Consider the following 72,089-nt stretch of genomic DNA (forward strand, 5'->3'; position numbering starts at 1 on the left):
AACCCCAGTACTGGGATCTGAAAAGATAAAGGATGTCCGTGCTGGAACCAAACAGATTTCACTTACCACTGTATCTTACTCATGTGGGGTCTTACCAGGGGTTTCATGAGAATCATAGATGACACGACGCCCAAAGTTCTGAGGTATTCCCGTGCAGTGACAGAAGTCTGAGTTGAAAACCTTAAAAACAGATCTAGATAAAGATCTATTTTTTAATTGTGGGACAAAAGCTCTTTGAACTGAGGTGGCTAGTTGACATTCCAGGAACACAATTGTGTGTGAAGGAGTCAGGAAAGACTTTTGAATGTTTCTTTGGAAACCCAGCTTATGTAATAGATCTCTTACACAAGAGACAAACTCTCGACACTTTGAAAAAGACTCTGTAAAGATAATCAAGTTGTCTAAACATGGAAAAATGTGAATACCTTGTAGCCTGCAATGAGCTAGACACTTTGTGAACACTTTTGACGCAGTGGATAGTCCAAAAAGTGTGGCAGAGAACTGATAATGTGATCCAGACACACAAAGCCTTCAGAAATGCCTGAAGTCTAGATAAATAGGGATGTGATGAATATGCATCCTTTAAATCTAGTGTTACCTGGAAACTTGAAAGATGAAGAAGAGGTAACAGGTTGTGAAAGGGCATCATTTTGAATATGGCACTATCACAAACAGCTTTAGGAAAGAAAGATCCAGAACTGACCTCCAAGCATTTTCTTTCTTTCACTGACAGTAGGAATATCCTTGAATAAAACCCCTTTCCTACTTGGGAAGGAGGAATTGGTTCTATCACTTCTTGGGACAGCAAGTGATGAAGAACTGGTGGAAACAAGAGAGTCTGATCTGCAGGATGAGAAATGACCTTCCCCATGGAAAGGAGAATTTTTTTCCCACTACCATATGTAACCCTCAAAAAGGAAACACTTCCCAAAACCAGGGCAATTAAGTAAATTAAAATAACAGGAACACGATCACTGCCTCAAAACACCAGCAACCAAACCAAGCCTTGGAAGAAATTCCTTTATTTCACCGACTAAGCGCTTTCACCAAACAATTGGCTTCATCAGAGTCAGTGTGTTACAAAAAGCTTACACATTTTATACTTTTCAATCATGATGACATCACCTCATAATTCAATAAACTGTTCCAATTAATTAATTACTACCCACAACGGTTTCTAAAACAGTTTCTAAAACAATTTCTGAAAAGTTCAAAACATTCATTGTCACTCCTTAAACAATTTTACACATCTTTAAAATATAATATAATAAAAATACTTCAATACATATAATAAACAATTTGACTAAACCATTTAACTAAAAAACTTTTTTATACAAATATATTTAAAATTGAACCTTAATGTTAGTGTAACTAAACACTATTAAAATGTTTTATATTATAATTTGTTTATATAATTTGTTTATATAATACTAGCCTTGAATTTCAAAACTGGTTTTAGAGAAATATAATCGTTAATACCAGGGTATCTAGTGGCATTAAGCCTCAACTGCCACATAGTTTCTAATAACGCTACCCTGTTGCCAATATCACCTCCCTGTTCTAGCAATACTCTATCTATAATAAAGAATAAAAACTTCTTAAATTCCTTACAATTTGTGCTGTGAGTATAAAGTGCATTGTGCGAATCCTTATTCTTGATTGCTCTTACGTGCTCCACAATCCTATCACGTAATTTTCGAGTGGTCATACCTATGTAAAATGCTTCACAGGATACACATAGGGCCACGTACACAAGATTCTTGGTGTTACAATTGCATTTTCCAGGGCAAGGTAAAGAATACCCCCACCCTTTCACACAAACGTAAGACCCTTCTGCTATGTACCTGCAGCATCTACAATTACCACATTTGGACATCCTGGATGCTCTATTCCTAACCTCACATTCCAAAATACTTTTCAAATTATTACCTTTACTATAAACAATTCTTGGATGAACCCCCAAAATCTCCTTCGTAGCATCACTTAAACAGTACTCCCACATCCCTTGTAATGCTTTGACTATATCCTCACTTCTCTCATTGAATTTCAACACAAAACATGCTCCACATGGATTTGTTCTATTCGACCCACCATGATTCTTCTCTGACACATTTACCCCACATAAAATGGGTGAATACAGTGAACATCTCTGTTTATATACTTCCCTTTTTAATTTTAATAACAATTTGAGCGGGTACCCCCTGTCCATCAACATACCTATCAACTTGAACATTTCCTGCTTAAATAGACTTTCCTCACTCACCAGTCTGGATAATCGCACCATCTGCCCTTTAGCCACCCCCTTCCTCTGATGGAATGGGTGGCAACTTTTAAAGTGCAATAATGAGTTGGAATAACTATCCTTTCTATATATAGAACTGAATAGACCTACGTCACTCTTAACAAGTGCTATGTCTAAATAGTTGATACTATCCTTTTTCCATTGAAAAGTAAATTTCAAAAAACTAGTGGTATTGTTTAAATACTCAATGAACTCCATTGCTTGAAGTTCATCGCCCTTCCATAAAATAAGCAGATCGTCCAAGAATCTATTGTACAAAATAATGTTCTCCATAAATCTCGTTGGGAGAACAAAAGTTCTTTCCCAAGTTAAAAGAACCATATTCGCAAAGACAGGGGCGCACCTAGCGCCCATAGCCACACCCGAACATTGTTGAAATGTCTCTCCTTCGAATTTAATAAAATTGTTCAAAAGAACCATCTCCATTAACTCACAAATTAAGTTAATCCTACTCTTGTCTACATTATTACTCATCACCAAACTCTCACGAAACGCACAATGCACTTTATACTCACAGCACAAATTGTAAGGAATTTAAGAAGTTTTTATTCTTTATTATAGACAGAGTATTGCTAGAACAGGGAGGTGATATTGGCAACAGGGTAGCGTTATTAGAAACTATGTGGCAGTTGAGGCTTAATGCCACTAGATACCCTGGTATTAACGATTATATTTCTCTAAAACCAGTTTTGAAATTCAAGGCTAGTATTATATAAACAAATTATATAAACAAATTATAATATAAAACATTTTAATAGTGTTTAGTTACACTAACATTAAGGTTCAATTTTAAATATATTTGTATAAAAAAGTTTTTTAGTTAAATGGTTTAGTCAAATTGTTTATTATATGTATTGAAGTATTTTTTATTATATTATATTTTAAAGATGTGTAAAATTGTTTAAGGAGTGACAATGAATGTTTTGAACTTTTCAGAAATTGTTTTAGAAACTGTTTTAGAAACCGTTGTGGGTAGTAATTAATTAATTGGAACAGTTTATTGAATTATGAGGTGATGTCATCATGATTGAAAAGTATAAAATGTGTAAGCTTTTTGTAACACACTGACTCTGATGAAGCCAATTGTTTGGTGAAAGCGCTTAGTCGGTGAAATAAAGGAATTTCTTCCAAGGCTTGGTTTGGTTGCTGGTGTTTTGAGGCAGTGATCTTGTTCCTGTTATTTTAAATTACCATATGTAACCCTGTTGAATGATTTTTGAAACCCATTCTGGAAGAGAAGAGGGGCCAGGATGGGAGGGGTTCACAAGGTCTCTTGAAAAGCCATTCAGACTTGCTGTAATGTCATTGGTTTTGAGGGGTTTGAGACATCTTTTTGGAACCCCCTTGCCACTTCTTAAAATTCTGTTTACTTGTATTCTGGTGAGACTGTTTATTCTTTTTTTTTTTTTTTGCTAAAATTGGACGAGAAGAAAGAAAATCCCTTGGACAATTTGGAAGGCTGACCAAACACTAAATCTCTATGTAAAGGAGAATTTAAAATATAATTTTAAATTATCTGGGAAGTTCTTAGAATGCAGCCAAATAAACCTCCTTAAAACAGTACCAGTGGCCATAGCCCTGGAAAAGTGTCAACAGGGTCATACACACACTGTAAACAATGAGTAGTGGCCTGTGCAACAGAAGAAACTATGTTATTTAAAGCAGATTTTTTCACAAGAAGAAACTGTAGATTAAACATTCCTCATACTTTCTCAATAAGTCAGAACAAACTTTAACATATGAGCCTGATAATTTAAAATTCTAAAAATCAAAGTTGCAGAAATATACTAGAAATATATAAATAAATATAATAGACTAGGATTGGAATGAAATAAGTGCTTAGCAGCAGTAGAGTTCACTAAGGCTATAGTTGCTGGGTCAGGTTTGGGAATAATGTATAAACACTTAAAAGACTGAGAACGTTAATCATCCTATCTGTCATTTTAGGGACAGCTGGCTGACTATCAGGAAAATTGCAGACAGTGAGACACACATCCTCTAAAGCAGACAGGATGGGGGGAATGGGTGTAGATTTTGGAAAATCCTTCTGCAACTACTGTATTTTCTGAGGGACTGTGAAACATAAAAACACTGGGACATTCGTTAGAAAAATATGTATTAATATGTGTATGCTTAATGACAAATTAATAATCAAGTGTTTTTAATATGCTTTTCATTCTATTTCTAATGCACTGTGATTTATATAAATTGAGTTTCATATGAGACCAAAAATATGCCATATTGAAACTGCAGCATGCTTACTGAAACTTGTAAGTTGCCCTCTGACCTAGTAACTGCTAGCATAGCAATATTCTTGTTTATGCCTTGTGGAAATGTACTTGAGAAGCAGGTGTTAATCTGCTAGGTCAAAAGCATATAAATAGACAATATACCATTGAATAAATGTAATGATTCCAGACAGACAGCCTTGTTCAGAGAATGGGAACCTCTGCAGCTGCAGTAGTTTAGAGATAAGTTAGACAAAGGCTTATTAGAGAAATGAACTGCTAGCATTGTGTTCGATTTAGCTATAGTATCTTGAATGTAACATAACAAGTATCTAACTGAAAGTAACCAAGGCCATGTTGTTTTCCTCAGGATGTTTCACATAAAAATTGTTTAAATCAGCAGAAAATCATGGGAAAGATGGTCAGCAGATGATGACCAAAAGGTGGTAATTTGTTACGTCAGCATGGTAGGACAGGATTAATTTGATAACCTATAAAAATGAATGCATTTCCTGTTTCTGGTTAGACAAACTATTAGCACGTTTTTGTCTCCTTGCTGCAAGATTAAAGTGCCTTAACCTGAACCTACCGTGTTTTGATCATTTTTAAAGTATATTTTTCCTTTGACAGATTGGTCCTTCGGACCAGAATACGTATCTCTCGCTCTGGACCTAGGTCAGAATTGGGCCCGGTGGCATGCATCCGTACGGAGAAGAGACCAAATCGGCTCTTCTGCTTTGAAAGACCTCCGACTGAATTGTCGTTCGAAAGAGGCCAGCCACTGTTTCTGATCTGGGATTGGAGGACGAGTCAACGATCCGGTGGATCAACTCACGGAGGGTCAGGTAAGGAGGAATTACCTTATTTTTGTTTCAAGATCAGGGACTAGTTACAGAATTATTCTATTTTTGTCAGGTAAATTGCTTATGCAAATTAGAGACAGAAGAAGGTGTTACTGTTTTTTGTCATAGATCAGGGAAACAGAATAGGTAGACAATTATTCTAGATAAACTGTGAAAAAGGTGTAAATTTGTGGTACCACGTGATAGAAAGGGTTACGTAACAATTTACAGCTTAGTTAAGACACCAATGGGAAATCAGTGCACAAAAAGTTCCCGGGACACACCCCTAACTGAAGACGCGAAGTATATGCAATTACAGCATTCCGATAATGTTAAATATTATACCAAATGGGTCGATAAGTACAAATTCGAGGGTAATTTAGATAAACTCGCATTTATGAAACTTGTAAAACAGTTAAAAATAGACGTGAAAGGCAAATTAAAAAAGCAGAGACAATTAGGAGTTCCTCAGGCGCACAGGTGGCTTGAGGAAGCAAATCATAGGGAGCAAAGAATTAAAAATTCAAAAATGATGTTTTTAGACAAAGAAGATAATAATTTAGTAATAGCGACAACCCCTCCTTTGCCCCCTCCACTTCCGTTACCAGAATATGAAGCGAGTGGACGAACTGATCCACCTCCACTATACCTAGCTGTCCCTGCAAAAGTACAACCGTTTGTCAGGGATCCCATCGAGACCAGGTCTTGAACACGCGACTTGAGGAGGGAAATTGAATTAAATGAGTTAAATAGAGCATCACAAGCTATGAGTGAAGAAGAGATATGTCCGCTCATAGAAGTACCGAATCCTCAGGCAGGACAGGCAGGACAGGATCCGACGCTTTTAGTTTATAGACCGTGGACACCGGAAGATATCCGGAAAGCCACAGAAGGTATTCCCCACCCAAAAGGGAATTTTAAGAAGTTTTTAGAAGATTTACAAAGTATGAGATTAAGTTACCATTTAAATGGAGAAGAAGTAGAAAAAGTAGTTAGACAAATTGTAGGTCCAAATTGGCACATGATTTGTGGCAGCTGGAATCCTCATGACGCACAACTTAGACCACTCCCACATACTGATGCAGAACTGGATGGCAGAGTGAAAGGTCTGACAGACCGAATCTCTGAAAAGTAGAAGCCTAGGGCTGATTGGACTTGTATTAATCAATGCATACAGCAGGAAAAAGAAACAGTAGATGGGTACTATGCCAGATTATTAGAATGCTTTAACAATCATAGTGGCATGACAGTTCCTGAAAATCAAGCGAATGATTCCCGTATGAACAACAATTGAAAAACACATTTTTGAAAGGGTGCATTGCACCTATTAATAGCTTTATTACGAAGCATATGATAGATCATCGAACAAGTAGATTACAAGCCTTACTTGAATATGCTAGACATGCAGAAAGACATTTTAATAGTAAAAAGAAAAAGAAAACCCAAGTATTTTCAGCAGAAGATGGGTCAGAAGTATTTGTAGTACAAACTGGGAAAAAAAGTAAGAAAAATACCCAGGGAAATTAACAATCTGACAAACGATCAGAAGATTTCGAAGAAAGAAAGAAAAAGGGTGAGTGTTTTAAGTGCGGGAAAAAAGGACATTTAGCAAGGGATTGCAGGCTAAATAAGAAGGCGACTACAGAAAATAAGGAAGATGAGGAATGACTATATGATAGTCAGGAATCATTGAGTGAAAGTGAGCAGATAAAGGTAAATGTAAATGTGATAGCAGGAGAAGAGGATGCGACACAAGGGGTAGAGGATGTATATGAATACACAGACGTAGAAGAAAATGAAATTTTGGACCTAGCTCTTTTGAGCGTAGACCTTTACTTAGCAGACACAAAACCGAAAGTGACGCTTCTGGTGGAGGGGAGGGAAGTTAAATTTTTGTGTGACTCAGGGGCTTCACGGACCCTGATACACCCTTCCAAACTACCGGAAGATACAGAATCACCAGATTATATACTAGTGAAAGCAGCTAATGGACAACTATATCGGGAGCCACTCTCCCGTGACATTACAATAATAGACCCTGTTTCAGGGATGACTCAGAAAAGTAAAATTGTAGTTTCTGCAAAATGCCCAGTGAATCTTTTGGGTAGAGATTTAATGCAGATATTTGGCATAGCAGTAGTTCCAACCATGCAGGGTATGGAAGCACAGCGACAAATGGACACTTTTGTAGTGCGACTGGAGGGTAAAATGCATTATTGGTACAGCCAGGACTTGGTTACAACTGGTCCAGGGGCAGTAACTGAAGAACTAATGAATGTAGCTATCAGCAAGTTCCCCTCCCTCGACATTGACAAACAGCATTTGTTGCATTGTACTCTATATTACTGTAATAAACCAGGTCCTGATAAAGATTATAAACAAAAATTGTTTCAGAACCATGCAAACAGGCTGGTATTGTGAAATTTGTACTGGGATGCAGAAGGGAACAGTGTAGCAAGCTGTTCATTGCCCCAGGAATTTTTAACACTCTACAAATCTAATCGACCGCTCCATGTTAGTTTGACTAAGAACAAAACTTTAAAATGGGCAGACTTAGGTGAAAAAGTCACGAGGTGGGAAAAACAGACAGAACTAGAACTCTCAGAACAAGGAGTACAGAAACAGAAATTGAATTGGATCACACAGACACACCCAGCTGTACACTCACAGGCTAGTGAGGATAGTTGAGTATTACTATTGTTAGAAGAAGAGGAAAAAGCCTTGCGAGACATACCAGACATTCTCTGGTCAGCAGGGAAATCAGATGTAGGACTAATACGAACAGCAAGACCAGTTACCATAACGCCAAAGTCAGCTTTTAGACCCCAGAAAAGACAGTATCCCTTGAGAAAGGATGCAAAGATAGGAATCAAACCTATCATAGCAGCCTTACTCAAGGAAGGAGTCTTAATAGAATCCCCTGAGTCACCATGTAACACACCCTTATTTCCTGTCAAAAAAGCAAATGGGGAATGGCGTATGGTCCAAGACTTACAAGCAGTGAACAATGCAGTTATACCCAGAGCACCAACGGTGCCAGATCCACATACCTTACTGAATGATTTAAAGCCAAAACAGAAATATTTTTCAGTGGTAGACATAAGTAATGCATTTTTCTCGATACCAATACACCCTGACAGCCAATATTGGTTTGAATTTACATTTCAGGGAAAGTGGTATACATATACCAGATTACCACAGGGGTATTGTGAAAGTCCAACGATATTTGCACAAGAAATGGCAAGCAACCTGGCGAGATTTATCCCACTGAAAGGTAGTCAGATTCTACTTTATGTAGACGACATTCTGCTGGCAGCCCCCACCCAGCAAGAATGCAAAGAAAACACGATAGCTTTGTTACAATTCTTTGCTACTCAAGGTCACAAAGTAAACAAAGACAAGTTACAGCTTTGGAGAAAACAAGTTAAATACTTAGGATATGTAATATCCAAAGAAGGTAAAATATTAGATGAAGACAGAAAAACAGTGATTTTACAAGCACCTAGACCAACTACCAAGAAGGAAATTATGTCCTTCCTGGGAACTACTAATTTTTGTCGGAGTTGGATACCAAACTATGCTTTGGAATCTGCTCCACTGGCTGATTTAATATTTAAAAAGCCGATAGCTGCACAGGATTTATTACAATAGACACCTAAAGCAGAAGCAGCTTTCTGTAAGCTGAAACAATTGATAGCATCATCCTTAGTTTTAGGATTACCAAACTATAACAAGCAGTTTATTCAAACTGTAGATTGCAAGCAAGGTTATAAGACATCAGTGTTGACACAGCAACATGGGGACAAACAACACACCATAGTTTATTATTCATCACAGTTAGATCCAGTGGCGCGGTCTTTGCCCCACTGTGTACAAGCAGTAGTTGCAGCTGCAATGGCAGTGCAGGCTTCAGCCTCAGTAGTATTATTCCACCCTCTCACATTGAGAGTGCCTCATGCAGTCGGAATTATTTTACTGCAAGAAAAAGTAGCATAGCTTTATCCAGCTAGGCATCTTTCCTGTATGACCATTCTGTTGAGCCAACCTCATATGACAATTGAATGATGCACAACTTTGAATCCATCAACTTTGCTTCCAACCCCTGCAGATGGCAAACCGCACTGCTGCCTGCAGGAGATTGAGCAAAAGACATTACCTAGACAAGACCTTACGGATGTTCCCTTGGATGATGCCGAGGTGAGATGCTATGTGGATGGCTCATGCAGGAGGGGTCCTACAGGACAGAACCTAGTGGGGTATGCAGTCGTTTCTGATACTGAAACTTTAAAAGCAAAATCTTTGCCACATAACTTCTCTGCACAAGCAGCAGAATTAATTGCCTTAACGAGGGCATGTACCTTAGCAAAAGGTAAGAAAGTGAACATTTATATTGACAGCCAGTATGCTTTTTCTACTGTACATGTTTTTGCACAACAGTGGAAAAATAGAGAAATGATAACATCTACTGATAAACTGATTAATCATGCGCAACTTATTTTAGACTTGTTAGATTCAATTCAGTTACCTAAGAAAGTAGCTATTTGCAAATGCGTAGTTCATACAAAACAACAGGATAGAATTTCAAAAGGTAATGCATGGGCTGATACAGCTGCAAAGCAGGCAGCTTCAGCCACAGAAACTTTTGTTTTGAGCGAGGAATTACAACCCTCAGAGACTTTAGATTTAAAAATGATAAAAACAATGCAGACACTTACTACAAATCTTGAAAAACAAAAGTGGATAAAACGAGGAGCAATCCTCGAAAAGGGACTGTACATCTTCAAGGAAAAGAAACCGATTTTGCCATCTAATTTATTTAGATATGCAGCGTTGTTGAGCCATGGGCAGAGCCATGTCTCAACTGGGGGGATGGTACAGTTAGTGAATCGAGTGTTTACAACCTATGGGTTTACAAACTATACAAAATAATGTTGTGCAGTATGCCATGTTTGTAACAAGCATCATGCACGAGGGGCATTGAAGCCTAAGCGAGGGAATTTTCCAACACCACCATATCCGTTCCATACTATTTGTATGGACTTCATAGAATTGAATAAATGTGAGAATAAGAAATTCTGCCTAGTTATTATAGACATGTTTTCCAAATGGGTAGAAGCGTTTCCAACTAAAAACCCAGATGCAGCTACGGTTGCAAAGGTCCTTGTTAAAGAAATTATACCCAGATTTGGGATACCGAAAAAGATTTATAGTGATAACGGGACACATTTCGTAAACCAAACAATCCAGCAACTTAGTCATTACTTCGGAATATCGTTAAAAAAATCACTGTGCGTATCACCCCCAATCTGCAGGGCTAGTAGAGCGACATAATGGGGTACTGAAGAATAGACTTAGGAAATTGATAAAAGAAACACAGAAAAATTGGGTGCACTGTTTGCCTTTAGCACTGTTGAGTATGAGAACTGTTCCAAATGTAGAGGGATTAACTCCTTTTGAAACTTTGTTTGAGAGGGCATATTATACACCTCAGTGGAAACCTCTCATGTCTACAGAGCAGGAGGCTGACAGTTCACTTGCAGGATATATGAGGAGATTTTTGAATAACAAACTTTTGCAGTTAAATTCTGTTCAGATAAAGAGCAACCGAAATCGGAAGCACCAGTAGCCCCAGGCACTTGGGTCTGGGTGAAGATTACGAAACGGAAGAATTGGAGCTCTCCGAAGTGGGAAGGTCCGTACCAGGTACTGCTGTCAACACCCACTGCAGTCAAAATCACAGAACGAGCTTATTGGATCCATTTGACACACTGTAAACTGGTTAAAAACTTTGAACTGGACAAAAACTTTGTTACTGTTACACAACAAGAACAAAATGGCCAGATACAGAGTGAGTAGAGACACTGAACAATTTCAAAAAACTTGTATGATTGTTTTTGTTGCAATATTGATCACACTGTTCTTTTTGCTGTGGCCATACTTTTGCCTGCCACAAAGGTTGAACTGATTAGACGTAATGAACCAAACATAGACTGGCATCCGAACTTTAACACTTATCAGGCAATTACATGTGTATACACAGACACTTTCAATGTTTCGAACTGCTGGGTCTGTACGGCCATACCAACAGCATACGGGGGTTTGTTAATGACTGATATCCCCCTAGGGGTCAATGAGACCTGGAAAAATCTGGTTATTGACACAGTTTCTATTAAAGCACAAGATAAGGTAGCACTGTATTTGCCTGTGACACAAAAAGGAATTGTATGTTTTTATAAAAATGACTCCATCCAAGTTGGGTGGAGTAAATGTAATGTTACTGTACAGTACAAATGTTATAGAAAACCAAATGATTTGAGTGAATCTTGTAGTACAGATTATGACTCATTTTTAAAATCTATGCATAAAACTCTTGATCAGGTACAGCACAATCCTGTACTTTTCAAACAGTTATCAGTGATAGATAAGAAAATGTTTTATGCAGGGCAGTCATTTCGTAACAAAGTAATGACAAAAGTAGAGGACTGTTATTTTGTATGTGGGAAAAAGGCATATAAATGGTTACTTGAGAATTGGTCTGGCAGTTATTTTTTGGGATACCTGGTTCTGGCCATCCGACACACTGCAGCCTTGCCTCAAGGGAGTATTCGAAATACTCGAGACATAACCAAAAAGACTGTTAAGAAACCGGAGAATCCAGTGGGACAAATCGAAGCAGGGTGGAAAGACCATCGTAATGTGGGAACCAAACTTGTGCACATGGACTTGAGCGATGCTGTTATACCCTGGGCAGGTATATCACCCATGTATGACGGAGTCAAATCAATATGGGAACTGCAAAAACTGTCTAAACTTCTCGAAATACTGAGTAATGCAACTTTTTCTGCCCTTGAACTAATAACTGATGAACTGAATGCCATAAAAACTGTAGTGCTTCAAAACCAAATGGCTCTTGACTTCACCCTAGCGGCGAGAGGTGGAACTTGCGCTTTGATCAAAGAAGAATGCTGTGCGTTCATTCCTGATCACCAGCATGAGATAAACGATCATCTCAAGGTGATTCAGCAAGTGTCGGCCATGACCAAACCAGGCCCAAACCCTCTGACAGAGTTTTTTCAGAATGCCTTTGGGGGGATGGGTTCCAACTTTATAAACATACTGATTGCTATTAGGGTAGGTTTACTCCTAATAGGAGCTTGTATTTGTTGCGGAATCCCCTGCATGAAAAAAATTAATTAAGGAATTCATAGATATATCTGTATCTGAAACTATGTATCAAAGTACTGAATTTGAAGAGCTGCTAGAATGTGAGACGCTTTCATAAAAGTTTAAACTAAATGACTTTCTTAACTGCAAACCCTAAATGGAAGAGGTTAGAAAAAGAAGCAAACTGTTTATTCTTTTTTTTTGAAAATAGAATAAAAAGTATTAACAGGAGGGAGATGTTAGAAAAATATGTATTAATATGTGTATGCTTAATGACAAATTAATAATCAAGTGTTTTTAATATTTCTTATGCACTGTGATTTATATAAATTGAGTTTCATATGAGACCAAAAATATGCCATATTGAAACTGCAGCATGCTTACTGAAACTTGCAAGTTGCCCTCTGACCTAGTAACTGCTAGCATAGCAATATTCTTGTTTATGCCTTGTGGAAATGTACTTGAGAAGCAGGTGTTAATCTGCTAGGTCAAAAGCATATAAATAGACAATATACCATTGAATAAATGTAATGATTCCAGACAGACAGCCTTGTTCAGAGGATGGGAACCTCTGCAGCTGCAGTAGTTTAGAGGTAAGTTAGACAAAGGCTTATTAGAGAAATGAACTGCTAGCATTGTGTTCGATTTAGCTATAGTATCTTGAATGTAACATAACAAGTATCTAACTGAAAGTAACCAAGGCCATGTTGTTTTCCTCAGGATGTTTCACATAAAAATTGTTTAAATCAGCAGAAAATCATGGAAAAGATGGTCAGCAGATGATGACCAAAAGGTGGTAATTCGTTACGTCAGCATGGTAGGACAGGATTAATTTGATAACTTATAAAAATGAATGCATTTCCTGTTTCTGGTTAGACAAACTCTGTATTAGCATGTTTTTGTCTCCTTGCTGCAAGATTAAAGTGCCTTAACCTGAACCTACCGTGTTTTGATCATTTTTAAAGTATATTTTTCCTTTGACAATAAATATAATAGACTAGGATTGGAATGAAATAAGTGCTTAGCAGCAGTGGAGTTCACTAAGGCTATAGTTGCTGGGTCAGGTTTGGGAATAATGTATAAACACTTAAAAGACTGAGAACGTTAATCATCCTATCTGTCATTTTAGGGACAGCTGGCTGACTATCAGGAAAATTGCAGCCAGTGAGACACACATCCTCTAAAGCAGACAGGATGGGGGGAATGGGTGTAGATTTTGGAAAATCCTTCTGCAACAACTGTATTTTCTGAGGGACTGTGAAACATAAAAACACTGGGACATTCTAGTAATAGTCTCAGAAAAAGAGAAAACTTCTGAGTCTTAATCAGAAATCTGAGGCCAAACCCCTGAATCTGTCTCTGCATCTTCCTGTTCAGATTCAAAATCTTGAATCTCTTCAGCATTAGAGGCATCCCCCTTTTTTACAAGAAGCTACTCTACAAGAAGGATCAATAGCCTGAATTAAACTCTTAACCAGTCCCAGTAAACTACTCCAGTACAAAGAAACTTGAGGAGTAGATACGTTTGGTTTTCTGTTTCTTTTTAACAGGAAAAATGAGGCCAACTGTGTTACTAAAGGCAGCCGCTGCTTCCTCAGGGATGGGCACAGCATTCTGACATAACAGTGTAACTTTCCCTGTTCCCTCTAACAGTGCCAACAAGAGTGGATCCTCCTTGCTCACTGAGGGGACTCCAACAGCCACAGAAGACATAGCTAACCCCCGGCCCATAGTTGCTGCAGGTGCTGCACCAGAAGGATTCAGGGTAAAAGATGAGTAGTCTGAGGTACAACAATTGGCCACAGCAGTCACCCACCTGTGGTAAAGGCAAATTGCTAGCCTGCTGTGGTGGCAAAGGCTGTTTGCGCAACTTTTTCTTTTTGTGGCTGTAAGAAACACTGACTGTGAGACCAACAATGTGTTCCATGGTCAAGCCAAAAATGGTGTCTCTTTCCCATGGAAGACAAGTAGCAAATGTCAGTAAATCTACCAGTCCACAGAAGTTACTTTTTGACAGAAAAAATACAGTAAGACCACTTTCAAACTCTATGGCAGCCCTCAAAACAAAAAATTAAACACAATTTCTCCACAGAAAATATGTTATCAGTTAGTTTACATTAAAACTAACAGAAAAAAAGAGTTCTCAGTTTAAAAATGCATTACAGTCTTGAGACAGTCTATTAAAACACTAGCTTTAAAATAACTTTCCTGAAGAGGGAAAGTAATAAAACATCAGTAAATATAAGAAAATATAATTATTTTCCCAAAGGAAATGTATCTGTCTGGTAAAGGAAAGCACAAGCCACCTGTCGAGCCTTGAAAGCCTAAGAGGATCGTAATGTTCTGTGTCAGGAAAGCTCTGAAAGGCTTTGTGTCCAAACTTGTCTTTCACTGAGCTGCTAGACAGTTGGAGCACATGGAAGGTGCCCTGAAAATTTGGAAGGTGGCCAGCTGTTATATCCTTGACAAGATATAACCCATATAGCTAAGACTATTGCAGCAGTGGTCAGTATGAATAACATCACCTTTATCTCACAGCCTTTATTATTTACTATATTATATATACTGTGTTTGTAATGGGCCAGATTCCATAACAGTGGTATAGTGAAAGCAAACAGGGGACAGGATGAATTTTGCAGTCCTACTCTCACTACATAGAACTACAAAATCCAACCTGCCCCTGGAATGACATAATCCTGAGAAGGCAGGATTTGGGGGACCTGATAGGCTCATAAAAGATAATGAGATTCACTAATATTATATGTTAATTAACCTTATTATCTATTCTGAGCATAGTGCTGAAACTACTTGAGGACTTGGCAAGGGCTGCCAATTTCAACTTAAGACCTGGACTCAGTAGCTACACCTTTCTGTCGGACCTGATACTGCAGACATGGAGCCTGTCTGCAACATCAACTCCAACATACAGGTGGAGCCGCATGACCATGAGACCATTCCAAGCAACAGCTCCAACCTATAGGGCAGACAGCCAAATTCAGGCATGATGGCCAGCAAAGCTATTGTGCCTGCATTCACCCCCATCTGGGAAGAGGGATGCACAGCCACTAGACACCAGGTACCTCAATCTATTTTTAACAAAGCTACAGTGAGTAATCCTCTGATGAGTTTGGAGGATAGATTGTATTAAACAAAACCATACTGATTCAACAAAACAGATGCAAATTACTGCCATTATATTAATATAGCATATTTGTTTGGTTTTATAGATGATAAGTTTTATCTTCTACAGCTCATGCTCAGTCTGTGGTATTATGTTTCTACGTACTCTTTCAGGGTTTGAAGTATGCCTTTCCATTTTAGGTATGGTGATTATTTTCTAGTCACAAAATGTTCCTTATGTTGCATTTCTGGACTGATGTATAGTTTGATTCTTTAACTAGGACATAGCTGAAACATCATAGTCTAGTATGCACACCTGCTGAAAATAAATAAATAAAACTCCATTGCCCGTACGCAGACAGGCAGATACCATCCACCTAGACTCCCCACTTGACTGAGCTATGGGCTTCAAAGGCATCATTTAAAGCAGTGCATGTAACATGGTAACTGAAGTTGCTGACTCACAGGCATGGCTAAGTCTAAAAACTTGAGGCACCTAGCAATGTCAGAGATGTTGTTAGAAGCACATATAACTAGATCAGAAAACAACCAAATAAGAGATGTTTCCTGGAATGAAAGGAGCTGAATAATATGTTGGACCATGATGGGTTCAGCTTTCTGGTGAAGAACAATACAAGAAAGGATAGACTTCTGGATGTGGTTCTAACCAATGCAGCGGGTATCATGGATGTCCAGGTTAAGGCACTGGCAGCCAAAACTGATTCTGTCACTTGTATGGTTTGGAGTAAGGGAAAAGGTAAGACAATGTGTGGGATTTTAGAAGAACTTAAAAGAATCCTTTTTTTTATTCTGTCTTGGACTCCTCCAGACCACTTTAATAGAAAAGTAACCCTAAAGCAAATAGAAAAAATACACAGTTTGTCAATGCCAGGGAATGGAGAGTTGTGTATCACATTATTCAAGAAACACAAAGAGCTATTTCTGTGAACCAGATCAGTTCATGATCATATTCATGCTGACTAAATGCTGTTGAATGAATTCAACATTGCTTAGAAGTAACTCAGCCCTAAAGGCTTCTTACAACCTTATTAGATAATCTCATTTCCCAAAAGGACTAATGAAAAGCCGGGAAGAAGCAGTGTGATGGGCTCTGATTAGCCATCATCATCAGCATACATTAAAAGCTAGTATTATGATGCATGTGCTAAATACCTAGACCCCCATTGGTTATCCGGGAGTGCCACCCATGTGCTTTCCCAATTAGGGCTTTCTAAACCTGGAACTTTTCAAACTTTGGGAAGCATTGTTCTGTGCAGATATTATATATGACCACTGACATAGACCTTAATTTGTTCCACCCAATAATGGACACAAGTGTATTTGATTATATGAAATGCCTGTGAGTATTCAACAGGAATGCCATTAACTTGCAAAGAAAGGTCAAGGGTAGCATATTGCAAATGATTTTTTTTTTAGTTTGGGCCTTGTGCATATCTTAAAGATGCCTTTAATAATGAATGTCAGAAATGCTTGTACTTTCTTTGAAAATGGAAGGCTATACTGCCTTCTAACAAATAAAGTCTCACATATAAACTAATCACAGAACTTTCCTTGAAAATGCCAGTATCTTCAGGGTGAGATAAAACCAACAAAAAAACTTATGCATATGGGTTTGACAGCAAGACTGCTACAGCAACATTTAAGGAATTTGAGGGCTTGAGCAGAACTAGTGCAAATAAGGATGGCATGGATTGTGGCAGAGTAGTCTTAATCTGAACTGTGAGGAGTCCAAGTAGGAAGATGGAAAAGCTACAAGCAGTGAAACAGGAGAGAAGGGTGTACAGAAACATGGTCCAATGGCAAAAAGTGGTGAAACATGGAGGTAGCTGGTAATAACTTATTCTGGAATGCCAGAAACAAGACAGGGGGTGCAGTAGCAAGCTACATAAAACAGAGTATCAAAAATGAAGTTAGACAGGAGAAATACCACCAAACCAGAAATGTAGCAGGTGTATAACCAGGGTTAGAAGCTAGTAGTGTGTCCTGTTAGTCAAGGTAAAGACAGTGAAGAGTTCAGAAATTGACACATCATCTGCTCCCAAAAAGAGAGGAAAATGAGACACTGCTGCTGGAGAGAATAAAGGCCTGGAGTAGAAGGAATAGCATAATACATGAATCTGCTAGGACTGGATTGGGAAATTCTGAGTTCCAGGATAGATAAAGAGCGGATGCTGAATGAGGCATTCGACAATGAGGGGTTCAACCAAGTGGTGCAGGACAGTACCAGAAAGGAGCAAATTCTGGATGCGGTCCTAAACAAGGCAGTGGATATCATAGATGCCCAAGTTAAGGCAATGGTAGCCAGCAGCGATCATGTGACTGTGTGGTTTAGAGTAGGAAAAGGGTCAAAATAAAGAAAGAATGGGAAAATGCAAAAATGAAAAGGACAAAAACAATGGTGTGGGATTTTAGAAGAATGAGTTATGCTGTGCTGAGGAAGTGGTTAAGGTTGAGTAAGTATGCTATGACAATTGGTCATGAATAGTTTACACAGGGCTATGGACAAAGGTGTGAGGAAGAAGAAAAACAGTAAAAAAGAGACGGGTAAGGTGGCTACATTGGAATCTGAGGCTAGCAACTGGTACAAAAACTAAAGACCTACAAGAGATGAAAATGAGGGGGCTGAGAATGTGGAAGGGGCACATTTCAAGGAGAACAGAATATAGCAATAAAGATGGTAAGGACAGCAAAGGCTATGTTTGAACGGGTGTTAGAATAAGAGACCAAGAAGGGAAAAAAAGCTTCTTAGGTACATGGCAGAACAAAGGTACATGGCAGAAAAGAAGGAAAGAAAGAAAGAAAGAAAGAAGGGAAGTACAGGCTGAGAAATTATGGGAGGGAGAGCACAGCATACTGCAAAAATGCAAAGATATTGAATGAGTATTTTGTTTCAGTCAGAGATGTAACTAAGACAGGATGAAGTGGGTGGCTAAGCTGGGTACTAGCTATTAGGAAGTATGCTCAGCAGGTGCAGATCAAGCGCACGTGCGTGATGCAGTACCAGGGTTTATTTAAGAAGTCACAGGTGATACTGTAGCTCCTTAAATGAGTGCATTTAGTAGCTTAGTGTGATATTTTCTGTGGTGAGAAGCTTACATTAACTCTTTCCTACAGTCCTCTGTCTGTTTGTTTGGGGAGTCATTGTTTTATTGTTTTATGGTCCTCAACTTTAGATTGGGGTGTGCCAAACTGTTGCCTGCGCAGAGCACCAGATGACCAAGCTATGGTTCTAGATTCAGTCTTCATACTGAAAAGCAAAGGGACAGTGCCAGGCTGGGAGACAAGCAGTTCTGAATGGGAAGAATAGTGGAAAAAAAAACATTAGAAAAGATGAGCTAGGTTCAGAGGAATTGGTTGCCCTTTATGTGGATAAAGCACAAGGACCAGATGGGCTGCCTTGTAGAGTCCTGACATTTGGCTAGTGTGTTGACAGACTCCCTGACTAAGATATTTAACACAGCATTGTCTAGTGCAGAAATACTGAAGGACTGGAGAACAGCAGTTGCTTTTCTGTTCTACAAGGAAGAAAGGAGCAACAAAAACTCTGGGGACTACAGGCTGTTACATCAAAAGCAAAGGCAGGGAAAATCATGGAGAAAATCCTGAGGGAACAGCTGGTAGCATTTCAGGAGAACAACAGTCTCAAAGATGACAATCAACATGGGTTTACAGCCACTGTTTATCAACCCTGAGCCAGTTTTACTTAACAGGGGTATATTATAATGATATTAATTCATATTTTGCTGTATAACATAACCAACTGTAAAGCAAATGGAAAACTGTTACTGTCAACTGAAACTCCTATATGAATTAGGAATTATAAAACTGTTACTAACAATGAACATTTCTGTATTGTTGCCCTTAAGGGCCCAGGTCAGGACTGAAAAGGGTCTTTGGACCAGATCACTTACCCAGTTACCAAACAGCAAAATCCATGAATAAATACCTGTAGCTGTAGTCAACCTGGACTTTCAGCAATGCCTTGGACTTGATCTCATAAAGGAAGCTAATAGCAAAACCACAGGAGTTGGAGGCAATACCAAGGCTGGGGAGCTGGACAATTGCATGGCTAAATGGTAGGACAGAGGGTGGTGATGAGAGGGACAAAGTCAGGAATTAGGAAGGTATCTAAGGCACTACCATGGGGGGGTCTATCTTGGGATTAGTACTCATTAGTATGATGTTATCAGACATATCTGTTGGAGAAAAGAACAGGATCTACCTCTTTGCTGATGACACAAAGGTGGGTGCAGCAGTGGAGGATAGGAATTGGGGTCTAGAAAAAGGTTTAAAAAATATGAACAAGGAGAAAGAATGGTTGCAGTTAAGGTTCAGTGCAAACAAATGGAAAGTACTGCACTTGGGTCTCAACACCCCTAGTGTGAAGTATCATCTGAGAGGAGATGATACTAGTCTAGTGTTATTAATGGATGCACATGCGCTTACACACACACACACACACACACACACACACACACACACACACACACACACACACACACACACACACACACACACGTAATATAAACACCACCACACCACCTAAAGTGTGTTGTCTTTGAGATATGACATGAAATGGAAAAGCCCAGTGACTATACATTGGATAATGGCAAGATAGTTAAAAATATAACTAGTGCATTACAGCTAGATATTGTCACACCTGAGGTCAGGAAGAGATTGACCAAAGGAACAATCCTGCAATTACTGCATTTTGAAGACAGAGATGGGGACAGCATTTCCTTCTTTAAAGATGCAAACTTCAGAAAAAAATGGAATTTAGAGCAATGCATCGAAAGCGTATTTTCTGCACAAAAAACTCTTAAACGGTAGTGCTGATCATACCTGAAATTGACTGTTGGAAGAAGAAACAAAGGACAGGGGCAGCAGCAAGCAGAATGTCGGGGTGTATTGTCAGGTGACAGATTCCAGTAGCAAAAAGGTAATGCTTTTACCCTACAGGGCCTTGGTCTGATCATACCTTGAGTACTACGCAGTTCTGGAGGGTATTTAAGAAAAAAAGGACATCAGGCTGCTCAAAGGAAATCAGAGGAATGTTACCAGAAAGATCCAAGGGATTGAGCAAAAGGAATATGCCCAGAGGATAGAGGAGCTCTTCTTATCCTAAACCAGAACAAATGAAGGCATGATATTGGTGCACATGATCATGTCATGGAGATGTGGAAGAAAGTCATTCTGAGCAGGAGTGGCAGAGGTGAAAGCAAGGGGTACTGATAGCATATTGTACAGTTTAACTACTCTCTGCATCTCTGGGAGTATTTTTTCACAGAGAGTTTTGAAGACTCATATGACTAGTAAACAGATGGGGTGGTGGAGAAGGACTCCACACAGACAATAAAGAAGACATAAGACAGGTGGAGAAGGAGAAATGGTGAAGGTAAGGAAAGAGGAGAGAATAGGAGAGGAGAAGATAGGTATACTGTTAAAATATTGATCCAGTTAAAAGGCAGATTGGACATGCATATTGTCTCCTTCTGCCATCAAGCTAATGTAATGCAATTTGTGGCAGTGAAACCCACTGTCCAAATCTCATAGAGAGTCCTTAGCATGAACTAACAGCTTTCTCCCTTTTCAAATATAAAAATATTGCTCAAATGTAGTGTTTATAGAATTTTCATTTGATAATCAGACATATAGATCTAAAAAAGGGCGGAGGGATAGCCATTCTATATCCCTTTACCTTCAACATCAAACAGAGAGCACACCCTATCACTCAATACCCCTCCATCACAAATAGCTGAAAACTTTAACAAGCACTTCATAAACTCAATATCAGACCTACTAGCTAGCACTCCTAATGCTGGATCCTCCTACCCTTCAACCTATTGAGACACCAACCTGAGCATCAACTACCTCTACCCTATCATTACTAACCCCTACTCAACAAAATGTCATACAAACCCCATTCACATTTCAGCCCATACCTATTGACACCATTAAGAAACTGCTTCAAAAACTAAAACCCTGGTCTACTTCAGCTGACAATCTTCCCCCATACTACCTCAAAGTGGCTGTTAATTAAGTCACCTATCCAGTCAGTATCCTTATAAGCAGGTCTTTATCTGATTCAAAAGTACCTATCATATGGAAACAATCAAACATCACCCCCATACATAAAGGATGCAATTATTTTGAACCATCCAGTTTCACTCCTATATCCATCTAGTCACCCATACCCAAAATTTTCAAGAGAAATATCCATCAGCAGGTAATGCAATACCTATTGCAAAATAATCTTTAACCAAAACCCAACATGACTTCTGACCCAGCCAAAGCACAGCTACAGCTCTATTATCCTTTACAGACAGCGTGAGCAAGGCCAGAAATGCAGGATGCTATACAGCCTCAGTATTCCTTGATCTCTCCAAGGCCTTTGGCACAGTGTCTCTCACCTTACTATTAAACACCCTGTCTAATGTAGGCTTCTCAGATAACACAGTAAAATGGTTTCAGAGCTACCTCAGGGATCGTAAACAAGCAGTGAAATGGTCCAATGAACTCTTGCCCTTTCTGCATTACCCTGATGGAGTCCCCCAAGGCTCCATCCTAGGACCCCTACTCTCTAACATTTTCACAATCAATCTTCACACTGCCTCTCTCCCTGGAACCCTCATTCAGTACACTGATGATTCCACCATAATCTGTACTGCTCAATCACTAGCAGAACTACTTTCAAAAACTCAACAGTCCTTTACTGCAGTTGAATCCTGGCTAAGAAATTCCCAACTCTTCCTAATTCCAAAGAAGACTAAACTAGTACTCTTTCACCCCAAAAAACACCTCCCCTGTCACTGATCATTTCAACATCCTTGTATCTGACAGCACTGTCATAGAAATAGTGCAGGAACCCAAACATCTAAGAGTTATCATTAACAATAAATTTTCATTCAACCTTCATATACAGCAAAATGTAAAGAGAACTTATCAAAAACCGGGACTGTTGTATAGAAACAGACATTTCTTTACTGCAGCAACCAAAACTACCCTTGCAAAAACATTTTACTTCCCTCCCTTCTTTATGGTGCTGCTGTCCTAGTTAACTTACAAACTTCTACCCTAAGCAAGGTGGAACAGTGTTACAACAAAGTTGCAATGTTTGCCACAAACTCTAAATATGACACACATCACTGTAACCCACTACTAGAACTAAGCTGGCTTGAACTCCCCAACCAACTTGCCTTTATTCAGCTATCCACCTTGCACAACCTTATTTTCAAGCCTACTGCCTGCCCTGCACTAGCCAGTCTAGTCACACCTTACACACCAAATCAATCCCTCTGATCAAAAGACAAAAATCTCTTAGCTATCTCAAAGCCTACAAGAAAACCAGGTCATTCTCTGTATTCATACTCTTCCCCCGGATTTACGATTCTTTCATGCAGGACTAGCGTAGTCCTGCATGGAGGCAGACGTTTAGGAGCAGGACAGCAGTGTGTCACGCATAGTAATGAGGTGCGCTGTCTAAGCTCTTAATCTTACATGGAGCGTGTAAGAGTGCAGGGGGCATGTCTGAGAGCAAAGCACTCAGAATATACATGCCTCCACAATGAAAAAACAGCAGAAAGGGGTACAAAATGAGCAAGACCACTCATAGGTGTCCGCATATCCCCATCAACAGTCCCCCTCATGTACAACAGTAAAAGTATACAGAAATAAAATGAACAAACATTTTTTTTTTTTTAAATCCGATTAAAGCTAACTGTAGGTGCACGAGTGTACCCATCGCTTAGCTATGGTTAATGCAGCTTAAATGGCTGAAGAGGATAACAAGGAAGATATATACAAATTAAGCAGCATAGCAATAGTGTAGTGGGCAGAGCATTCGCCTTACGAGAAGGCATTCCCGGTTTGAGTCCCACTCCAGTACATTCCATTTTCCATGGCAAAGCACGTTATGATCAATATTTATGTTGCAAAACCCACTAAATAACATATATTTATGAACTGGAGTACTGCAGTAAATGCGCATGTGAGGTGTCAGTGTCATAATGAATAAAGCACTAGTAAGCAGGTTTAAGCACCAATAAGCAGTAGTAAGCATATTTAAGCACTAGTAAGTGAGTTTAACCCAGTTTGCACGGCGGTAAGCAATGTCTACACTCGTTAAGCAATCCTGAAGCTAACTCTCTGTAAGCAGATGTAACAGCAGGTTAGCAGTGCTTACCGTCACACAAACCCACGCAAACACGCTTACAAATGCTCAAAAGTGCCTTAAACGCTCTGTATCCAATGGCCCTTGTTCTGGCCATCAACAAAATAAACAGCCATGCAGGTCATAAACCCAGGACCCTATACACCATAGTCACAGTAGTTAACCACCAAGCCATCACAGAAGTACAGAAGAATGAGCTATCGGCAAGCAAGTAGTCACCATAGTAAAACCAAACTGAACCTGTGAAAGGAATCAGTATACAGACATGTGCGCCTTAACCCACTACATAACATAAATATGTGAACCGGAGTACAGCAGTAAGGCCAGAATTTAGGTGTAATTGTAATAGAGTGTTGAAGTCCCAAATAAAACACACGGACCCCATACAGTGTACATACATATGAATCATGGATACCAGGCATACATATAAGGTGCAATGAATAATAACTCAACGCCAAAAAGGAATTATAATGCAAAGTCTAATGTAAGCAATGCTAAGCACTGCACAGGCCAGCTTAACAGGTGTAAGCAATGTGTAGACCAGCTAACTAAATGTGCCCAGTGTTATACCCCTTTAAACACTGCCAACCCTAGGTAAGCAGGTTTGCCCATGGCCTAGCCTTTTCAAAACTGGTCAATCATGGAAAAGTGCGGGAAATCATCCCTACTTAAACCCAAGAGGCAGGAATATATCTCATAACTGGTTATAGCTTCCCCTTGCAGGCACAATGGCAGTAAGGGAAGAAGCTATGCGCTTTCAGGCACAGCACTGGTGGATCCAGGAGTCCAGAGTCATGGCAGGACTCCTTGTCAAAGACCATGATCAGAGACTGGTGCAGAGCCAGTACCAGGGCTCCCAATATAAGGCAGAGGCCTGGGACCATCTCACCCATGACCTCACCAGTGCCACTGGGATACCCCAAACTGGTGAGCAGGTCAGGCATCACTATGCCAACCTGAAGCAGCGTAAGGGGGACCACTTGGACCAGTGGATCCAAGAGGCTAGAGCAGCAGGGGATGTTCCAGTTGTAAGTATCACCCCACTACGTGTGTAATAATTGCCAGCTCATGGATAGGTATGGCTAAATATTCCTCTTATGTCCCCCACAGCTGCAATGGAGCGGGCCGTGAACCATGAGGCCCACGTCAGTCACCTGGCAAGGTTGCGATGCTAGCCAGGTCAGTTATACTCATGCATTTACTCTGATAGGAAATAAAACTAAAATTAATAGTAAATCAATTGCCTGTATAAAACCTGTATTATTCAAGGCAAGTACTGCATACACTGGAGAATATGGCAGGAAGAGTCTCATATAGTATGTATATAAATAAAAGCGTAACAGCCTGACAATAAAGGTCTAACTGCTGGACTGCATGTGTACACTCTGGTATCATATGGTAATGTAGATTTGCAATCATGTAATAGTACTGTTGTATTAAGCACTGTTACCTACACCATGCACCATAAATTGAATGTGTAGGAATGCCTGTATATGGCTGGTGTAATCCCCAGAGGCTATTTAGCACAACTGAGAGACACATAGATAGAAAACAGGGAAAATGCAGACAAGAAAACCCAAATAGCACATGCAACTCAGATGTGAACAGTTGTTTTGTTTAGTACACACAGCCATGGTTCGAATCCTGCCAGTGGTAGTAGTCAGTCTGCATACAGAATCATACCCCACGACTGTACAGATATGTCCAGAATGTCCAGTAAATTGGCCCATATCTCTTGACTATCAACCTGTCCCCCTGGGAAATAAGTGAGATGACCCCAGACGTATAGGCAGCAAACAGGAAATACATCTGATTGACACACATCTATGAGAACAAAGCTGGCACACTAGCAACTCTCCAAAACCTTATGAGACGTGTCCCATATGTCCCATTTACACCCCAACATGTCAAGCTGTGGCCAGAGTGTGTACAGTAACAGAGTGAGATGTATGTGCATAATAGTAATGTGGAATCTGGTACTGTGTGTGGGAGCATTCAGGTAGTGCTAACAAACATTTCTGCCACAGGTCTGCCAGATACCAACACTGTGCTCAGAAATACAAGAATTACACCCTCTACTGGTACTGTTTACATAGGTATTGTATGGCATTGCGGCTGATGCAGTTGCTCTGAATAATGAGGTATCACACATCACTGTCGCCCACACTGTCCTACAAAATATTACTGTCTAGGAGATCTGTATGAGTGTTGTAATACAAGGTCAGAATGAAAAAGCACAGGGGGTTAATAAGACAGAAAGCAGATAGGAGATACACAGCAATATCTATATAGCAGACACAACTGTGATAGACTGTATTTACGTTGCAGCAGACACAGCCATGGTCTGAATCCTGGGAGTGGATGTAGGCTGCATACAGAATCATACCCCACAACTGTACAGATGAGGCCAGAATGTCCAGTATATGGGCCCATATCTGCTGCCTGTCCCCCTGGTAAGTCTGTGGGAAGATCCCAGATGTTTAGCCATCAAACAGGGAACACAAGTGATTGTCAAACATCTATAAGAACAAACCTGTCACTGTAGCAACCCCCGAAACTGTTAGGAGAGTAATATTTGAAGTATATCCTATCTACACTCCCATGTTGTCAAGCTGTGACCAGAGTGCGTACAGTAACAGATTGAGATGTATGTGCATAATACTAACGTGCAATCTGGAAGTTTGTGTGGCAACAGTCAGGTAGTGCTAACAAATATTGCCCCCACACGTACGTCGGATACGAACACTGTGCTGAGAAATAAAGACCATTATAACCTGTACTAGTACTGTTCACTCTGGTATTGTAGGGAATTGTGAGTGTTGCAGTTTTTCTGAATAATAAAGTATCACTGATCACTGTCACCCACACTGCGCTACATAATGTAACTGTGTAGGAAAGCATGTATAAGTGTGTGTCAGGTCACTAAAGGTAAAAGAGGGCAATCTTCTAGATATATCCTGGCACACCAGCATGTGGTCAACATATGGCCAGAGTCTGTGCAGAAAGAGTTGGCTAGCTATGTGCACAACATCAACATCAATCATCTGGGAGTAGGTGTAGAAACAGTTAGTTAGTGTTAACAAACATTCCCTCCACAGGTATACCAGGTAAGAGGTATATACTGCAGGTAAAACCAGTTCATGTATAACAATGATGACAGCCATATCACTGTCCAAACTAAGGCTATAGGTTAGTGTAGTAATACATGTAAGGTATAGATAATAGCACTGACTAGGAAAGTAATGTGGACTACAGGAATATACTAGTTGTTAATTGACATATTTCTCTCCCCCCACCATATCTCCAGCAATAATCAACATACCCACCCCAACTGGTATGTAATGACACCTATGTTCTGATAATGTCCAATTGTTTGATAAATATTTTAATTGTTCCCATGCATGTGCTATATTGAATTATTCCAACATTGGTGGCATGGTGTCATCAATGTACTTGTATGCTGTTCTTATTACCACTATGGTCCCATATATGCATATGTTCTGTTTGTTATGCAACTGTTCCATATTGGGTGTCTGGGTTAATGGTAATATATATGCATGCTGTTATACCTAATACTGGAATGTGTTGACTATTACTAACCCACACATGATGATGAACTCTAAACACTATAGCACGCTTGGGAAGGCCGGTCCCAGCGGACCCATCTGTCCCACCTCAGCTGGCCGTGGCACCGGGCACCAGCATGTCTGGGGCCCATCTTGGGACCTCCCTGTCCATTGGTCCTGCACAACCTTCAGGTGGAACCACCTCAGAGGATAGGGCTTACCACCCCCTGGGAGCGGGTGCGGACAGGCACCTGTCACCCATCGCCAGGTTGGGGTCATGCTACATAGAGAGATCAACCAGCAGCTTGGTGATTTCTACGCCAGCTCGAGGGCCGCATGTCACAACTAGAGCGTCAGTCTGGCTCTGTGACCCAGCCCCCAGCACAGCCACCATCGGGGCTGTGTAGGTGCAGTAGTGACTGCCCATGGGTGGGGACCTCAGCCCCACTGTTTCCACTAGGGGGCTCATGGGCTTCCGGTTTCCCAACAACCCTCCTCATCAAGGTGTTCACCCCCCCACATGTATCATATACCGCCCCTGTATGCGTCTTGTTTGTCTTGTCTGTTAACCTACCCAACCTACCTCCCCAAATATACCTACTACCCCTCCCCAACATCCCACTCTCACCTGAAAAAAAAAGGGCAATCTGTTCCCACCCCCCCCCCATACATAGCTGTCCATTTCACACACATGTCCACTGGACACGTAATCTGGTCTAATTGGCATCATAACTTATTATTGTTGTCCTCACCCCCTCCCAGGGGTTTGAGTGTCCAAATCTACCTCCAAATTCAGTGTATATGCACAGCTGTTGCTGTAGAAGAAATGGACCTTCCCTACACCCTTCCTGTACATCCCTGGCTAGTTTCCCTACTGTCTTTCCCTCTTTGTGCCCCTTTTTTCATCACTTTCCTATCAACCCCTTTTTCTTGTATTTTAAAGAAATTAGCGCAGGGGTAAGTGGGAGTAAGCACTTGTAAACAGCAGTAAGCGGGTTTAAGCCTGTTTGCGTGGAGGTAAGCAATGCCTACACTAGTTAAGCAATTTAGAAGCTAACTGAGTATAAGAAACTGTAACCAGAAGTTAGCAGTGTTTACCTTTGCTCAAACCCATGCAAACCTGCTTACAACTGCTCAAAAGTGCCTTAATCACTCTGTATCCAACGGCCCTTGTTCTGCCCAGCAACAAAATAAACAGCCTCTGCAAGGCTCAAACACAGGACCCTGCACACCATAGACAAACTGATTTACCACTAAGCCCTGTCAGATATACATAACCCTAATGTATTTACAAACATATCATCCAGCCCAGTCATTCAACAGTACAGAGAATGTAGTCCAACATGTAGATGTATGTGTGTGTAAATATATCAATATCTAAACAGATACAACATATCTATATATGTAGATATTTATATTTATATATATATATATATATATATATATATATATATATATATATAAACATATATACATGCAAATCTCTACATCTATAGATATATATGTCTACATCTATATGTCTAAATATATACAGCAAGTTATATATATGTAAGCAGATATATATATCTATGTAGGTATATATAGACATAGTTATATTTATCTAAGCAGATATATATATCTATATAGGTATATACGGACATACATCTGCAGATAACAATGGGAAAATAACTAAAACATATATGTCCACATGCACCGTTAATGGGGTTGAGAGGCCCCAAACAATATATGTCTTGTACGAGTAGGTATACCCCCCACAGCCAAACACATCCACCCTGCAATACACTACCAAGTGTTACAGATACCATAACCAGGACCTGACATAACATGGGCACAAGATGTTAACAGTACTACATCCCACCTGTATGATGTCAGGCTGGTATCAGTAACATATCATGCAGTACAGTCTGGCTTCCATAGGAAATGTACAATGTGGAAGCTATCAACATCCCTAGGATACATATACACAGACACATATATGCAGATACAGATGTACATAGATATATATATATATATACATATATATAGATATATATGTGACTACATATACACACGCAGAGATATGTACAGTAAGATACATATGTAGAAGGTGCACACCTATGAACCTATGAACAATATGGAACAGCCACTATGCCTACAATTAACACCTTAACAACTGTACACTGTATGAGCCACCCATACAAATCACAATCATTGCCTGTAACGTATACCCACAGAGAGGTCATAAGATATAACACCACACACAGGTTTGCATAAATGGAAAACCTTTTATTGTGTACTATTACAGTTGTATATGCCATGTCATATAGCTGTTCAGACACTGACATCCATATAAACAGAGTAATGCAACTGTGAAACAGTTATACTAATAATAGTCTAGAAAGGTTTACAAATGTTGCTGTCCAGGCCGAGCCCTTCAAATAGTACAATAGTAAAGACAGACTGGGACACAGGATACCAAACAATCAACAGTAAGTAATGCAGGTGTATAGTTCAGCAGCCTCTAGCTACACTCTGTACACAATCACTAGGTGGTAAAGACCTCCGCTGACACAATGGGATGTAACTGTCACATAACAAGGCATAACTGATACCATCACAAGCACACTGACAAACAGAACAGTCTGTATGGCAGGAGGCAGTAGGCCTGCATTAACCCAATTTATGTAATTAAATTAAATATAGGTGAATTGTATGGTAATGTACATACAGGTATCTTAAGCCAGCTCACCCCGATACCCACACATGTTGTAACAGCCTAGGATATTTATGGTGTACCCTCCCCCCAGGCTCAATAATACAGGGCCATATAACACTGTTACATACACTGGCCTCTGGAGTGCAAAAGGTCACATGTATTGTGTAGGTGAAGCCCAAACATATATGGCCCCAGCCCCACCGTATGTGTGGGGGGATACCACAGCAGTGGACTGATGGCAAGAATGCCAGCATGATATACTCACAGTGCACTACAGAACAACCCCTGACAGCATGTCATATGTGCAAAGCTTGGTATGTAGGTGGAGGACAGAGGCTGGAACACAGGCCCATATAAAAAAAAAAAATATATAAAAAAACACAGCATCAATGAGACCAGATGGTGTCCCGGGCTGCATCCTACATGAACTCCAAGAAGAGCTAAACCCAAACATAAAACTACTGTTCAATCTTAGCCTTACTACAGGATATGTACACAAAGAGTGGCGTACAGCAACAGTGGTCCCTCTCCACAAAGGTGGTGCCTCAACGGATCCTGGAAACTATCGCCCCATAAGCCTGACTAGTTTGGTCTGCAAAGCTATGGAAAGGATCATCATGGACCTCATAAATAAAGATATTGGGGACCTACAGACACTGGATCCTACCCAGTTTGGCTTTGTTAAGGGCAGATCCTGCCTCTTAAACCTGGTTGATTTCTTTGAAACAGTCACCAAGGCCATTGACGAGGGGAAGGTGGTCCACACAGCCTACCTGGACCTCGCAAAAGCCTTCGATACAATACCCCACTCGGGCATTATAGATAAGCTCACCAGCTTAAATATAAATCCCTATGTCACTAGATGGGTTGCAAACTGGCTCAAGGACAGAACCCACATGGTTACAATTGCTGGAGCCATGTCAGACTCCAAACCAGTTACAAGTGGTGTCCCACAAGGCTCAGTCCTGGGACCTCTCTTGTTCGGTATATATTTCTCGGCGGTACAGGCCAACACGGAAGGACTGTGGCTGACCAAGTTCGCAGATGACTGCAAACTGGAAGCCATAATCAACTCTCCAGCCGACACAAGCATCCTCCAAAAGGGCCTCATAGAAACAGACAACTGGTGCCAGAGCCATGGCCTCAAGCTAAACGCCAAAAGTGTATAGTCATCCCTTTGGCAAAAACAAAGTGCCCACAAATTACCACATAGGTGGTAATCCATTAAGTACAGAAGAAGTCATTAGGGACCTGGGGACCCAAGTTGATAGCAATCTCTCATTTGACAACCACGTGGCCAAAGTGGTTAGAAAAACATTTTATATAGCCCACCTAATCATGAAGGGATTCACATCTAGATCAGGGGGGGGTCATTGTATCTCTTTACTCATCCCTCATCAGGCCCATAATTGAGTACAATGCCCCTTTTGGGATGTACCTTACCAGACACCTGCAGCAACTGGAAAGACCCCAAAAGTACCTTACCAAGAGGATCAAAGGGCTCAAACAGATGCCATATGCTGCCCGGTTAAAGAAACTCCAGCTCTACTCAGTGGCATACCGCCTGCTCAGAGGCGATCTGTGCCTGACTTATAAAGCCATGTCCAACCCAGAATTAATGGACATGCTGCACCTCAGAAAATCCAAATCCCATCAAGCTACCTTTCCGAGAGACTTCAACCTCAGCACTGAAATAAATAGGACATGCTGGAGGGACAGATTCATAACCCAGAGGCTCCCTTCACTCTGGAATAAAATCCCAGTCCAGGTTAGGCAGAGTCCCACATTGACTCTCTTCAAGAGGAATCTTGATGAGTGGATGGGAGATCGTAGGTTTACCCCAGCTATCACTTCTGTGTCACTGTTAGACAGAGGCACAGTATACTAACCTCAAAAAAAGGCATAGCAAAATTAATTTAAAATGGGTGGCGAAAGCCAAACACACTCTGGCTAGGCTTATAAATGCCCTAGGGCAGATAGCCTAGTATAAACCTATGAACCTATGAACCTATATGTGGAAAACTGTTGCGTACACTAAGCAAGTCACTGGTGTTACAGGATAGTCTGCAACATTCTCTTAGTCAGGGATTTGAGGTTAGAAACATAAGAAGTTGTAGCCTTGTACTGATAGCACTCAACACACACACTGCCAGTGAAATATCTGACACAGGACCTGTGTGATGGACAGACAAAACATGATAGGCACACCTCTGGCCATCAAGAGGATACGTCAACAGTTGAGAGCTATGCAGACAGACTGCATTCCAAGGTAAACTAGAATGTACACACAAACCCTGTAACACCAGTACTATACAAAGCATAAGACAACTCTACTCATACTCTGTTTGCAGTTCTGGAACCTACTACAAATATGTAGCTGGCCTGAGTGTGCAGGTTCCCCTGTAAAAGGTATTGCTACCTGCTGTCTGTAACACTGATGCCCACACACAGGAAGGATGTCCATCATACAGGAAAGGTAAAGGGACCATGCCCACATGACATAGGGATTTATAGTAGGTGGTTGCCATGACAGTGGTAATTGGAAGTACTACACAGTAAGCTGCATGCAGTCAGCAAGTGGAGGACACTTATTTGTGCAGAGGTCATCACCTGATCATGTGCATCACCTACTAAAGCCATGCTGCAATCAATTTAAAGCAGCTCAATCCATTTACTGGAAAGCAACTGAGAGAGAGAGAGAGAGAGAAAGAGAAAGAGAAAGAAAAAAAAAAAAAAACAAACTTCAAAAACAAAAAGCCTAAGGTAAAGGCATATATTCATCATTCATTCATCAAGACATCATTCCCCACAACAGGTATGTGAAGTATATATACATGTAATAGAATGTAGTACTTGCTCCATAATAATGGGATAGCTGATGTGGAATGATTTATATGTGCCATCAGGTGTTGTTGTGATGATGTTCAACTGAACAACTGCTATGGACAATAGTGTCTGTCCCTGTGGGTAGTGAGCTATAGCCGTCAGCTGTGCAGGTCAGCACTGACTGACAAGATGTAAGCCATCATAGTGTGTGTTGTGTAATGGGAAGTATGTATATTATGTGGACAGTAGTTGGTGGCGGAAGTAATGCCATTATGATGGACATGTGGGACCCACAGTCCACCACTGGCAGGATACTCAGGTTAATCTGTAATGTAGCATGCAGGAATGCCATAAGTGTGTAATAGGGTTACCTGCAATCGGGTCCTACATATACCCCCCTAATGTCAGGCTGTGTCCATATGTGGCACCTGTCTGTGTTGTAGCAAGGCAGAACAGTGCAACTGTGCAGGAAGCTGTTGTGAGATTGTGGAGCTGATGTCTGAATGTACCCCACATATAGGTATGCATATGTGTACATATGTCACATATATAATATATAAATATATATGTATATATATATATATATATATATATATATATATATATATATATATATATATATATATATATATATGCATGTATGTCCACAAATATACAGATACCCATGTGTAGACATATATATGTGCACATATATACATCACATATATCTACACATATATAGATATATACCTATATGCACATGTCTACATATATACAAACACACACACAAACATATATGTATGTAAAGACATGTCCCATATATTACTAATACAGTGATGCATGCTATGTGTGAGGCACCAGCACACATAGCAATACACACAGATATATACAGCTGGCAGTGTGTGCAACATGGATGGGTATGTCACATGTTAGTCCCTTGTTGGGACCACATTTCCCCCGTCTGTGAGGTATACAATGGGAATATGGGGAAGTATGGCAGCTATACTTGTGGAAGTGGTCAGGGTTGATAGATATAGAGGACAGTCTACAGAGGTGGTATGTGACACATGTGGTGGGTAAATACCCTAGATGGTGTGTGTTGTCTGTGATGTGGACGCTCCATGGGCCCCAATATGGTCACAATGGGAACAAGCCTCCCACCCACTGCTACTCACAACAGCAGTTCACATCCTGAAGGTGCCTGGCCTGGAGGCTGAGCAGGAGGAGCATGTCAGCCCTGTGAATGTGTACTGGGTGCCTCAAACTGATGTAGCACATCCCACATGTGTCTGTGGAGCACGGTATGGAACAGACCCTAGACCTGACCTCAGGGGATAGGAACATGTCTGTGTGTGCCCCTGGGGGGCAACATCCCCTGTGTTGGTTCCACCTGATGGTATTGCTGGACCAATACATGAGGAGGCCCCAGGTTGTGACACACATGTGATGTGGCCAGGTATCATGGGCAGATGGGTTTGGAGAGGTGGTTCTGCTGGCCAGTAGAACATATACATGTTATTGTGTCACTGTTATAGAACATATGATGGTAGTAATAGTCTACACAATATCAGAACATGTCCAACAGCATGCATAGATATCCCCAATAACACAGAATGTCAGATGTGCAGCAATCCCAAAGCAGCCGTACCACTGGCATATATGGAACCATAGTGGCCCTGACAATGGCATGCAGGTGAATAGTCTGCAACAGGCCAGCAATGATAATGTCCACACAGGGGACATAGCTACAATCACATAGCAGAAAGTGTGGTACAATACAATATCTGTCCCACTGGTAGGTAAGCTGTAGCCATACCTAATGAGTTGTGTATACAGTTTGTTGAAGCTGATATGGTGGGGGTTTGACAGAGGTGTGTATTATGAACTGTGGTAACCTTGTTGTATGAGTTGCTCAGACCTGTTTTCATCTTTATGTCTTTCAGCCAAGATGTCACATGCATGGTTGCCCACCTATTCAACAGCGGAGAATGATGCAGTTATATCACACCTGATCCAGCACTACCCAGTGCGGTTTGGCAGGGCTGCCCATGAGCAGCAGGAGTTGACCACCCTGTGGAATGACCTAGTCCACAGGGTCAATGATGTCAGAATGCACAACTGCAGTTATGAGCAGGTCCGGCATCATTGTACTGACCTGATTCTCAATGCCCGTCAGCATGCTGCTGCAGTCCAGGGGGATTACCTCACCACAGGTGGGGCCATGCCATCCATCCCCCCTGACACATGTGGAGGAGCTCCTGGCCAGCCTTGTGGCACCTGCCTGTTCGGCCATATGTCAACCGCTGGACATCTTCGTGGAGGTGGGTGGCACCCACACACCGGCCGAGGAGAGTGCAAGTAAGTACACCGGGCACATCAGTAGACCACTGTTGTGTATACATCTGCATTGGTCCAGGTAGAACATGCATATCTAACATGTCATAGATATATTGTGTTGCTGCATTGTAGTGATAAACAGATGTCCAGATGTGGTAGTATCCTTGTAATGTACCGTTGATGTACTGTAATACTGCACCCACCCTGTAGCACTGCCGCAGGTTTGGCCACTGATATTGCGTCTCTCACACTCTTATGTAGGTCCCTTCAGGATACCACCAAGGCAGCAGCCTGTATTTGTTGAGTATGTTTTATGTAGATGCTTGCCAATACACCGGGCATGTAATGGTGATGGTATATTCCATGCACACATCTAATACACTTACCCTGAATGCATGCTGTACATGTGCATGTATTGTTGCTGTGAAATGCATGGTGTCACAGGGGTGACCATGATGAGGTACTGGAAGGGTATGTCAGACACCTGCATGATAACTAACATCCTGTCATTGTGGAATGTGTCCACAGGGAGTAACATATTGGTGGTAGGCATGACCTACAATAGAGACATGTTCGGAACAACACCCATATACAGTGCAACACCAGTGTATATACCTGCAGGACAATGGCAACTGCTGCAGAGATACACTATGGCATAAGGCATTACAGTAGTCCACATTATCCGCTGGGTCTATGCCGCAACATGTGGTGTTCAGTGTATGAGACACTGCAAAGTGACACACATGTGTAGGGCTTACTTGTCATGCTTCTGCATAAAGGCTGAAGGAGTGTTGGGTTTTAGCATGACACACCAGTGCACTGCAGCAGGGATCCTAAGTATGCTAGGAATGGCTCTTATGTGCACATAGTCAGGTTCAGGACCTGTGGCAGCCATAACCCTACCCACACAGCAATAGTGACGGCAGTGTGTGAACACCATAGGATGTGCACATGAGTAGACCTTGCAATCATGCAGAATAGGGAGATATGTGTAGGGCAGACTGAACATACACTGGCAAATACAGATGGTTCATGCTGGTATACCCCTGCCAGGAGTATTGACTGCTGTAGTACACACAACAAGAGGTGAGATAAACCGTCATGATAAGGGTGTGCACACATATGCCCACACGGTGTGTATACATTGCAGTCAGCAGTCTCACACCTAACACAATCTGTAGACACTGCATGTGAAAGTACAGGACATATGTCACATATCAGGCTCGTGTACTGCTGAGATATGCGGTGATGTGGTCCCATGGCAGATCAAGGATGGGTGTGTCAAATCAATAAAGGTGTGTACAACCCCATAGCCATGGTATGCTCTGATGGTTGTCAGTGTAAGTGTATTGGATTGGTCATACATGGTCTGTTGATGTTGACAGCTATAAATCAGGCATCAGGCATTCACCAATGACAAATGTCCACATATCATCCCAGGTATGTGTTGCTGAAAAACATAGGGGCTATGAGCAGTAAAGCTGACATAACTGACACAATACTACACATTTTGCGATGGGTTGTACACATGTGAGTTGTGGTGCACACTACATGGCAGGGTGCAGAACAGGTGCACAGCAATATTGTGTATATGGGTGCAGTGGTATCCAGGGGAAGGGGCATCACCTAGGGACACAGCACATGAATCACACACATGTATACTGTTGCTAGCTTGGATTGACTATAGCTGAACTACATGCTGTTCTGTACCATATGTTCTGCATGTTGACAGATGGATAATAGGAGGGCTGTGTGTACTATCATTATGCAGCCTCACCTTCATGTGTGTGTGTGTGCATCCTAGTGGTTAGTTAGTTTGTGTGCAGGGTCACCCTGGGAAAGTGGAGGGAGGTAGATGCATGTAGGATGCATGTGTGCATGTGTGTGTTTGTGTAGGTGGCCATGTATGCACATGTGAGATTGTGGGGTGTTCATACAGCTGTACCTCCCTTTGGGACAGTGCAGTACATGGACATGGACTGCCACATTACACACCAGGAATACCTGTCATGTGTATAATCACAGGACAGCTGATAGTATAATATGGTCTGTAGCATGGAACAGGCATCCAGAGGGAAGGTAGACACCAGGTACACCCATAATATCATATTCAGCGGGGAGGTCACCTACAACCCATGTATGCAGCACCACAGATGCATTGGGGAAGTACCAGGGAATGTCTCCATATGTTACAGTTGTCACATGATTGGCTGCATGAGCAGCATATCTGGCATGTAGTGAGCATGACATACACATGTCACAAAAGTGTGTGATATTATGTATAGAACATGGTATCCCACACATATAAGGGCCATGCTCATGATGTATGAACATACAGAGGGTGCATACCGAATGACAGCAGTAAGGCCATGTTAAACCACTACACACAGGCCAGGCAGGTAATGTAGTAACAGGTCTTATGGTGTGTCTGCTTGTGTAGACATTTAGAGGACTGATATGTTAAGGAGTGGTATCAATGTGTGTATGTTAACAAGTGTGATGCAGGATGGGGTATCATATGGACATATACGTGGGACTGTCTGTACAGCCATGAACAGGTAGGTATTACAGACGTGTGTGTGTGTGTGTGTGTGTGTGTGTGTGTGTGTGTGTGTGTGTGTGTGTGTGTGTGTGTGCGCGCGCACTGGTAGGCAATGCTGTATAGGTTTTAAAGTGCATTTATTCTTTTCCCCAACAGGTGGCGAGGTGGGTCAGGGTCCCTTGTCCATACAGACACCGAAGATGATGATAGTACTGTTGAGACACAGGTGGGGTTGTCAGGGGCCAACTCTGTGCCAACATTTGACATCCCCCTTTTAGCCACCCCAACCTCGCACACAGTTTCAGTGCCTGCACATACCCCATCACCAGTGGCCATAGCGGAGGAAAAGCCGATGTTTGGTGGCAGTGCACAAGTAAGTGTGGAAACCAAGCCTACTCTGTCTGGTTTCAGCAGGCATAGTCAGATGGAACCACATAGGCGGATGTCCCTGGGTGGTTGTGGTAGGGCCGCTGGACATCATGCTCCTGGCATAGGTGACATAGCTGGTACCAGCAGGCACATGTTTCAGGCTGTCATGGCAGCGCAGGCACATATGGAATGTTACACCAGACCGGGCCTGAGGCTACAGAGGGCTGCTCTCGCACCTGTAAGCGACAACCTCCGTGAACTGTCAGGTGCCATCTGTGCTTATACCAAGCTCACGGATAGACGTCATGGTGAGATGATGGCCCTCATCAGCTGTGGTGTGTCCGTGCTTCAGTGTGTGGTGGGGATGCGGTGATGCCTGCATGGACGTGGGCCAGAAACACAAACAGCTAGCAGTGCGGATGTGCTAGGACACCAAAGGCTCCGGTAGTGGCAGTAGCAGTCCTGGCAGTCTGAGAGGTGTGCTGTCCACACCACACCACAGCAGGCCACATGCACATAGTCCTGGCCAGTCCCACGAGGGACCTGGTACCCACAGAAAATTGTCATCATCAGGTGAGAGTAGCACATCGGGGCCGGTACCTGGACATGCCCGTGGAACCCCTGACAGGCACAGTCCACTTGTCCATGACAGGAGGCAGTGAACTGCACACCCTGCCAGGTATGGTCTGCAGCTGTCCATAAACACATGTGTAGGGCAGCCACATGGCAGAACTGTGTGCATGCATACCCACACACTATGCAAACACACCTAGGGCAACCCCATACCTACACACACCATATCACCTTGCCCAGCTCTCCACAGTACACCCCTCACCTACACACATGGTGTCAAATGTATGGCCCACCCTTGGCCTCTGGCAAACCAACATAAGACCATGTGCATATAATGATACCTATGCCACATCCCTGTCATCCATACCATCAATGCAGGGATAGGCTGATATAGTTCTAATGCACATGGTGACTGTACAACAGTGTACCACAGTACTGCAGTGTAAAATGTTGTAGGGAGTAAAGTGCAATGCATATATGGCAGGTAGTGTAGTCATCCAGCAATGATGCCTTATAGCTGTTAGTAACACTGGTTGGTTGTGGTCTCTATAATATTATCCATTTGTATTGTAGGTGTACATGTGTCAGCACAAGTATGCCCTGTGCATATGATGATACCTATGCCCCATGCCTGTCATCCATACCATCAGTGCAGGGACAGGCTGATATGGGTCTGATGCACACGGTGATTGTACTACAGTATACCACAGTACTTCAGTGTAACATGTTGTAGTGAGTAGACTTTAGTGCATATATGGCAGGTAGTGTAGCCATCTGGCAATGATGCCTTATAGCTGTTAATAGCACTGGTTGGATGTGGTCTCTATAATGTTATCCATTTGTGTTGTAGTGTACATGTGTCAGCACTAGGATGCCCTGTGCATATGATGATACCTGTGCCACATCCCTGTTAACCATACCATCAATGCAGGGACAGGATGATATGGATGTTCATCGTGTTTCACTGTTGCAGTCATTACTCTTCGGTTACCCTGCTGGCAGGCTACCCTCAGTTGGCCAGAATTCCAAAGTCAATGTCCAGCGTCAGTTGCTGTCGCCTCTTCCCTGACGTCAGTGCACCAGGGGTATAAAAGATGCAGCCGACCCCATTTTCTTCAGTCTTTCTTGCCGCGCAGTGCCCGAAGCAAAAGCAGTTCACAAGTGCCGGTCGGCCAACCCTGAGATATTCAAATCCGAATTTCAGAACTGAAGTCTTCATTAAAGCTAAGTATCCCATTGGGGAAACATTTTTCTTGCTCGAGACCGATGTCAGAAAAAGTTAACAATTGTATTTCTTGTGGGAAGCAAATACCTCATAAGGATTTTCACTCTTACTGTATTCCTTGCCTAGGCCTTGATCACAACATTGCTAGCTGTCGGTTTTGTGCTAGATTTAACCAACGCACTATTAAGTGTTGGTTCGATTTTGCATTTCATTACTTTGGCCGAAGATTTAATTATATAATGCCATCAGACCAGCCGACAACCGGAGTTTACAAAAAACACAAGGACAAGGAAAAAGATAGGCATCCGAGGTCCAAAACCATCGACGAGGCCTCTGCTAGGCCAGTCGCCAGTTCACCAGTTCTCAGTGAGGTGCTTTCGCAGCCCCTGGTGCCCACTACCTCAGAGCAACAGGCCGCTTCTGACTCCCACGTGGAGCCGACTGGGCCTCTGGATACTCAAGGTACTGGACACTTGGAAATCATTCCCTCAGATGGGTCCGGAGCCGCTGAGCAGGCATCGGCTTCTGAGGGTGTCTTCAGACCTACACCACTATATATTAAGCCATCTTCAGCTTCAAATACAAAGACTAAAGCAGCTCTAAAGACAAAGAAACAAGTACAGCATTCTCCTGCTCAGACTTCCATGCCTAAAAAACAGATGCTCAAAATGGCCGAAGACCTAATTACTTTGATCAGGGGCTCCCATCCCCCTCCTAATAAGAGGCCTAGGCAAGAGACAGAGTATGATTCTTCTGATCAGGTTTCTATTTCCTCTGATTCCTCTTCTGAACAGGATTACTCCATGCTTCCCTATGAGGATTCTGATGCTGAAGAATCCATTTCTTCAACCTCTCCTCCTGAGGATTATTCTTTTGGGGAAACCCTGTATACCATGAGGGAGCATTTCCACTGGGAGAGTCAAGATTATTCTGAATCTAAGAAAAGGCTCAGGGACTTTCTGCTACTTCCTCAGCACAGACCCCTTGCTATTCCACCTGTTCTAGACATTGTAGATGATGTATTTTCAGGGTCCGGCCTGTCCCCTGACTCTTTACCCCCTGCACCTGCTAAGCCAGACAGATACTACAGGGTCCCAGATTCTCATAAATTCCTATATAAAAACCCCGCTGCTGACCCAGAAACTATATCTTATGGTCCCAAAGGGGTCAAAGCTTCCACTGCAAAAAACCCTGCCCCCTCTGATAGGGATTCTAGGGCTCTAGACAGATGGGGGAAAAAAGTCTACACTTCTGCTACCTTGGCTGTAAGGGCTTTAAATTGTCAGTTTCATATGCTTAAATATCAGCAATATTTAATGTCACTGCTTAAACAGAAATTGTTGACAAATACTGAATGTTCAGAGAACAAGGAATTGCAAGATTTATTGCATGCAGCTGAACAAGTGGGAAAGCATACTTTGCAATGTGGTTATGATTCACCGGAGGCCTCTTGCAGGGCTGCTGTTACAGGTTCTGTTATTAGAAGGCATGCTTGGTTAAAGGAACAGAATCTGCCTGATCATGTTAAAGCAAAATTATTAGATGCACCATTACAGCGTACTAAAGCAGAAGAGGTGTTGAAAAAAAATGGATAAAGCAAAATCCATGCAGACAGTCAAGGATTTCTTACAGGTACAGCCACCCAGGTTTAGCAGGAAATGGCCTTCTAAAAATTGGTCCTTTCCAGTGTCAGACAGGCCACAAAGAGGCAGATACAGGCATCCCAGAGGCAGATCTCAGCCCCAAGGCTCATACAGGCCTAAACAATGGGGTGCTCCTACCACCAAAAGCGGAGAAGACAAATCACAGCCTTACAGGAAACAGTCCCAATGACTTTCTTCAACCAGATCCAAGCACTTTTCTTTTGGCAGCCCCCTTAGGGGGAAAACTAGCACTTTTTTCATCAAATTGGCAAATGGTTACCCAAAATAAATAGGTCCTGAACATAGTGTCCTAAGGCTACAGGTTCCATTTTCACACTCTACCAAGGTCAAAGGGTATGCCAGACCTGCCACTTAAGCAATGGGCAGAGGCACAAAAACAAATTACAGCCCTCATGGACATGAGGGCCATTCAGCAAGTACCACAACAAGAGCAGGGGCAATGATCTTACTCCAGACTTTTCCTAGTACCCAGAAAGGACAAAACCTGGAGACCAATTGGACCTGTCTATACTAAATACATTTTTGGAAGTTCCAAAATTCAAGATGTTGACTCTACAGCAACTACTGCCCATGCTGGGCAAGAAGGCTTGGCTCATAACTTTGGACCTAAACGAGGCATACCTGCATGTCCCAATCAGATAATCTTGCAGAAGATACCTCAGATTCATAGCTGGCTCAATGCATTACCAATTCTCTGCACTGCCCTTTGGCTTATCTACTGTGCCCAGGATCTTCACAAAATGCCTGGCACCAGTAATTGCGTTTTGCAGACAAAAAGGAATTCAAATATATCCCTACTTGGACGACTGCCTAATTCAAGCAGAGAACAAAGATATTCTTCTAAAGCATCTGGCGTTTGTAAAAAGATTACTAATTGGCCTAGGGTACACAGTAAACAAAAAGAAATCAAAACTAGTGCCCTCTCAAGAGATAATATTCCTGGGTGCAAGCTTAAATACAACTGCCCAGATGGCTTATCTCACACCAGACAAACAAAAGCATCTGACTACTTACTTCAAGAAATTGGCAATGAAAACCCACTTATCTGCAAGGAAAATCCTACTAATTCCATATGCCAGACTGCATATGAGGAAACTACAATGGTATCTAAAAAGTGTTTGGACTCAGCATTGCCACAGCCTGGAGACAGTAATTGCACTCATTCCCTGCCTGCAACAGGAGTTTCGATGGTGGGCAGAAGCCTGTCACCACAACAAGGGTCTTCCATTCAGTCTACCCACAGCCAGACAGACACTGACAACGGATGCATCAGATTATGCCTGGGGGGCCCATATGGCAGAAAAATGTATTCAGGGCACATGGCCTGCAAACCAGATGCATCTTCACATCAATCAAAAAGAGATGCTAGCTGTTCAAAATGCCCTGACAGCTTTCAAGGACCTGCTTCATCCAGGACAGTTACTGATAAAGACAGACAACACTACGGTCATGTGGTACATAAACAAGAAGGGAGGTACACATTCCTACCTCCTCTACAGACAAGCAATGACCTTATGGAACACAGCATTGGCTTTTCAAGTACACCTGCAAGCACAATTCCTGCCAGGAAAAACAAATACTCTGGCAGACGAACTAAGCAGAAACCTCATGGATCCCCACAAATGGAAACTGGATCTACAAGTCTTCAGCATGATAATAAGGAAATGCGGATGCCCAGACATAGATCTATTTGCCTCCCCTCACAACTGCCAATTGCAGAGATTTTGCACAAGGATTTATCACAAGCAAGCATGGAAAGTGGACGCCCTATCCTTCAGCTGGAAAAATCTAACAGTATATGCCTTTTCTCCACTGCCTCTCCTTCCCAGGGTACTCCTAAAGATCAGACAAGAGAAGCCAAAAATGATACTGATTGCACCAGACTGGCCACGCCAGCACTGGTACCCAATCCTAAAGAACTTCTCTCAAGGTCCAGCATGGATAGTGCCTCAAACTTCTCACATGCTGACCCAACAAAACAATCAGATCCTGCATAGCCAACTCAGGACCTTAAATCTGGCAGCATGGCAGATAATGTAGCCATTCAGAACACTCCTCTTTCAAAAGCTGTTTTGGATGTTATCTTGGTGGCCAGGAGGCCCAGTACCAGAAAATCTTATGCAGAGAAATCGAAGAGATTCTGTGCTTGGAACCAGGAACAAGGCATTGACACGTGTGCACCAAATATCCCTCAGATTTTACAATACCTAACTGAGATGCTGAACAAAGGCCTTTATTTCTCATCAATTAAGATTCATGCCTCTACCATTTCAGCCCATTATAATGCAGAATCACCTATATTTTCTCATCCTTTAATAAGGCAGTACCACAGAGGAGCCAAAAACATTAGGACTCCAAAGAGAGCACCAATTCCGGCCTGGGACCTCAATTATGTTTTGGAAAAACTCACACTGCCTCCTTTCGAGCCAGCATCAACAGTAGATATAAAATTATTATCCTGGAAAACAGCTCTGCTCCTAGCAATAACCTCTGCAAGGCAAGTCTTGGAGTTACAAGCACTCAGGGCTGTGGAACCTTTCATAATTTTTCATCCAGACAGGGTTTCTCTGAGGACAAACTCTACATTTATGCCTAGGGTGGTGTCCAGTGTGGCCCTCAACCAAACCATTCACTTGCCTACCTTTTATCCAAATCCACAGAATAAGGGTGAGAAAATTCTGCATTCTTTGGACATACACAGGCAGTTATGCTTCTACTTGGACAGAACTAAAGCTTTCAGAAAGACTGAGCAACTTTTAGTGTCATATGCTGTGGTATCACAAGGAAAGACTATCTCAAAACAGACTATTTTTAAATGGATAGGCAATTGCATTCATTTCTGCTATTCTCAACATGGCAAATCAGTGCCTAAGGGCATTAGGCCTCATTCCACCAGAACAACAGCCACTTCAGCAGCCTTCCTCAGAGGAGTACCAACCAAAGATATCTTAGAGGCTGCAACCTGGAGTTCAGTGCACACCTTCACAAAGCACTACCACTTACCTCTTTACTCTAAGTCCAGAGCAGGCTTTGCCACTGCAGTCCTGCAGGGCCTCATAGCCTCTCCTAATCCTATTTAGCCCAGCCACCCATCCTCAGCTTTGGGATTCAACCCAAGAGTAATGACTGCAACATTGAAACATGATGAACATAGTACAGTTGTGTACCTACCATAAATGTAGATGTTCGAGTGTATTCACTGTTGCAGTCCAGGTTACCTACCCGCCATCCCCCTTTTCCTTGCTGGGTCTATCTGCACTTCTCTATCCTATGCAACCTATTTGGTGTATTTGCTTGTAGATGAAAGAAATGTTATTTTTGTGCATGCATTTTTATTGGCATATTTTTCAGCCTACCAATTTGGGGGCACCTGACATCTGGGGCAAGAAAAACTGAAGAAGATGGTGTCGGCTGCATCTTTTATACCCTTGGTGCACTGACGTCAGGGAAGAGGTGACAGCAACTGACGCCAGTCCTAGACTTTGGAATTCTGGCCGACTGAGGGTAGCCTGCCAGCAGGATAGCCCAAGAGTAATGACTGCAACAGTGAATACACTCAAACATCTACATTTATGGTAGGTACACAACTGTACTTTCTAATGCACACGGTGACTGTACTACAGTGTACCACAGTACTGCAGTATAACATGTTATAGGGAGTAGAGTGTAATGCATATATGGCAGGTAGTGTAGCCATCCAGCAATGAGTCATTATAGCTGTTAGTAACACTGGTTGATTGCAGTCCCTATAATGTTATCCATTTGTGTTGTAGGTGTACATGTGTCAGCACAAAGATGGTCTCCAGTCATATTCCACAACGGGGTATGTCACTGTGGTGACACCATGACTGTGACATATCTGGGGTACAGTTGAACACATGTCACAGGTTACTAAACCAGTTATTGCCTGTGCCAAATGGACAGGTGGCCTGCTGAGGCATGTATATCCTGCAACCTGATGTAGACCCATCCACATACACACACACTGTTACTTGGCAATGCTGGGACTAGACCCCTACCTAGCTATGTAGTGATACTGAAGTATGTAGCTTACATTGCACACACCACACAGCATTTATGGTGAGGTGTGTCCCAGGTTACATGTTACATGCAGAACATCTCCAGACATGTACAGTATGCTAATGGGGGATGTGATGGGTGTATTTGGGCAATATATACTGTGACATACCATCACTAACACATTTACAGACACATAACAGCCAGACACACATCTGAGATACCAGGGCCTATCACTGCTATCTAACCTGACCATGTGTCCAATGTGTTACAGGTAGGGTGCACACATCACATGCATAACTGGTTTGGGTTGTGGTAACAGTTACCTGTATGGTTGATGGTGACAGTGGTAACCATAACGTGGTACATGGGACATATACAGGGTTTACTTGGTGTAATGACAGTGTAGAATAAAAAACCCTTCATCAGTATTTCTAACCTGAAAGCTTTATTCTTTTGATTAAACTACTATGTTACTCAGTTTGTTTTTTATTCTGGTGCGTTTTTGTTCGAGCTGTGTTTCACTTAAATCCATGATTGATTTGTTTGTAATGACAGTGTACACAACACCCACATCCTCCAGTGGATATTGTACTCCCTGAAACCCATGATGACACTCTGCCATACCCACCATCACACATTGGCCGCGACTGCGAAACAACCCATAGTATACCCCAACAGTGGTACGACAAGGATATGCATCTCATGCATATGCCACACTCGTAGTAGGGTGTTGCATTGTCATGCCTCACCTATGGGCAGCAACAATACTATCTGTACTACTGTGTGGCAATGGGTATTGTAATAGGAGTATGTGGCCTCTGAATGCTGTACCCTACAGATATACAGACATGCACACTTACACACACATGCCAGAACACAATGGGTATCACATGCCTATCACCCCATTTGTAAAACACTGTTGTGCTGGTGCTGCAAGGCTCGTGTAGCCGGTATGGTGGGGGGACTTAACAGGGTACATGAAATGTCCCATACAGCAGCAGCCACAACCGACTATGGCAATGGGTGTTGCGTTTGTTGTAAAGGCCCTCATGGAATTCCCAAGTACAGGTGTGCTAACACGCAGACACTGCTATACTCAGTCATGCGCATGTACAAATGTGTCAGTACAGGGGTGCACCCATGCAGGTGGTCATAGCTGTGTACCTAGCTATTGTCCAAGATGAGTTGGGTTGTGTAGGGGTTGTGTGTACAGTGTTATCCTGCCACCTGTCAGGTGGCAGTGGGCATCTATTGACAGACACTACTGTCGTGACCCTCTGGGTGTGAATGACATGCATCAGCCAATCCTCCAGGTGCCTCCTGCAAGTTGACATGTATGCAACATGCATTACAGCACATGGTTATTGTCTGTGATGGTGACCTGTACCCAAGCATGTTCAGTTGACTGTGGTAGTGTAGTGAGGTACCTGTGGCATGTGGTGCATACAGGGTGACATCTCCTATATGTGCCACATCTTACACAGCTGGGCAGACATGTCAGTGTCACTCAAGCTTAGGTTGTGTGTACATATCCCAGCTGCATACCTGTCATCTGCACATCTGTACAGGGACTGACAGTCATCAGCTTGGCAAGTAGCAATGCAGTAGCATGAGTGTGTTGACAGACAGATGTCTGACAACAATATGTATGCCATAACTACATGTCAGATGCCCTCATTAACATGTGCTGTACAGACGGTAGTCTACAGTTACATTCCACATGATGGATCATTACCCAGTAAGGGGTATATACTGTGACACAGCTCACACACCAGGGATATAACAGGGAGGCCTCGGTGTCCAGCCATGCCCGCAGGTGTGCTTGTTGTCAGTACTACATTAAGCAACAAAATGAACAGCGCTTACAAGTCTTGAACCCAGGACCCCAGACTCTGAATTCACAGCACTTAACCACTACGCCATGACCACTGTGAAGACAGCTGTTGTTGTACCAATATAGCTGTCAGTTCACATATTGAGTAGTATTGAACAATTGCCTATAGTTCCTACATTGTGTAGTCCTTGTTACTAATATGACTGTTGCATCACATGTGTTGTTTTATCATAATGTGCACATAGCAGATAAACACGGTAAGATACATCTGAGATGATATACACAACCGTGAGGTTTACTCATGACAGGAATATGGTTGTATACATGCAATAGGTCTATATATGTCTACATGTACATACACATACATATGTCTCTATACACATCTGTTTAGTGCTACATATATATGGCCATGTGTACATCTCTTTGTGTGTGTGTGTATATATATATATATATATATATATATATATATATATATATATATATATATATATATATATATATATACACATATATATAGATATACATATATGTATATATAGATATATGTCTATATAGCTATATATGCATGCACATCCTATGTGTACAGATATGCCTAGTTATTTTGGTATACATGTAGATATCTATAACTATATGTGCATACATATCTATTCTGATATACCTACTACTGTCAATATATATGTAGATATCCATACGTATATGTGCATATGTATCTCTAACTGTATATGTGTAGACATATATTGCTCTGTATATGTATATATATATATATGGGTGTTTATATATATATATATATATATATATATATATATATGTGTGTGTGTGTGTGTGTGTGTGTGGGAGGTCACATCTGCTTTTAAAATGTGCGCCATTGGGTAATGGCAGGCATCCTAAGGACATTATAGTACAGTACTGTTGCTAGCATGTAATGCTCCTGTGGACTACAGCAGAGATATTGGCTAATATATGTGGACATTCTGACACACTCTGGAGAGTCCAGAGATGTACACAGAACCCCTTAGTGCAAGATGTGGACCAAACCTGACAATGTGGATGTTAACAGCCATGTAGATGGGTATAACACATAATGACTGCTATACATTTACCCCCATAGCTTATGCATTCACACACCCCTGTCTGTCCTGACACATAATAACCACTAGTACAGATGAGCCATGGCCACATACTACCCACTAGATATTGACATACATCTGTACAGCATCCCACTGCTCTGTATGACATACATGACTGTTAATGGAGGACTGGCAGCAGTACATCTGGCAAGTATCTGGACATAACATCTCACTGGGTACGTATACTAAGCTGCTAGGCATATAAGAAAGCACTGTGCAGTCTACAGGCAAACTGGCTCAACACTGGCCTACATTTCTTACTGAGGAATGCACATGTACCTGCATATATAGCAGGCTCTACAGACATGTCACAGCACAGAGTACAATACATCAGTGTGAAAGTGCATTACCACAGCCAATGTGAACACAGCCACAGCCACGTATGGTACGCTAGTGTTATATTACAGTATATGGACTATTTGTTCAACACCATCCTCATATGTGCCACTCACACACTAACCCTACATATACTGGGCCACAACACAGTGTGGTCTGATGCCTGTCTGTGGTATGGGACATGTGTGTGTGTGGCCCTACAAACATGTAAGCCGATAGGGTAACATACAGTGGAGCAGCATGTAACATCAGATAGAACAGGACCAAGAACAATGACATCTACCACAATCTGTACACAGGCCAATGTACATATTATCAATACACACACTGTCAACATTCACCTTACGTACACAGACCTCAGTACTGTACACACAACCACAGAATGCCCAGGTGATGTCATCAGATATAACCTCTACTATACATAACATGTGTAGCAGTCTGATATCTCACTGGCTTGTTATCAGTGATGATGTCACTAATTATGGTGTACAGCGCATATGCACCTCTTACTGCATGACATATGTACAACGGTTAACAGAGTTGTAGCTGGAGGCACATACACAATATTGACATGTTGCTGTGATAACCTCATACATTTACTGTTGTAACAAGGTTTGTTGCAACATATGCCCTATGAGTGCTATGAAGTCAGTAAGTCTCATGGCTGTCACCATCTACAGACTGCAATCCTCACACTACCTTCTGCAGTCCACAGATAGGTGCTCTGTGGATAATACATAAAACAAAAGGTGCCACACACTGCCCAGTCTGCATATGACCCTACATATGGGGTTCCCTCATAAACATAGCACTGACATTGCAGTTATTAAATCATGTAGGACAGCCATATCCACACACACCCTGTTAAACCAACATTACTCCAAATGCAGTATAGCAGCACTTACAGTCTGTAGTCAGGTCAGGCACCTCCCCCTCCTGTGTGTTGCCCTGTTTCCACAGTGTATGTTGTTATAGGTAAATCCCCAATCCATCTGAGATGTTGTTTACCAAACAACAGAATGAGTTCCTGCTCACAGTGAATGAAAAGGCCCAACACCAACGTGATGTTCCTAGATATTGGAGTATGTTTCCATGCAATTGGCAATGAGAATGTTACCACAGCTGTTCCACATGCAATCAGCATGAGGTTGGCTGCAATTCGTACAGTGGCCATCAGCTGATCATGAGCATCAATTAAAATACACATGCTGCTGCCTAAGCAAAGCAGGTGTGGGTCTTCACATCCACCAGAGAGGGAGTGAGTGAGTGAGGCAGACAGAGGCAAAGTAAAGTCAGCGAGGGCTGGGACAGTAAAACTTAAGCATGTTTGTGTCACACACCTCCCAGCACAGGGTATCAAACCCCTGATGACTATGTTGTGCTATTACATTTCTATGCAGTTATCAGATGTACAACATAAGTTACATTTTGAGGTGCCCCCAAAATGTATATGTGATGGTGAGTGGCATCTGTAACAGGGATATGGCAGCTATACGGTAGGTGTAGTACACGTACCTGTCCGCATGAACAGGTGCCAGTATCAACACAGCCACACTCTCACAGGGATGCACACACATCATGGCATGGCTAGAAAGACAACTCATGTTGAGAGTGAGATTGCCACAACACATTACTGTGCAGGTATCACATGCACCACAGGGGTCATACAGATTTATATGGGAAAAGGGTATTTGGAGGTGTCTGACATTGGACAGCATGCTTCAGTATGCCATTGGGGGTTGTAGTGAGTGTGAATGTGATCATACGCATCATACAACACACACACACACACACACACACACACACACACACATACACACACACACACACACACAATGCCAGTACTGACATGCATGGGTGCATTGCTTCACGGGTGTGTAATGGTCGACTATGCCAGATAGCTATACAAGGCTAGGTGAAGGGTATACCTTGGCATGAGCCCACATGACAATGGTCTGCATTGTGGCTCAGGGGTGTTGTTTCTGGATTTGCCCACACAGGTGGGTATTGTATTCACCATCCAGTCACCTGGGTGACTATTGTGTGTTGCCAATGCTGTGCATTGCTTGTCATGTATGTGCTCCTTAGTCCATGACATGGACGGTGTCTGGGATGTGCACACCTCCCATATGCATGTACAGTGACATGTGGAACTGTACCTGGGGTGTCTGCCTTATGTTGTGTACACAGATTATCATCAGATGTGCCAGTCCTGGTCTCATGTGGTGGGAACTGGTAATAGATTTATAGATTCATAGATCAGTACTAGGCTAACTGCCCTTGTGGGTTATTTTAAGCCTAGCCAATTAGCCCATGTGAGAATTGAACCCTGCACCTTGTGTATGTAAGGTAAACACCTTAACCGTTATGCCAACCTCCCACAGAAGGTTTACCCTGCACCTACATTGATAGCATGATACCGGCATTCCCTGGTGCCACTGGCATCTGTCCATACAGAGCATGTTTTCAGGCATGGTATGTCCTTTGTGGGTCACAATTGATGGCTCCATAGTTGTTGCAGGTGTCCAATAGGGAACATGGGGAAGGTGCACTGTCAGCATGTATGTGCCTATTGGACAGATGGGCAGGGTGTCATGCCCTCTGTAGCCCACTGCAATAACACCATGGTTACTATCAGTGGGCAATATGCAGGGTACTACCAACATAGCGGCTATTGCCTAGGCAAATATGTGTGAGTATGAGACATGGGTTGAGAGTGTTCTCTGGGTAATACTAGGGTTGCTAACTTTGCCTGGCCTTGAAGTCACATGTAGGGGTATGGATTTGCACCCCAGGCTCTCGGCTATTTCACATCTGTTATCCCTGTACAGTGGACATTGTGATATATACTAGGGCCACCATATAAGACATCTGCATAACCCACTCCACGTTGAGCCCAGTTGTTACACACTCACACCCATCTCCACACAGGATACAAATTACAAACACACACACCTGTCATGTTTGGAATTAGAACTCCTACCTAACTAGCTTATTACACTACAGCACTATGCAGTTCTAGGTCACGCCATGGGGATTACTGGAGTACTCCTTCCCCAAATGTGCATTTCACACTGAATGACATCAGCAGGATTGCCAAAGTAGGGCATTTGAATTGTAGTGAGTGTGGCTAGGCTAACACAGACACTGAAACACACGCAAAACATTCACAACCAACATGTGTGGGAATAGAACCTCTACCAGAGTTCTATATCACACTACAGCATGACACTGTTATAGGATGCACCACAGGGATTACTGGAGTACGCCTTCCCCAAAGGTGTATTTCACAATGAATGACAGCAAGATTGCCAAAGTAGGGCATTTGAAGTGGGGTGAGTGTGGCTAGGCTAAAATGAATTGCTCCCTACACAGACATTGAAACACACACAAAACATCCACAACCGACATGTGTGGGAATAGAACCCCTACATCAGCAGCCTTGACAAAGTAGAGCAGTTTCATTATAGTGAGTGTGACTAGCCTACACAGATGGTGGCACACACACACACACACACACACACACACTTGCCATGTCTGGGATTCAAACTCCTACCTAACTAGTTTAAAATGCTACAGCAGTACGCAGTTATAGGTTCACATACACACACACACACACACACACACACACACACACACACACACACACACACACACACACTTGCCATGTCTGGGATTAGAACTCCTACCTAACTAGTTTATTATGCTACAGCAGTATGCAGTTATAGGATGCACCACAGAGATTACTGGGCTACAGCTTTCCGAAAGGTGTATTTCACAATGTATGACATGAGCAGCCTTGACAAAATAGGGCATTTGAATAGTAGTGAGTGTGACTAGCCTAAAAAGCATTGCGCTCTACACAGACACACACACACGCGCACACACACACACACGCGCACACACACACACACACACACACACACACACACACACACACACACACTTGCCATTTAGAACTCCTACCTAACTAGTTTATCACACTACAGCAGTACGCAGTTATAGGAAGCACCACGGAGATTATTGGCCTACACCTTTCACAAGGGTGTATTTCACAAGGGTGTATTTCAAAGTGGATGACCTCAGCAGGCTTGTCATAGTATGGCTATGGGGAGGGCAGTGTGTGTGCACGGGCCATAACCCATTCATCTAGAGGTTGACACACCACATGTAGGCACATGCAGGGTTATATTCCACAGGTACATGTATACAGCTGACAGATGACTACTTCCTTGTACAGTCATGTTGCACAGCTAGCACTTGCACCACATAGTCCGTAATGCTGACAGATACCAGTGGCTAAGGTCTACAGTAAATGACATCTGAACCTCATGTGGTTGTAGCCATTTGGCTGTGTGCTGGGTGGGACAGGCCTCATAATGGATGGCCCCTTGTGACAGTCACTCTCTTCCAGTCATCTGTGTACATCTACTTTTGGCTTATTATAGTGTGTTGTCCTTGGGTATACGTCTGTAGTCCTATACAGTGTTTGTGCAAAGCATGAGTGCTGCATACTGAGGAGTATTGCACTAACATCTGCAACTGCCATATATGTCTGGTCCACTGTTGTTTGCAGACATGGCCTTCATTTGTTTACATGTGTGAGCATGCCCAGTATGACCTTTTGGTATGTTGTTGGCTCACATTGCCTTCATTTCTCTAAGTGTGAGAGCATGCCCAGTATGCCCTTCTGTATTGAATGTGTGGATCAATTCCAGGTAGTTTGTACTGCAGTGCTGACCTTTGTGTTGTACACCTACAGGTAGTATACTGTTTCTGCAGGGTATCCGTCACTCATTTTGCAATATGGGGACAAACTATGCAGGAGACAGTGTGTACTATAGGTGATTGTGCCTGTGCTGCTTCAGTTGCATGGTACTGCTGTTAGCAAAGATATACAGACATGTGTACTGATATACACAGTGATGTTTCTGTCCTCATGTTCTGTCAGGTGGACATTCTTTCTCACAGTGATGACTTGGGGGACAAGGGTGACTGCAGCTGTATCCAGTATTGTGGGCAGACACCTACGTATTCATGGTAAGTTATGCCATTCTGGAGGGGGAGCTGCAGACACTTGGTGCTGGGTTTGTGTATCCAGTTCAGCACCTTGGTACACTGCTGGCAGAGGATCCCATACTTCTCTACCCATCAACATGTCAGTATGGCCTTATCTTGCTGTGGCAATGCTTCACAGCTATACAGATTTGCACAGGTTAGCCAGAGGCAGGTGCCATGGGTCAGGACATTTACCCTATTGTAGTGTATGGGCAGGTGTGTAGCCACCCATTTATGTGTTTGCAGACAGGGATAGTGTGTGCACCCAGCTTGCTGTTGGACCCTCCACATTCCATGCTGCCCATGCTCCCACACCCCCCTCTGTTATTCTAACCTCTTCCATACCTTATGCATACATTCTCTGATACCTTCCCTAAGGGTATCACCGCATCACATGTGTGTGTTAGTGTTGGTCCACAGTTCATGCAGTGGGACATGGTGGACATGTTACTGTGGTTTGTCCACATGGCCTTGCATATAGCTTATGTGGAGTGTGTTATGTTGTTATTTGGGTGTCCATGATATAACATGCATTGGCAGTAAGTGTGAGACATGGGCCTTTGGCAGGCACCTGTAGAGCATTAGGTGTTGGTACAGGCTAGATGTGGCAGGCCGTTGCATTCTGTCAATCCTACAGTCCCCGACCACCATACAGTATATTCCCCTGGAGTGACAGGGTAGGTGTGATAGTTGTTCATGCCAATACCTTCTATCAGTCTTGATCAGGTGGTGTGGATGCTGGCAGGGTGCTACCTACAGCTAGGGAGAGACGTGCATAGGACACCTGCACTGCATGCTGCAGTCTTCCGCTATTGCCATATACAGGTGGCGTCTTACTGTACCCATTCCCCACAGCAGGGATATTGCCAGAGAGGTGCTGTGGGTGGTGTTTGCATGGCTGGGTGCATGTGTGCTATGGACACTACTTGCATCTGAAACACAGATATGGATGGGGCATTACAGTTATGCTGGCATGTGCAGGTACATCAGCTGATCCCCAATACATCAGTCCTACCTCCTTTGTGATCTCCAGATGTTCAGGCAGACATCACCGGTATCCCCTACTACAGGTCCAGTTACTGTGATGCATACCTATATGTACAAATTCAAGGGTGTCCCCATTTCACAGTGACACAATATATACTGTACATCTGGGGTACTTTCCCCTGTGTACTGCTTGTATATCTAGCTCAACAGCCATGCCATGTCAGTCTTTCAGATGGCGACACATATTACCACCATACATTTACAATGGCTTACTGCTAGCATGTGTTACACTGGTGGAGATTGTCTTTGGCACTGCAATTGTGAGGGCTTGTCCCTGTTATCAGCAGTAGTGGCCAATGGCCACCAGGTCTTACTTCAACATGCATACATACTGACCACTCTCACACATTATGAAACACATACCATCCTAACACACACAGACCTGCATATTGTGCAAATGCTACAACCTATCCTGCTACCTTGGCCACCTCTGGGCATCTGTGCTCCACTCGTATTATACCTATTCATGGTTCTACCTCACATAAACGAAACACCATAACACCAACAACGCAATCACCGAAACCACATAACCGACAGTACAAAACCACGAAATTCCACATGCCTGACAACGAAATAACCGACGGTACACAAACACGAAACCTCATACAATTCACACACCACAATCAACAAACAAAACACATTCCCCGTCCAAAAACCACATACACAACACAAGCACACCAAAATCCCTACAAACCCACACTAAACCTCACATACACAACTACCTACAACGCTAACCCAAACCCTAATCCTAAGGTCCGTCACTACCGCACACTTACCTGACCCGCTCCCTAACCCTAACTCACTTATCCCACCCCTAACCCAAACACAATCACTACCGCACACTTACCTGACCCGCTCCCTAACCCTAACTCACTTATCCTGCCCCTAACCCAATCACTACCGCACACTTACCTGACCCGCTCCCTAACCCTAACTCACTTAACCCACCCCTATCCACACTTACCTTACTCGCACCCTAACGTCCGTCACTACCGCATACTTACACAGCCTTTTCCCATTTCGGCATCCTCGGCATCGGTGCTTTCATCCGTCGGGTCGGCCTTCTGCTTGTCGATCTTCTAGGTCCCGTCGCGTTGGTCTTCTGCGCTGTCGATCTTCTGGGGCTCACGATTTCCATGTCGATGTTCCGGCGTGTCGTTGAAGTGAGGTAGAACCCCTATTCATATATGTTACTACATTTCTACACAGGATTGGGGGGGGCACCTGAGTGTCACTACATTTCTAAACTGGATTGGGGGAAGGGGAAGACCTGCCTGTTTCCACGTGTCTACATAGGCGTGGGGGGGGCACACCTGACTGTTACTACATTTCTACATAGGATTGTGGGATAACACACCTGACTGTTTCTACATTTCTATACCAGATTGAGGGGGCACACGTGACTGTTACTACATTTCTATGCTGGATTGGGGGTAGGGGCACACCTGACTGTTTCTACATGTCTACATGGGAGTGGGGGGAGGCACACCTGACTGTTACTACATTTCTACGCTGGATTGGGGGTAGGGGCACATCTGACTGTTTCTACATGCCTACATGGGAGTGGGGGGCATACCTGACTGTTACCACATTTCTACTTAGGGTTGTGGAGGGGGACACCTGACTGTTTTTACATTTCTACACAGGATTGGGGGGCACACCTGACTGTTACTACATTTCTACACAGGATTGGAGGGGACACACCTGACTGTTTCTACATGTCTACATGGGAGTGGGGGGGGGCACATCTGACTGTTACTACATGTCTACATAGGATTTTTGGGGGTCACTCCTGACTGTTTTTACATTTCTACACAGGATTGGGGGCACACCTGACTGTTTCTACATTTCTACACATGATTGGGGGGTGCACACCTTACTGTTTTTACATGTCTACATAGGATGGGGGGCACACCTGGCACTTGCACACATTTGCTATGACTGTACTGGTATGTCAGGTACTCCATTTCATTCTATATTCTAACCTATCATACTAACTAGAGGCATATCAGTGTACTACAGGTCTTAGCTTTGGTTGCCCTACATATTAGCATATGACTTCCTACCCTTCAGAACTAACATCCCACTGCCTGACCTCCTGTAGCCTGTCTGTGCAGGCCTGGGGTGGAGGTTACCCATAGGCATCATTCAGAGGCCATAGCACAGGCTCTGTTTGGGTTTGTCTACACCTGTCCTACTGACTGAGACTGTTGTTGGGTATGTGAACCTCTCTGACTGGCATGTGTGAGTCATATGGACACACATGTCACCCAGCACATTTCCTGCAGTGGGTTTTGTCACACTGTGTAGTACTGGTTACTGTCGTGACTCCAGTATGTGTTAAAGATATCATGGTGCCACTATGGGTTTCTACTATCTGCATCAATAATATTCAGCCACCCAATTCCCTTGCATGCTCACATCCATACCATAGATACAGGTAACGTCACATTCTACTCTATTTGGCAATTGGTAGGTTGATTGACTTACCTTGTGATTATGCCAGGATTGAGGATGGTGCTGGAGGGCTGCCTATGTTGGATGCACATAGTACACTCCCTATACATGGTTGGGCACAGGTAGTGTCATGTTTGGCATCCCTTTTACTGTATGTGCAAGTCAAAGAGAGAGGTGTCATTCCCTGGATTCCTACTGTGTCAGTGTACATGCTATGCATTGCCTCTTTGCCAAGGCTGGGGCATACTGGGCACACCTCCATCTGCCTACTGGGGCAGGCTCAGGTTGTTCCTCCTCTGAGTCACTCTGTGCCTGAGCAGGCCTTGGCATTGGTGGGGTGCTATGTGGCCCTGCCCCGAGCTGTTCCTGCTGCAGCTGTTTCCGCAGGATCATATTGTGTAGCATGGCACATACCATAACAATTTGAGTATATGTAGCTGGTGAGTACTGCAAGGCTCCACCGGATGTGTCCAGACACCGGAACTGTGACTTGAGCATCCCAAACACATGCTCTATTATATATCTGGTCTGTGCATGTGCTTCATTATGGCATTCTTGTTCAGGTGTGTGTGCATTTCTGATGGGTGTCATCAGCCACGGCTCCAGTGTGTAACCAGCATCCCCCACTAGCTGACCGTAGGGGATGTCCCTACTGGCAAATCTCTGGTACAGCTGCATCAGATGCCAGATGTGGGAATTGTGATAGCTTCCAAGGCAGCCAGCACACACATTCATTATAATGCCTGGGGCATCGCACATGACCTGGCAGTTGATGGAAAGGAGGCCCCTGCAGTTGATGTAGGCCCTACCCTGATCACCGGGCGGTGCTCTGATGCATATCTGTGTGCAGTCTATAGCACCCACTACCTCAGGGTATTCTGCTATTTGTTGTAAGAGATGCATATTGCTGGCCAACACCTCACGGGTGATGAGGAAATATATATGTTCACTGGCATGTGCTGACATGGCATCCAGGAACTGGTGGAATACTCTGGATACTGATGCCTGTGAGATCCCCATGATATCCGCAGTTGAGCTTTGGGAGGTACCTCTGGCTACTATTCCTAGGCCTACACATACCTTGGTATCCACTGGGATGGGTTCCCCTCAGTCAGTTTGGTGTGTCAGGCGTGGCCGGAACAGCTCAACAATTTGCTGTAGGAGGTCCATGTCCACCCTATAGCGCTCTACTATCTCCAGCTCATGTAGCCCCTGGTAGGTTAGCCTACTTCTGTACACTCTTCTCCATCTCCTCACTGTGGGTTGATCAGCAGCATTCACATCCTCACCACCCTCAGCCTCTTGCACATGTTGTTCTATGTTGCCTGCTGCAGCTGCTATCATTTTGTAGTTTTGTTTGTTACAAAATTCCCCACTTGTATACACTGGTGGTGTAGAGTATGGGAAAAAACAGAGATTCTGATACATTTCACCTGCCAGCTTTGCTAGTTCTGCTTGATTACCTTCCTACTGCTGTTTTCCCTTCCCATTGCCTTCATGTTTAAGCCCAGGGGCGCGCCACACAAACAGAGTGCTCAAATGTGCACAGAGCTGCTATTTCCTGGTTTAACTTTTTTTTTTCCTTTAAAACCCGATGTGCGGCACGCACACCCACTTAGGCAATGTAAAGATTGCTAGGCAGACTCAGACACACACCCTTGCTTAGCTGTGCTTAGCAAGGAGCAAATCTGAGCAACTGGGCTCCAATCCGCTTACAGTATGTCTGACAAACCCCCCCCCCATGATGTCAGCTAACTCCTAGGCTTGCACCAAACTTTTCATACTCTTACACTGTTGGGACCTGACTAGCATGCTGGGGAAAACTGGGATTCACTATCATTCCCCTCATTTGCATAGGATTGCCTGCTAATGCATAGTTACATGTCTCACACTGAGCCTCCCCCCTTAGCAACCACTACTCACTGGCCATGTTGTCTTCTGCCTACCATTGACTTTCATGGCAGAATAGTGATTTTAGTTAGAATGCTTATTTTAGGTTTATTTTATTATTTTTCCCCCGATTCCATTTGCGGCTAAAAAAAAGTAAAAGTTGATTTTTTAATTTTTAAGCTGTTTGCAATGCCAATGGCCTTATACCTGGCCATTTGCATGCTTCCTGACTGATATGCAGTCTTTATTTGGCGCTGTTACGGCTCTGTTTTGGATTTTGCAGAAATGTACTCGGTTACTAACCGAGTACATTTCTGCAGATTACACTAGACCTGCACGACTGGTTTCAAGCTTCCTGGATCGCAATTTCACCTAATTTGCATGGATTTCTCCTGCAAATGGGGTGATTTGTATACAGGGGCTTAGGCCATGCAGGACTTGTGCAGGAGCGCTCGTGCACATTCCTGGATCGCACAGCAGACATACTGCCTGCTAGAGCTCCTGCACCAATCCTGCATGCAAGGCATGCAGAATCCAGGAGTCTGTCTCTATACTATGGAATTCATTACCTCTAGCTACCTGGTCTATGCCTGCCCTGACCCATTTCAAAGCCTCCTTAAAAAAAATCATCTCAAAAATACATGGCTTTGCTCCTGCATAAAGCCTGCCTAATGCTCTGCTCTTCCTTTTCTTCCACACTAGCCCCATTCTCCTCTTCTGTCACATTTCACTCTCTCATAGTCTGCAAGTCCCTAAGGCTCTCCTAACTCCTTCTCTGTTTCTATACCACATCCTTAAGTTACTGCTCAGGCTATATTGCCTCTGTTCTTCTTAACTCTCTCACTATCTTTCTGCATCACTGACTTTCTAGCTATTATTTTCCTAACTAAATCCAGCATTCTATTTTCTCATGTACTATAAGAGTCAGTGTAATACATTGCACTACCTACATACTAGTTTTGGACAGTATCTCCTCATAGGCTATGTATATGGTGAGAGTGACTATTATTGTCTATAATGTTCTAACTCTATAGAATTGTCTAGATGTGGAGTATATATCGTAATACAGTGTAACATCATTTATGTTTTTTCAGCTTATTTTTGTATAGTCTTTCTAATGTCATTTGTATTGTACTGTATGTGGAGCTTTTCTCCCTAGGCCTCTGCTGAAAATGGGTTCTGTAGACCCAGTCAGACCACCCCGGTAAACAAATGTCAAATAAACAAATAAATATAACTGAATTAATTGATGTTTCTTCTGCAGCACTAAGTCTCAACAGGCCCCTTACCCAAGGGTGTTATCACTCTGGCATTGCAGAATGTGGTGATGTTATCCTTAAAAAGGAATGAACCTCAGAGAAGTGTGGACTGTTATCAGCCCCTCTTCATCCTCAGAACCCTGCTCAGCAGAACTGAAATACTAGTCTATTAAGTCTTCATATCACACTCATGGCAATTCATGCTGTCATACAGTTACTATAGCGGTGGTTCTTTGAGTGATGTTGACTTGATCTTTAGGTCTCAAAGGTGAGCAATGAACATAGCTCAGTTGTTCTGCTTCTGGATCAATTCATTCTACACAGTTAGCTAAAAATTAAGTCATTCCCCAGTTACCCACTTAATCAAGTTTAGAGTTGCAGACAAGCTAGATCCTATCCCGTAAGTAAGTGAGTACAAGGCAGAGAAACCAATGTCATACAGGAATCCACTCTGTTGTTATTGCTGGACACACACACACACACACACACACACACACACACACACACACACACACACACACACACACACACACACACACACACACACACAAAATCACACATGCACACACACAAACACACACACACACACACACACACACACACACACACACACACACACACACACACACACACACACACATGCATACATACATATTTGCAATGTGAACATCAGCATGTACATAGACTACATTGCCTTTGAGATGTGGGAGGAAATAGATCCATAGATTGTTACAAGGTTAATGATTGAGGGGGAACCTTTCTAAGCCTATCCAAGTTTTCCCAAAAGAATAATGATGTCCTGTGTCCAAATAAGACAATGAGGACCAAGCATTTATAAACTACCTCTGTCCATAAGTGACATGGGTGCCAGGCCCTATGTAAATTTTCTATTCTCCCTCTACTGGTATAGGTTGTGCTAAAATTGGGTAATAGACAAGCTTAGCTTCACTTGGATGGGAATCTTGTTCCATAGGAGGGCCAATTACTGGGACACATAGTCTCTTCAGCATATTCTGTTTAAGTCATAGAACTTGAATTTCTGACACTGTTTGATTTACAAATATGCAGGAGATTCATAAGTGTGGCATTTGTGGATGCCTTGTAAGCCAGGCATAGATCACCCCTCAACAATCTATAGGAGACTGAGTAGAGGAAAAGGGCTTTAAGGAACTCTGCATAAAGCAGACTTGTTAGACCTTGTATTCTTTTTGTAAGGAATCCTAGAGTTCACCCCTAGTTGCTGCATATGCCTGGTCAAGTACATACTGATGGGAGTATTGTATTCTATGACTGGTCTGATAAGGGTAGAGTACAGTGGATTAATGACCTCTTTGGACCTAGATACCATGCTCTTACTTATAAACTATGCAACATAAAATGACTTTCTCACCACTGTGGCCATGTGGTGGTTGAAGGTAGGGCTACTGTCTACATGCATACCCAGTTCCCCGACCCCTTGGTCAACTCTTAGGGGCCTTTTTATCAACATGGCAATTAGTTGGGATGGTTAACTTCCCAAAGGGTAGAGTTACGCATTTCTTAGCAATGAATTTAAAACCATGGCTTTGGCACCAATTGTTAGTCTGAGATAGACCTTTTTGAAGAATGCCAGTGTCTGCAAGAAATCAATGATAACCCCCAGCTTGCAGTCATCTGCAAACATAGTCAACCATTAACCTTCAGCATGTGCTTCAACTTCAGAGAAATAGATGCCAAAAAGGAGCGGGCTTAGCCCTGGGGGACTGCACTAGTGACTGGCCTCTTGGTGGAGGTGGCCACGCCTACTTTGAACTCCTGCATCCTAACAGTGAGCCAGTTGGCTATCCAGTGGGTAATAAAAGGGTTTATATCTTATTTAGTGAGCTTCTTTGTAATGCCTGAATGGGGTATTGTATCAAAAGCCTTGAGGTAAGCAGTGTACACAGTCTTGCCCTCATCCATTCCTTTGGTGACTCTCTCAAAGAAATTAACCAAATTTAATAGACATGGCCTTCCTTTAACAAAGCCAAACTGATGTGACCAGTGTTTCAGGTTACATATGTCCTCATTTATATGTCCATGAGGATTCTTTCCATGGCCTTACATATGAGGCTGATCGGACTTATGAGTCTGTAGTTACCCAGAATGGCATTTGGACCTCCTTTGTGCAAGGGAATGACTGTAGCCATCTTCCATTCATTTGGCACAGAGCCTGATGGTATGTCCCATTTGAAAAGTGATTCAAGTGGACCAGAGAGATAATGTTTCATCCTATTTAGTAAGCATCCTGGGATGTTATCGGGCCCATCAATGCAGTGTTTATGGCCTTGGAGAGTGCATTGATGACCTGTTCCCTAGTAATGGTTTGAGGGATTGCGGTATGCGGTATCTCCTTTGGACTGTTAGGGTGGATTGTGGGATTAATTTGAACTGCACTTGTCAGCCGAAAGACTGGCAATGGCCTCTGGATCAGTGTGATTGATGCCATTTACAATATGTTCTGCACATTACTATGTATTTCCTTTGAGGTTATAGATATAGCTGTGGAAAGCTTCGTGGTTATCCTTTGCCTGAGAAACTATTTTTTCTTCAAATGTAGCCTTTGAAGTATTAATTAACCCTCTTAGTTGCCTGTTTAGATTGATCCGGAGGCTTTTAGTATTTTGGGCTTTTTTCTCCTATGCTTGGCTAAGATTTTTTTTCTTTTGTTGTATACCCTATTGATATTACAAACCACCAAGCTGGCTTGTCTTTTGAGTTTGTCTTATACTTAATACAAATGGGCACAGCTCGCACTATACAGCTATCAATGTGGCTGCACAAGGAATAGCTCACTCAGCATGTGCTATGGTGCTTACTGGATTTGGGGAGTGCTTTGAATTTAGCCAATGTGTCAGTTAGTAGAGAGAGGTTAGCTTTGGATTAGTTCCTAAAGGTTTTTGGTTTTGCTAGACCCCCCCCCTTAAATACTTGTAGGTAAATAAGGACTGCTACTTCTCAAATCATCCAACTAATTAGCTGGATTTTATTCACTCTGTAAAATAATTCATTTCTAGCTGACCCTAGACACGACCTCTTAAAATTCCAAAAAGAACGAAAAACTAAAACTAAATAAAATGTAATATAAGATTAAAGATAAAAAATGGAAGTAACTAAACTTTAAATGAATAACTCCGATCCAAAATCAAATGCAGACAGAGATCATCAATAGTCAGGCAGACAACAACAAGTCACACAACACTACAGCTAAATAAAGATGCCACTAAATACTTGTAGTTAAATGAGGAATGCTATTTCTCAGCTCCTCTCACTAATTAGCTGGATTTTATTCACCATCTGCAAAAGAATTCTCTTCTAACTGACCCTAGTCAAGACCTCTTAAAATTCCAAAAAGAACAAAAAACTAAAACAAAACAAAACAAAAAACTCTGGAACTTTTTTTGAAATGGAAGAATCCAATCACTATACATTTCTGCACAAAGAAATTCATTAGTAATTGCACTGTACATAATCACATCATATGTTCATTTTACAAAGCTGGGTTTTGTAGATCCAGGTATGTGCAGCAGATAAGCTAGTGTAAGACCCTGTGTATGCAGTTTAAAGTTTGCCCAATAGTTTTGCTTTTCACAACCACTTCTACTTGTCCTTGAAGTTCCCCAAATGAATTTGAGTGTTCAAGTATACAGTTTTAAAGTCACCAAGCAATGAAATGTTTTAACTTCAGACTTTAAAGAAGACATCTCCAGTGAAACCTTTGGCAGTTAACTCAAGTTCAACTTCATCTGGAGAAACAAACATGTTTAATTTATAGATTCATAAATATTCTAAGGCTATTGAGCCTCATGACCATTCTCGGCTTGCTAGTGTTCTCCCTCTGGCAGCATCTTCATTCTCCAGGAGGGACATACCAGTCAATCCTGGAGAAAATTTGGAGATACCCCTCCAGTCATAGGTTCATAGGTAAGTACTCAGCCAACTGTCATTGTGGACTACTTAAGCCTAGCCAATTTCCCTTTCAAAGGTGAGAATCAAACCTTGCACCTTGTGTCCGTGGGGTAAACACCCTAGCCATAATGCCAACCCCAGCCCTCCTCCCACTACCATGCAGTTAATATTTAAAGGAAGATAATGAGCTGCTCTGCTTAACATAAAGTGGAAATTTATTCCAGAGGTTTGGGAGGTGCTAGATAATAAACATATCACAACATTTAATGTGATAGTGTTCAATCTCGCCGTTTGTTCTTACACATGGGTTCGGAGCCGATCCTCGGCTCCGTGCCGGCCTCTTGCAAGCTCTGCATCGAGAAGAAGCTCGAGACAATCTAATACCCACAATCCCCCTCTGCCTTTACCTTAGATCTAGTTTGCCGCTGCAGCATACGCATCGTTGGGAGCTAGCTCGAGAGTTTCTAAGCTAAGATATAACTTTTTGTTGTTATATTTTACTAGGATTCTAGTCTAATTGATATTTTTCAGTATTAACTGTGTGATTGTGTTTTGGTTCCGTTAATTATTGGTACCGTTAGCTTTTATTATCGGTTAAATATTTGTCGGGGCCTACACCCTTCCTAATTTTACCTAGTTAAGGAAAATTTTACCGGATTTGACAATTTCATCGGTTTTGACTAACTTTATCGGACTTGACTATTTTTACTGGATTTGTCTTTCTTACCTATAATGTCTGAGAAGGTAAAGTCTGGTTTCAAGCGTTGTCAGTGTGGCCAGAAAATGTCGGTCACCGACAACCATAGTTCCTGCGTCTACTGCCTTGGCCCTCTCCACTTACAAGAGGATTGCTCCATCTGTCACTCTTTTAGTGGGAGGGTCATGACAGATAGGCGCAGGAAACTAATGGACAGAGGTCTATTGAAACCTGCTTTCCAAGAGGCTCTGGATGCTTCTGACCAGGCATCGAAGTCCTCTAAGGAGTCGAAGACGTCGGAGCCCAAGTCATCGGCTCCGAGCTCTTCTTCAAAGGTTAGATCACCGGTTCCACAGACTTCGGGGCCGAGTGTTCAACTGGTATCGGTTCCTGAGCCTCGAGTCTTGGAACCGGTGATGGAGCTCCCTCCTTCGACCATATTGAGGTCGGCTCCGTCTTCGGTTCCTTCGACCCGTTCTTCCTCCAAACTTTCGGATGTCGATGTGGATCGCGTGGTGCAGAAGTTATTGGAGCATTCGGCCCTCTCCAAACTTATTTCGGTTTCCACCCAGTTGGTGTCGAAGCTTGAAGGCCTCCCTGTATCTCCATCCATTCCTCCTCCGAGACCGATTCAGTCTTTGGAGCCGGAAGAGGCTGATCTACTGATTGTGGAGCCCTCGGGTCCAGAACCATCCTTTTCTCGGTCTGTTCCCCTCACCTCGACTCCGTCGGACCGGAGTCCCGGAGCCGACGGTCTGTTCTTGGTTCCGGGGCCGAGAGTCGAACCGATGTGTCGGTTCCGACTCTCCCCCTCGGGGCCTCGGCGCGGATCGATTCGGCTCCGTCCTCGGAGTTGATGCCTTCGGTGCCTGTGTCGGGGATTCTTCCCATTTCTTCGGAACCGGGGGACTCTTCGATGCGGGACCCGGGGCTCGACCTGATGAGGAAGGTGTTGTCTACCCAGACAACCACATCAGTGGAAGCAGTTTCTCCTCCCCATAAAGGGCCTTTGTCTTCATCTGCACCCACGGCCACATCCAAGCGTCGGGCACCAGTGTCTCAGCCACCCCTGGAGGTGCCCCTCTTCCTCCGAGGCTTCTTCGGATGCTCCCCACGAGGAAGTCCCTAGGAAGAGATTGTGTAAGAGGAGACACTTGGATTCTCCACAGGAATCCTTGACATCTGATACTGACTTAGATGAGTCAGAGGGGTCCCCTAAGTCACCTTCAGAAGATGTCTCTTTTCGGACATATTGGAGATCCTGAAGCAGAGAGGTGACTGGCAGTCCCTTCCCCCTTCTGAGGATGAGTCAGTTCTGCTGAAGGCATTTGGTGCTCGCCCTTCCTCCTCCTGGGTCACTCCGCCTTCGGAATTAATGGAACTAATTGCTCCGAAGGGCGTGGGAGGCTCCTGACACAGTGGAACCTGTTCCGAGGAAACCTAACAAATATATCACAGCACCACAGGATAAGTCCTACCTTACAAAAGGAGTTCCAGTAGACGCTATGGTGGTGGCAGCAGCCACGAAAAAGGAGATGTCGGAGTCTTCTTCGTCTGTCCATCCGCCTAATAAAGACTCTAGGACGATGGATAGATACGGGAAGCGCATTTTTAGTTCAGCGGCTTTTTCCATGCGGTCCCTGAACTATTTGACCCATTTTACACGTCTGCAGAGGGATCTAGTCAAAGAGTTGGGAGATACCCTCCAGGGTGCTACAGATGCAGCTGTCTCAGAGAAAGTGACAGCGCAACTTAATACCCTAACATCGATTGTTAACTCGTCCATGAGGCTGATTTCCTACGCAGCCGAAGGTTCGAGTAGGGCAGCAGCTTCAGCGATTGCTCTTCGTAGACAATCCTGGATGCGCCTATGCTCCTTCGCGGAAGCCTTCAAGTCTTCCTTTACAAACGCCCCATTTGACAGTGCCACTCTCTTTGGCCCCAAGGTAAAGGAGACCCTTACCCGGTGTGAACAAGAGGGAAAGACTCTGTCTGCTGTCGGAGTCCGTTTTCCACCCCAACCAGACCGCACCCCAAAGGGCAACGCGGTGGAAAAATGTGGTTGGGAAAACCGCAAGGATCTGTCTCAGGCACACAGGGTGATGCCCCCTCTAGAGGCAGAGGAGGGGGCAGAGGTGGAAGACGCCGCCCTGGCGGCAGAGGGGGTCTGCAACATCAAGGTGACAGGGAAACACTCCCTGGTAAACCTTTCCAGCACTCCTGAGAGGAGGCCCGACTGTCCTGCTCTGGAGGCAGTCGGGGGTCGCTTAGCTTTATACCCTCAGGCCTGGCAAAATATAACCACAGACAAGTGGGTAAAAAGCGTGGTTACCAGAGGTTACAACATACCCTTCCTATCCCATTCCATCCCAAAGAAAAGACTCCCAGATGTACCGCCCCATCTGCGAGAGCCAGCAGCTTCAGAAATTTCAAAGCTGCTAGAAAAAAGAGTCATCCAGCCAGTCCCAGCGGACCAGCAAGGATTCGGGACTTACTCAAGGTTCTTTTTAGTTCCAAAGAAAACAGGGGACTGGAGGCCCATTCTAGACCTAAGCTACCTCAATACTTTCGTCAAGAAAGAAAAGTTCCGAATGGTCACGCTTCAATCGATCCTTCCATTCTTACAGAAGGACGAGTGGATGTGCTCAATAGATCTAGAGGATGCATACTACCACATCAAAATGGCCAGGGCATCCAGAGATCATTTGCGCTTCTGGCTGGGAGCCAGTCACTTTCAATTTCGAGCCCTGCCCTTTGGTCTGACCTCAGCCCCCAGGGTCTTCACCAAATGCATGGCAGTGGTAGCGTCTCACTTGAGACGCCAGGGATTCCAGGTGTTTCCGTATCTGGACGACTGGCTCCTTTCGGCCACCACCCGGCGTCAACTACTGCAGGCCAGAGACTTTGTTCTTCAACTGTGTGTTCACCTAGGGATCTCCGTAAACTTCGGAAATCCTTACTTCAGCCATCACAAAATATCTTGTTCATAGGAGCAGAGTTAAACACACGTCAGTTGATTCTGAGGCTTCCCCCAGAAAGGATATTATCACTGCAGACTCACATACGTCTTCTACTCTTGTCAAGGAAATCTCCTGCAAAACTAGTACTGAAGGTGTTGGGCCTCATCCGAGCCTTCCTTATTGCAATTTCTCTGGGAAGGCTGCACATGAGAGTCCTACAATGGCTACTGTTTGCTCAATGGTCGTTCAACAACTACCTCTAACACACGAGATTCTTATAACAAAGACTTGCAAAACAGATCTAAACTGGTGGCTTCAAACGTGCAACCTTTCCAAGGGAGGCCGTTTGTGCTACCCACGCCCACAGTTACGGTGACCACGGACGCTTCCCTGATAGGGTGGGGGGGCATCTTTCAGGGACAGACAGTCCAAGGCGAATGGACCAATTTGGAGTACAATCTGCACATCAATGTTCTAGAGTTGAGGGCAGTGTTTCTAGCGTTGCAACACTTTGCTCCCCTTCTTCCTCTAGGGACTATTGCAGTTCAGACGGACAACATGTCTGTAGTCTGGTACATAAACAAACAAGGGGGAACCAAGTCCTATCAACTATGCAGAGAGGCCATGAGAATTTGGCAGTGGGCGGAGTCCACGGGTCGCTTTCTAATAGCAACGCACATCCCGGGGTCATCCAACGTCATAGCCGACAGGCTGAGCAGAGCAATTCTGTTGCCGCACGAGTGGTCTCTAAAACAGTCAGTGGTGAAAAGGATATTTCGCACGTGGGGCCAGCCTTCCTGCGACCTGTTTGCGTCTCCAATGAATGCCAAATGCAGGAGCTACTTTGCCCTATTACCCCCTCCAGGGGAAGTCCCCAGGGACGCACTGGTTTACGATTGGCCCCCGGGACTCCTGTACGCATTTCCTCCATTTCCTCTGATATCAAAGTTTCTCCAGAAAGCCAGGAACCTACACAGGACGATAATCCTCATTGCTCCATTCTGGCCTCGACAAATTTGGTTTCCCTTCCTGAAGATACACTGCATTCGGGGACCCTGGATTCTGGACCCAGAGCCAGATCTATTGACTCACTCGTCAGGGGTTCCCCATCCCGCGCTCCGGTCACTCCATCTGGCAGCTTGGCTGCTCCAATTCCCAACTTAGCCAGGTCTGATCTTTTGTCACCAGCAGTTCAGGATATATTGGTGGCTTCGCATAAAGCTTCCACTACTAAAACATATACTAGCAAATGGAAGCGATTTGTATTCTGGGCCAATACACACCATGTGGATCCCTTTATAGCTCCTTTGAATAAGATATTAGAGTTCTTAACGGACTTATTTCATCAGGGTGCTTCTCCTGCTACTCTAAGAGTTCAATTGGCTGCCATTTCGAATTTCCATGTGGAAGAATGTGGAGCTCCTGTTATGGCTCATAGACTTTGTAAAGCCTTTTTAAAAGGAGTTTTTCATATTAGACCACTGGTCAGATCTCCGACGTCACCTTGGAGTCTGAATTTATTGTTATCTAAATTAATGTTGTCCCCTTTTGAACCCGCCTCTTCTTGCCCATTAAAATTTTTGTCCTGGAAAACTCTCTTTCTGGTAGCCATTACTTCTGCTAGACGAGTATCTGAACTTCAGGCTCTCTCCATCAAGCACCCTTATTTGATTTTTCACTCTGACAGAGTTTCTCTTCGAACCAATTCATCCTTCCTTCCAAAAGTGTGTTCTATTAACAATATTAATCAGTCCATTGAATTACCCACTTTCTTCAAAAACCACTCCAACAAAATAGAGTATATGTTACACAAATTGGATGTTCATAGACAACTGAGATTTTATTTGGATAGAACAAAAGATCATAGAAAAACAGATCAACTATTTGTGGCTTTTGCTGATAGCAGGAAAGGACTTGCAGTTACCAAAAGAACTCTTTCTAAATGGTTAACGGATTGTATAATCTATGTCTACGATTCTTCAAATCAACCCCTTCTACACAAACCCAAAGGACATTCCACTAGGTCAGTGTCTACGTCTTTGGCTCATGCAGCTCGCCTGCCTCTGGACGCTATTTGTGCGGCTGCTACTTGGTCTAAGCCACATACATTTATTTCTCATTATAAAGTAGACAAGGTTTCTAGGGACAGGGCAACCTTTGGTTTCACTGTGCTCAAGAACGTCCTCCCGTGAGTTCCTCAGGATCAAGGAGCTAGGGACGCTACCCATGTGTAAGAACAAACGGCGAGATTGAACACTATCACATATAGAAGTTATGTCCTTACCATAACGTTCCATGTGGAGTGTTCATCTCGCCTTTGTTCTTACAGTCCCACCCTCCCACCCTTAGGAAGAACGTTCTTTGATGCCTGGCCAGGAGCATTCTGCTACTGTTACATACTGTGTACATAGTTGGCATATATATATATATATGTATATGTGTCTGTTTAGATATATATATATGGTTTTTTCTGTAATTCTTCCTATACATATGTGTATAAGCATGAATGTGCTATTCTGTAGATTGGTTTGCTTGCAAACTAGATCTGAGGTAAAGGCAGAGGGGGATTGTGGGTATTAGATTGTCTCGAGCTTCTTCTCGATGCAGAGCTTGCAAGAGGCCGGCACGAAGCCGAGGATCGGCTCCGAACCCATGTGTAAGAACAAAGGCGAGATGAACACTCCACATGGAATGTTATGGTAAGGACATAACTTCTATTTTTATTAATCTGTTTGTGAAGATTTGGCTCTTTGGTTGTAGTATTGATGGAGATACTGGACTTGTAGAGAAACAGGATGTCCAAGAAAATTGGGTCTCTAATGACACAAGCAAAAAAAACAAAAGCCACAACTCCCTAACCAGCTCACCTCTCTTTACATCAGCCATGTAGCTGTAGATCAGCATTGCATTATTCTGATTATATCACATGACATGCATTAACTTTCTTTTTTTTGTCTTCCTATACCAGTGTCTAAATCTTTATTCATTTGGGCTACTCCTGCAATTCATAAATATCTAACCACTTCTCTTTTTTAATATCTTTGCCATGAAAGAATTATGTGACTTTTTGAAATAATAAACTGAAATGCTTTTAAGCTAATAATCCATAGTAACCAGTTACATGTATGTCACATAAAGACTTAATAATTTGTACATTGCTTACCCTTCAAATACATTTGCTGTTTTTGTTATTACTTGTAGATAGATTGTAGCTGAAGGTAGTTGTGATCCAATCCATTTACCTGCTCGAACAAAATATAAAATACATATTCTTCCTAATGCAGCTGAAACTAGTTTATTTGAATATGCCTGCAATCCCATGTACTGTCTTTATCAGCTTTAGCAATACATGTTCATGAAATCAATGTATGTATTTACTTATTTATTTAGTTAGTTAGTTATGCATCCAATTTTAATCAGATCATCAAAATCCATATGTGTACTTAATCTTGTGTGTGCATTGTTTTTCTTTTTATATTTATATATATATATATATATATATATATATATATATATATATATATATATATATAAATATATATATATATATATATATATATATATATATATTATGTATCTGAGTATTTTTTTCACGCATTTCCTAAATAAGGATCAGGTTGCAACAAAAATTATACAATGGCAGTTGATGTAACATGAAATAAAATAATTATATTTACAAGTGCAGTGTAATAAATGGTTTTGCATATTAATATAGCCCAAAATCTGAATCAGACATGCATAATTACTGATTCAATGGGTCTCTCACAAAACACATGTTAAAACACAGTAGTGCATTATGCAAAAATTAAGAAAAAAACATTCAAACATTAAAAATTATAAAGCTACAAAGAGAC

The sequence above is a fragment of the Protopterus annectens genome, chromosome 3.part1 (genome assembly GCF_019279795.1).
Source record: "Protopterus annectens isolate FY-2018-M chromosome 3.part1, PAN1.0, whole genome shotgun sequence".
In the NCBI taxonomy this organism is placed as follows: Eukaryota; Metazoa; Chordata; order Ceratodontiformes; family Protopteridae; genus Protopterus; species Protopterus annectens.